Genomic DNA, 72089 nt, shown 5'->3' with positions numbered 1-72089 from the left:
CAGGAAGCACAGAGAGAAAATGAGGCTCTTTGTGAGAATAATGACAAGCTCCACGGGCAGGTAGCCATGCAAAAGAGACTAATAGAGACTAGTAAGGCCTTGATTGAGGAACAGAAAGCTCAGGTCCTTGCATGGCAACAGGGAGCAGGGGCTGATAGAGATGAGGTTCGCTGGGAAAGGGAAACACCTGAGCATAACCTCAGGAACCCTAGTGCCAGAGGCCTTCATCTCTCCACATCCCTGGACTCTGCCACCCCCATGTCCACTGGCCTACATGAGCCCAGGGCCACTGGGATGACAGATTTCAATTCAATCAGAAGTATGGGGCTCATACCAGCACCTCCCAGGAATGGATGGGCGGGCATCTGGGTATGGGTTCCCAAGTATGGTAAGATTTAGTGGGGAACTCCATGAGAGTAGGCCTACTATGGGCATCTTGAGAACCTCTGCCCAGCTAGGACAGTGGGGGGGGGGTGTACCCATCAAATCCTGGGAGCAAGGAGGAATCAGAAGACTCCTCTGAGCGCCCCAGGACACAGGAGACTAGGTCCCCACATTCCGCCGGCCATTCCCAGGCTCGCAGAATCCGGGAGAACATAAAATACCAGACAGGCACCTCTGGGAGCAGTGCCTCTGAGTCAGAAGAGGATTGGACCAGGGTTACCCGAACTAAGAAGGCCAATAAGGCAAAAAAGGGCCTTGCTTAAAGACCCCTTAAAACAAATCAAGGCGCTAAGGAGGGTCATCACGCCCTACCATAAGAACGCTAAGTATTCTGTTTGGGAGCACTTAGAGCTCTTTGAGCAGATGATGGAAACTTTCCATTTGAAAGACAGCAGTAGTTGCATTCAGTATGTGAAATGGACCGTCTCACCAGAATACTCCAGTTTCTTTGCGGGGCTGGAGGACCAAAATCATTCTAGATGGTCCACATATAGGGCGGCCATCTTGAAGCATTTTTCTGTTCACAGAAATCCCCAAGAGGCTCGCAAGGCAGCCTACAACTTGCAATGTGGGGAGGATCAGGCCCCACAAGAATTTGTGCAGGAATTAAAGCGTGCCTTTGCGCAGACTACCAGAAGGGTGCGCACGGACAGCAAAGAATTTGTCAATACTTTTTTCCACGCTGTACCAAAGTACATCATGACCCAGCTAGTGAGAGATTTTCATGAGAAAAGATCACTAGACTGGGTCATTGAACAGGCCACCCGAATCTATGAGGTACAAAAGCCCATAGAAAACAAAAATAATGCTAAAAACCCCAAACAACCAACACCCCTGCTGCTGCTAAGGTGGCAGAGGTGAAGGTTGCCCCCATTTTGTATTTGGAGATGGGGGGGCCTAAAAACCTGCCTGCACAGCAAAATAATCCTAGGCCCAGAGGCCCTCGGGCCAGTCACAGACAGGGAGTCAAGGAGGTAGTCCCACAAATGGGATCCCTCACTCCCCTGACTATGTAAGTCCCCGCTACAAGGGGAACAGACCCATCCTGGGTTATGTGTGGACCCCTCCAGCCAAGGGGGGGGGGATCCAACCAAGCAGCACCTAATCCAGGGAACTTCCCTCCTCCCTTCCCCCAGGAGGGCAGAAATTCCCCAAATCCTGGGCAGAACTTTTTCCCCAGGTATCCACAAAATTTCCAACCCCAGAACAATCCATCCTTTTTCCCCACTTTCCTGAGCCCAGACAACCCAATCCGGGAGAGGGGAGGCCAAGGGTGGAGGGTTACCCAAATCTTCCAAACCCAGGGTATTATCAGAGAAGGGATAGCTACCCTTCCCGGGATTAGCCCAGGGGAGAAATGAGAACCCGGTATAAGCCTGAGCGGTATCACAGCTTGAGCGCCAGGTCCAAAACATGGCACAGGATCTGGGTTGAATGCTGAGGGCTCAGCAGAACCCTCAGATGAGCATACCGGCACAGAATGCCTCAAACTCCGGACCTGGTGCTCCAAAACAATGACAGGTGCAGCACCCCGACAACCCACCGGTTCCCAGGGAGGAGGCACAAGGGGAAGGGGGGTGTAAAGCCTTGGAGGAAGCTTCCTTCCCCACTTGTAAAAAGCCCCTGGAAACCCAGGAACTGGAACCAAAATCTCCTGCCCCTGAAAGTCTGTCACCCAAGGAGCAGAGAGGGGGTAGGAGAAACAAAGAACCCAAACAGTCCCACTTTGTGGAGGAGGTACAGATCTTCCAATTTGAAGGAAAGGGATCCTCAGAGGATCCTGGGAAAAGGATCTTCTCCTTCAGAGATGGGGGAACTCCTCCCAAAGAAAAATGGGTCCCAAAGGATTCAAATCCAGACTGGGTAGATGTGGGGACTGAGCTAGCGCCGCCCATAATCCAACCCCAGAACCAGCAGCATGAAAATCCCCTGGTTCAAACCCATCCTGGTGACTAGCTCCAAAAAGGGGGGGCGTCCCAGAACCGGAACCAAGGGAACTCAAAACTTCTCCCATCTCTAGTTGCCACCTTTTCTTTGCAGATTCCCTACACTCCCAACAGAATTCTGCCCAAATCTCTTCTCTCTCAATGTCCAAAAGTAAAAAACTAACCCACCAGTAGTCCAAAAAATGTACATTATCTGTGCCCCTTTGCGGAGAAGGAGGGAAGATTCTATGCCCCGGTACAAATACAGGGGCAGGGTACAAATTTAGCACTGGTGGACACTAGATCCCAAGCTACCCTTCTGTCCAAAAAGGCCTTTGATAAACTGAATTCAGCAAGGGGAGAGAATTACCAAATTCCTCTCACCCTTGTTCCTGGACAACTTTAGAACTTTGACGGGAAGGAAATTCCCGTTGAGGGGACTGCGGATTTGGACATTAAAATTGGGCAACACAAGGTGAAGCACCCGGTCATAGTTGTGACTCCAGAGGGCACCCCTTGTTTACTAGGGAATGACCTCCTACGAAGGTTGTCACCCCTAATAGAGTGTCAACCGTTTTAGTTTAAACGGCACCTGCCACATGGTTGAACAAAAATCTGACCAAGTATAATTTCACTTCCACAACAACCAAACTCCAGACGTGATGGTAATAGCAGTCGGACAACAGACTGTCGATGGGGGTGTCCTCTCTATTTCTGAAAATCAACTTTCCTTCCAGTCTAAGGTGGCATTCCACACTGGAAGGCAACACTCTGAAATTTTTTACCAATACACAATCAGACATTTCCACTCCTATAGTCCAGAAAGATGAGAAATCAGCTCAGAGTCTGGCTGATATTCAGCAAATTGGAGAGCAGTTTTTCATCCCTGTTCAGTTAAATGAATGGAAGGACTCTGGTCTCGCCCGAGTGTGTGTGATCAACGGTAAGAGCTTCAACAGCGAAGCCATGTTCCGCCAACTCCCAAAGGATCCAGCCATTCCCACATTTAGACTGATAGACAAATGGGAAATGGATCTGGAAAAGCCCAATTCCAAACATCTCCTGTCAAGCAGGTGTATGCTCAAAATCTCCATAGGCAACAAGAGCATAGTCCATAATTGTTGGGTCGTGCGAGATGTCACTGCCGCCTTTTACTTAGGCAGTGATATTCTCAATCGCTTTGCCATTAGTTTGGACCTAATAAACTTCAAAGCTTGGTCCCGATTAGCGGATAATCCCATGGGCTTTGATGATCCAGAGAAAGCATTTAGGTCAGCTCAATTGCTGCCATATGCAGTTCAAATTCAGATTGGCGAGGAAGTCACCATCCCAGAAAGGACCCGACAATTCTCCCTGGAAGCGAAAGTTAAAAGAGGACAGAAATTAAAAAACCCTGATGCTGATATTGATCTAAATGCTTCTCTCCAACAGCAAGGGTTGGGGGTAAACCCAACACCACTAGTCAATATAGAACATGACACCATTCTAATAGAGGTGGATAACAGCGACTTAAAGAGTATCACTCTAGCCGCAGGCACCATTATTGGAATGGCGGTTGATGACCGACATTTTTCCATAGATTTAGGAAATGAACTGTTAGGACCAATCCCCAAGGACTGCTATGACAGTGACAGTGATGACAACACAACACCAGACAGGATCTTTAACCAGCATGGGGGGAACTTCCTGGTGTACACTTCCTGCCCTTATGTTAAGGAAGATGTGACCTGTGACTTGGGATGAGGTGATTTTCCAGGTCCATGAGGGCTGCCTTTCCCACCTGAAGCCACCAGTCCAAATCAGCACTCTGACCAGGGACTTCTCCACCCAGCTGGAGGAGGCCGCTGAGATAGCGAAACCAGAAGTCTTTCCAGGCTTCAGGCAGATGGTTGAAGAGAGAGTCAATCTAGCTGATGCCTGTGAGACTCTGGAGCAGAAGCAAACATTGAAACAAGTTTTCTTGGATTTTCAAGATCTCTTTGCGGTGGACTCATATGACTGTGGTTGCACCGACATCCACACAACAACAATTCCCACAGACCCTGGCATGAATCCAGTGTTTGGGAAGCAATATCGCTTGCCTCTGGCATCAATAGAGTCCCTTACTGAAATAATTAAGAACCTTGAGTCCCGTGGGATAATCCGTCCAGTCCACAGCACCTTCAATAATCCAGTGCTGGGGATATTGAAGCCAAACGGCCAGTGGAGACTCTGTGCCGACCTTAGGGAGCTCAACAAATGGGTCCATACTTCCGATGGCCTCTTCCCTACATTGACCAAGGGCTGGCCCAGATCCAGGGGTCACAGGTATTCACTGCAATAGACCTGACCAATGGATACTGGACTGTACCTGTCAGTAGGGAGGACCAATACAAGCTGGCCTTTACCTTTGGGAGGCAGCAGTACACAAGGACCCGGACTCCCTTCGGATACATCAACTCCGGCAATGAGTTCAACATTTTTCTACATAAGGCCATGCCCGACCTGGGTGAGAGGGGTAACATGGCCTATGTAGACGATGTTCTCATCAAAAGCTCAACTGTGGAGGAACACATAGCGGAGATCTGTTATGCCCTGGCACAGATGAGGGCGGCCGGAGAAACACTTTCCTTTCAAAAGGCACAGGGGTGTAGAACCCGTGTTAATTTCTTGGGGCATGAGATTACTCCTCAGGGTCTCTGTCCCCAGGAAAAGAAGGTGGAAGCACTCCAGAAATTGAAAGACCCCACAACTCTGCGGGAACTAAGGAGGCTCCTTGGACTGACTAATTACAGTAGAAAGTTCATTGAGGGCTACGCAGAGATCACAAGACCCCTGATTCATCTTTTGAAGGGGGGGTCAAGTGGGAATGGGGTCCAGAACAAGCCGAGGCAGTAAGACAACTCAAAGGAAGCCTCTCACAAGCGCCTTGCCTAGCTCGTCCAGTCAAAAACAAGGAGTTCTTCTTGGAGGCAGGGTTCTCTAATACATGCTTGACTGCAGTATTATACCAAAAGCATGACAAGGTCAATAAAGTAATCTCCTATACGAGTAAAACTTTATCCTCTGTGGAGGAAAAATTCAACGATTGTGAAAAGGCACTCCTGGAAACGGTGTGGGCATTGAAGAATTACCGCCCGTTTATCCAGGGGGAACACATCATAGTGGAGACGCCACACCAGCCTCTGCAATATCTCCAAAGTGACAGAATCCGGGCCGGAAATGTGAGTAATTCCCAAATTCCTTCCTGGATTTTGTTAATGCAAAGCTTTCCTCTGGAGGTCAGATATGGCCAAAACAAGAAGAGTACCCTCGCGCAAGGTCTGGCTGACTTGCATGATTGTGCCAGAGAAATCTGTCTCGAGGACGAGAGTCTAAAAATCAAGGACAACATGGAGGCATACCTATATTCCCCACACAAAGTCTTTGAAGAAGACAAGTGTGAGGGAATGCCCACTGTCTATGTGGATGGATGCTCTTACCATGTTGACAACAACGGGGAAAAAGAACTTGTGGCCGGCGTAGGGAATGCATGGGTGAATGAGACCCCGGAACCCTCCGCTGGGTACAAGATTGGCCCCCGAAGTAGTCAAGTGGCAGAGTTGATGGCTGTGCATCAAGCCATCCTCACTGCTATCCAACATCAACTCCACAAACTGGTCATAATCACAGATTCAGATTATGTACGGAACGGGTTCTTGGAGCACCTAGTTAACTGGAAAACCAGAGCCATGTTATGTGCTAACAACAAACCCTTGAAACATGGGAAATTAATTCAAAATATTGATGATCTGGTCACCTCAAATGGGATGACCATCTACTGGAAAAAGATCAAGGGTCATTCCAAAGTAGAGGGACCAGACAAAACTGGAAATGACTTAGCTGATCAGCTGTCCAAAACCGGAGCCATCCAAGGGGATCTACTTGAGATCGCGTCCCTGTTGGGGGAAATCCAGGTCACTGCTATCACTACGTCCCAGACAAATGCTCACAATGAACTCTCAACTGCACAATGGAGTAAGGAGACCCCAGATGCTGATTTGATTACAGCTCAGAAAGGGGATCCAATAATTGGTAAATTTTATAAACACATTGAGGAGCCTGAGAACTTTCCCCTGACGGATACCGATTACATAGGGAAAGAGGACCTCAGAGTGTTGATGAAATGTCCAAAAATGTTCTGAATCCAAGACGGTTTGTTGGTAAGGAGATCCCTAGCTGGCCATGATCATTGGGTGGTCCCTTTGTCATTCCAAAGCCTGATGTTAAGTCACGCCCATGATGCGGCCACAGCCGGTCATAGGGGGTTTCATACAACACTTGAAATCTTAAGAGAGGTTGCCTACTGGCCACACATGGGGCAGGACCTCGACCAATACTTGAAGGGGTGTCTTGTGTGTGCACAATTTCAGCCAACATCCCTCACACACCGTGCACCTCTCCAAAAGAGGGGGATGACACTGCCATGGTCAGATTTACAAGTCGATTTCATCGGGCCCGTGATTCGCTCCTCTAGGGGAAACAAGTACATGGTGACCGTGACATGCTTGTTTACTAAATGGGTGGAATGTCTCCCGGCCCCAAACTGGAAGGCAGAAACAGCAGCTGCCCTGATGATCAACCACATCTTTTCGCATTTTGGACTACCCCAAAGGATCAAGTCAGACCGAGGTAGCCATTTCACCAGCAAAGTAATGACAAAGATGTGGGAGATACTTGGGGTAAAAAGGAAGCTACACATTGCTTACCGGATAGCCTCTAGTGGTGCAGTAGAGAAATATAATAAAACGATTGTGAGCATATTAAAAAAGTTTGTGGTAGATACTGGGCCAAGTTGGGATATTCGATTACCTCTTGTCCTAATGGCCATCAGATCTATCCCTTCATCTGCAACTAAAATGTTACCGTTTGAGCTGATGACTGGACGCAGGAAGGTGCTTCCCCAGCATCTGCTTTACAGAACCCATGAGCAGACATTGATCAATGCCTCCACAACTCATCAGTATGTAGAGAAGTTAAGGAAACACCTCCAACATGCTTTTGCCTATGCTCAGCAAAATCTAGAAAGATCAGCAGACAGCATGAAGACCCACTATGACTTAAAGACTACCAGGAAAGAATACAATGTAGGAGACCGGGTCTACTTATACAATTTCCAAAGGAACCAGGCCAAACAGCGCAAATGTTTGCCTACCTGGAGGGGTCCTTTTGAAATTGTAGACAAAATCTCACCAGTCGCCTACAAAATCTGCATCCCCAAAGGCAGTTTGGCAGATGGGGAAGATAAGTGGGTCCATATTAACCAGCTGAAGTGTTGCCATCCTAGGCACACTCTGCAGCAACTGGAGGAGTCTTCTGGAACCCCAGAGGGGGTCACTCCAGCTCCATAAAACTCTAACTATAAAATACTCCATATACTGTCCATCATTTACAATATAAAAATGTGTCCTGATTTATCAAAATGTATGTGTCCGCCCCACTACATTAATAGTGGTGGGGAAATGTTTACAAATATGTTTTTGCTTTGTCAGCCATAGTTGATTGGAAACCATGGAGACTAACCAAGGAGGACTACTCGGGGACCGGGAGGAAAGATCCGAGGGGCCCGGAGTATCACTCAATACTCATACCAGGACTGGCGAGGAGAACCGATCGATCCACCCCTGATGGAGAAAAAGAGGATGAACCTTGCCATTTGTGCAATCAGAAGAGATGAGACTGACATCCCAGTCTTGCGAATTTCCATTGATGGGCGATCAACGCCAAATCGCAATAGAGGGGCTTGTGGGATGTTTTAACCCACTAGTCCAGGCCATGCAAAATTCCTGTGTGCTGCTTGCATCAGGAACATCAGAATGGCCACCGGAAAGCATTATGCGCGCTACAAATCACCCAGAGGTGCGCAGGAAAATCTGAAGAATAGGCTGCCAATCCACTTTTGCCTATGTCAGTGGTAACACAGGAGACCACTGCCAAAACCTATCATTTGGCTACCCACAAAGTCAAAGGAAACTACTGGAAAAAGTAATGCTGCATTGCAAAGAGAAACACAGAGCTGTTTGAAAATCCGTTTTTCTTGGCTGTCAAATTTACAAAAATCATGGTTCACAAACCACAGAAAAGATCCAACCTCCTTGTTGGGTGCTAAACATCATTGCTTCAAGAATCCACATAAATACAATGTCAGCAGAAGTACATTATCAGAAGAAAATCCACATTTAAAGATGCTTACTTGGAAAAATATGTTGAAAAAGGGCGCAATAGCGCTACTCGCCTGTGCCAGAAGCTGGCGATCTCTAAACCTGTCATGTAAACTTGTGTCTCAAAATCTAAGTGTGGGGAAAGAAGAGACTTCCTATCAAAGGCAAGATAGGTTGCCACTACTTAATGTTCATGTTGGAAAAGCCTGGAATTGAAGATATGTTTGCTTATTTTAAATTTGTAACTTAAATTTCACAAAGAACAATGTCACAATTTACTGTAAGGTACCCTGATTCAGCTAAAATTCAAAGAGGTTTTCCCCCACTGAAAACACACCACCCTTTTCCTTCCCACCAAAAGGAGAGGATCTCTCATTTGGATGCTAATGAGAAGAGGAGGAGACTTGCTCTGCTGCTCTGGTAAAGAAACAATGGGCTTCTTGAACTGAAAGAAAATGCTAATTCGGGTGTGACAGAAACCAGCCGAGGCAGGAACAAGCTCATGTTACTCTCTGACTCAACCAAGCCTTGGAGGCAGGCCAGACTGAAAATGTGGATTTGAAACTGAAGTAAATGTATGTTTGAGAAAGAGACTTATAGCAAATTGTGCTGAACTGGTAAAAATATGGAATTTAGAGGTTATTAAAATGAAAAGGTCGCTCACAGTTTAAAACTTATCTGGAATCTGTGCGATGTTCAGATATTGAACCACGAAAATGTTAAGATTGTAGCAATTGTGATAATGTTAGGAAAATGAACATTTACAGGAATATATTCAGATCTTATGTGCATATATGTAAAAAAAAAATTGGACAAATCCAACAATTGGTAACCAACCAAAAGCGCGAAAAACTGTCATTTGTGAACCAAAACTGGTAGGAAGAGGAGACTTTGACAGAAATGTACCTTAGTTCATCTGTAATGTAAATATGTATTATTAACAAGTTGGGGATATTTGAAATATGTTTTTATGAAAAATTGATTTTCTGGGTAAAAACAAAGGGGAGGTTTTTTCTCTTGACCCCAAACACAGTGTCACTCTGACACATCATGACACACTGTTCCCTTCTCAAATCAGGGGAGAGGGAATTCTCTGACCTATCAGATTCTTAGAGGGTTGGGCATCGTATAATCAGCCTACCCACCCCCTTGGAAAATACATAAATAGGGACTGCTGAGGACAGACACACACACACATTCACTCATCAACTGATCGACTGGCGAAGCACCGTGCAGGAAGAATCCAGAACTATCCAGACTCCAGAACTATCCAGACTCCAGAACTATCCAGACTCCAGAATGCTGAAGCAAAGGCCCAGTCCAAAAAGCTGAACCCTTCTCAGCTAGCCTTTGAAATATTGCAACTTGATTTAACTCCAAATTTCCACGGGGCCTAACCAATTCAACAGCCTGGCTGTGCTGTTTTGGCTGCTTCTGGCTAAGAACCCTTGCTAGAACCCCAAGATCCAGATCAGTAGAGCAGAGCTGTACCCAGAACCAACCCGTCCGATCCAGTCCAAGAGACTGTGCAGACCAGAGTGCCTTGCTGAGAGCAGAACCAAGCGCCTGAGACCTGTCCGGTGGCGAGCGAATTCCTTTCCAAATCTTTGACCAGATCTTGACGGCCCATTCCAAAGCTCTAGTTGTGAGTATTTAGCATAGAACTGTCCATAGCCATCTATTAGTTTTAAGCAATCATCCAACCCATTCCAACATATCAAGATTGTATTGTAGAATCTCTTTTGCCTATCCTGAATCCTTCTCTCATCCACATAATCCTGTGATAATTGTAGTGATAAATCATTTTTGCGCTAATATAGTTGCTGAAGAAGGCAAGTGTCACAGCGGACAAAGATCAGACATAGGCGCCTCTGTCTGGTGGCTGTACCGTTGGTATCTCGCATCTTCATAGCCTCCCCTAGTATTAAGAAATCTTTATTCCTAGTCTTCCAAAGAGCATCTTTCATTTTGAAATCTTGACTCTTTTGAGAAAAATCTACCTTTACTAAAACCTATGTAACCTCTGAACCATACATGCTAGGAACGAAATTTTACTGTCATTTTGAAGCTAACATCCTCAACTTTCAAACAAACAAATAGTTTTTCCGTAATCGCATTTCTCGCACGCTAAAGTCATTTTAGCATTTTTCCCATCACTTCATATTACATTCAAAAGCATTTGATCTGTTTTAAAATCATTCCTGTTCTCTAAGCTTGCTGGGGGAATAGGGATTGAAACTGCAATTGTTGATTGTTATTCCTGAAACCTGTGTGCCCTCATTCAATATCTTCATACTGCCTATTAGGGGGTATTGAGTAACAGGGGGAAAAGTGATTACATTGTCTTTGATTGAATTCATATCAAGTTTTATTTCTGTGCTGCATTAATTTCATCTCCTTGCATTCATTGAACCCACATAAAGTTATTCTCTGCTACCTTATTCTTCTCACCCATACTCCTATTGATTAAAGAGATTGTTGATTGTTGTGATATCACCCATTGCTGATCATTGTTCATATTCATAATAGTGCGATCTTTAGATATTGTTCATATTCATAAAAGTGTGATATATATATTGTTCAATTCGTCAAATAAATCTTTTAACTTTGCAAAACAAACCTACTTCTTGGTTCAGTGAGACCGGGGGGGGGATTCAAAGAGAGGGGCATTATATAAGGGTACATCATCCAGAAATAAAAGAACTTTGACATAAATATATATAAATAAGGGTTTCAATTGGGTATCCCATGCTAGGCATTGACTTAGGTGGAGTGCTGGGTTGAAACCACTTACATCGGAATATGGAGGTAAGGGATTACCGGCACCGGCACCTTTACCAGTGCCCTTACCTTCTACCGTGTAATGAGGCCCAATGTCTGCAAACTGTTCAATCTTTGTACTGTTGGAGGCACAGCAGGGGGCTGAGTTTTACATTTTGGGATCGAAAGGTGTTATTCAAGGATTAAAAGTACTGGGACATGCAGGTTTACAAGGGCACCCACCCTGTTACACGATGATGTTAGATGGAAGTGGGCATTGGCCCTGCACTGCCAAAACAGAGCCAATAGTGTGGCAGTGCCATCTTGCAGAGCTGTCATGGTGAGAGTCTTGTTGCCCCTTTGTTCTGACCCACGGGCATGCTTCCTTCGCCTCTGAAACAAAGTAAAGATTGAGTGAGTGCCTGTGCTTTGATTGGTTGTTCATGTTGTTGCAAACTCGGTAACCTATTAACATATGATGCCCACACTCCTCAACATTTTGCATCTACATTCTTGATGACGTCTTCTGCCGACCCACCAGTCCCTCTGCTTTAACTACTGCTTGCCCCTTTACCCATTGTTAATTCCAGTATGTTGCACCTTCTATGTACATCTGGGGTCTTATTGCACATTTGTTATAGGCGGTTCCTTTTTTCTCTTCACATTTGCTTTTGTTTGTTTCTTTGAGCCTTATTCGTACCGTATGTCCCTGGAACTGCCCTTGTAACTTGCAGAGTATTACATTTGGCAATCACTGTAACTCTAATATTGGCAATTCCCTGGGTATAAACAATATGGGGGTACCAACTGCATGCAGGATAAGCTTTCATAGTCACTATTCTACTCAACTTTGGTTGATGGTGCTGCTTGCAGATTCTGCTTTTCTCGTTGGAGCTCTGTTGCTGTGCTAGTGTCTCTGTGCGTGTTGCAAAGATGCACCCACATCTTCCTGTCTTTAAGCTTCACAGCCGTTGGGGTGGCGTAAACTACTTTATGGGGACCGATGAATTTAGGATCCCTCCAGGTGCGATTGTACGGTCTGGTGTACACCCGATCACCTAGACATAGTCGTGTAGGCTGTGTTGTTTCTGTGTTGCTTGAGTTTGCTGGGGCCCTTTGATGTATCTCTGTGGTTACCTGATTAGACAAAAACTTTGCACCGGTTGACAGATTCTTAAAATATGCATTACATTCTGGCCCAAGGATATCTGTGCTCTTGTGAGTGTCTGTCAGTGTTCGCGTTGGAGCAACTAGCGTGTGCATCCGCCTACCTGTCACCACCTTGTGCAGTGATAAGTGGTGGTCCTTGCTTGGCTGGTTGTGCAAACTGAACAGTGCTAAAGGCAGGCAATAAAGCCAGCTCTTCTGTAGCGTTACACATATATTAGCTAGTTTATTTTTCAATAAATAATTCAGTCTCTCAACAATTCTGTTGGCTTGTCGGTGGTACGTTGCGCAGAGCGTGTGTTTGATTCCCAGTAATTTTGTAATCGCATTTAAGAATTTGTTTGGACACTGCATATACCCCCACCTTGGAAACACCTCCCTGATCGGCTGCAGATTTTTCATCAGCGTGTAGACATGGGCCAGCCTCAATTCATTGAAAAAATGGGCAGACTATGATGATCATATAATGATAGGTATTAAACGTGTTCATCAGGTCGATGAAATCAAGATGGAGTTCTTTGAAAGGTCCTGTCGGGTGGGGCAATGTTGCCTGTAATGTTTTCATGGTGTATCCAGGGTGAAACATGTAGCAAGTAGTACAATTAGCACAAATATTCACATGCTCTGCCAGGTTCGGTACGCTCTATTCCTCACTGATGTCAGCAGTGATGTGGTACTTAGGTGCATGTATTTCACTCCTTCCCATAAAAGGGCGATGGCAAAATGGTTCACCCCACTACTCAGCGCCATGAAAAGGAAAAACCGAAGGCTAGAACTAGATTGGAGAAAACAAAACAACACTGCAAATAAACTGAAATTCCTACAACACAACCGCGCATACAAAAAGGAAATACAATGAGTGAAGTGGAAGCACTACGACAACCGAAACTTTGAAGCACCAAACACCCAAAAATAACTCTTCAAAATCATAAATGAAATAAAAAATCCACCGGGATGCAACAACACAGCAACTCCGTCTACGAAACTATGCAATAACCTTGCAGACCACTTCAAAAACAAAATCACTAGCATGCAACAAACCATACAAAGCAGACCACTCGATCTTACTACGATCCCCACCTACACTGGTGAATCAAAGCAATAACTCAGGGTCTCCCGAGGACCCCTTATACCAGACATATATAAATCGATTCTTAAACAAGGAACGCCCATGGAATATAATAGGAACGTCCTCAACCTTTCAATAGCAACTGGGAAAGTGCCACAAGCCTTCAAATCAGCATACATCAGGCCACTACTCAAAGATACAGCGGGAACCGTAGAGGACCTTCCCAACTACAGACCCATCTCCAACATCCCGTACACAGCAAAGTTGTTCCAAATGTAAATATACAAAACAACCCAAGAATTAATAGAGGAGCACTGCTTACTAGACCAGGCACAAGGTGGCTTCAGACCAATGAGAGGAATTGAATCAGCTCTCCTCTCAATATGGGATGACCTAAAAATGAAAGCAGACTTAGACAACAGCACTGCCTTGATACTTCTAGACCGTTCTGCAGCATTTGATACAGTTAATCATGACACCCTCATAAAGAGATTAAAAGTACTCAGAATAACAGACACCGACCTACTATGGGTCAAATCCTTCCTAACAAACAGAACAGAAACTGTATGGATGAAACCCTTCAAATCCAGCCCGAGAGATTCCACCTGTGGAGTACCACAAGGATCATCCTTCTCCCTGCTACTATTCAACATCTACTTATATCTACTAATCAGAATCATCAAAAGTCACGGCCTCACCTGCTACAACTACGCTGACGATACACAAATAATCTTCAAAATACAATACAACCTAGAAATAAACTCAACGCTAGAAAACTGCCTCCACGATGTATTGAAATGGATGAACTCAAACTGCTCCAAAATCAACCCAGGCAAAACAGAAATAATTATCGTCACAAAAAATGGAGGAGAAAACCAGGGATCTCGGGACAACCTCAGCACCTTCGCCAATTGTAAAAAACCTGGGGGTCCTGATGGACAATAATCTCACCCTAGAGCCACAAGTAAACGCCCTACTCAAGAAATGCTTCTTTCTCCTGTGAGCGGCAAAGAGGATCCTGCAGTTCTTATAATTCGCCAACAGAACAACCACCATCATCACTCTCGTCATGTCTAGAATAGACTACGCCAACAGCCTATACTTAGGTATGCCTGAATGACTTCTAAAAAAAAACTACAAGGCATACAAAATGCGGCAGCCAGAGTGCTTCTAAAACGACCCCAAAGAGAACACACAACACCAGCGCTTGAAACACTACATTGGCTACCAATAAAATAACAAATAAAGTTCAAAACAATGTGCATCATGCACAGAGCAGTACACAATCAAGGCGCTGAGTTCCTGAGAGACAAACTGCATCTACATCAACCAACAAGAACGCTCAGATCAAGCAATGACATCTGCCTTGAACCGAAACCCTACAACAAAAGAAAACTGGAAGGATCCTCTTTCTCTCACCAAGCGCCAAAAACCTGGAATGACCTTCCAAAGTACATACGTAACACAAGAAACCACCTACTATTCAGGAAACTACTCAAAACTTGGCTCTTCACGTCATAACTAGAAGACCGCCCACAGGGACACACACAAAACTAAAACATTGATGAATGAAGAGACAGACCCTTATCCACACCAAGCAATCGACAGGGAAAAGATCTGAAGGAAAATACTCCACGACATACTAAACGATTAAACGAGAGACAGCCTAATAGGACCCAAAAGACTGAATACATAGCAAGACGAAGACGCAAACACCAGGATGACTCATCAATAGCACCGTGGCCCTAAACCATATCCATTCCCAACAGACCCAGTCACGGCAGATAGCAAGTGAAAAGCAAACTCCCATGCATTAGCTCCAAACCAGAGGGTGAGAAACAGAATAAGCATTCACATTACACAATGCTCATCTAGACACAGCAGAAAGCACAATGCGCCATCACACACAAACAACAACCAAATAGCTCTTAAGAAAGTCACCCCACAGAATCTGAAAAGTTAAAGTAAAACTGAAAGTTAGTCATGATAGGAGGAAACAAATGACTGAATACACAGGCTGACCAAGACGGAAGCACTAGGTCGCCTCATCAACAGCACACTGACCCTGAACCATTCCAAGCTCCAACAGACCACTGTCACAATAGATAACAAGAGAATAGGTAGTACCCACCTCAGTTCCACACCCGAAGAAAAGGTTCAGACATACCTATCACTCCATATAATACTTACTAGGATACAGCTGGATCCGCGCCGCACCATCACACACCACAGCGAGACGGCCTATAAGGAATCAGCAACAACCCCACCCACAGGAATACAGCTGAAACGGAACCAGAAGTATCAGAATCAGGATACAGACCCCACTAACCCAACCTTCAAATCCCTGCATACTCAACCCAGATAAAACTCACACAACCATTTCTCTCCCAGCAATCCCCACGCACTTTACCACACTGCATCAACAACACATGTACAGCACCTACAGCACACGAGGTCCGATACTTTCACCAAAGCCCAGCACTCGTGTATACAGAGCTGAAGCCACCAACAGCACACCACTTCTCCCAGTCTCCTACTCCTGCTCCACCCGACTAACCCTACCCACCCTCCTTCTTGTTTACAGATCCGCCAGAGCACCTGGGGACCAATTCCATTGGTGACGGTGTGTTATATAAGTACCTTTAAAATAACATAACATAAGCTGAATCTGTATATATGGTGACATCATCGATGACGCTTCAAGTGCCTCTATGAGTACAATGAGTTCTGCTGCTTGTGCTGAAAAATGTGATGCTAATCTCTTTTGTGTTACTGTCACAAAATACCAATACTGTGGTATTCTTCTTCCTGATCTTTTGAATATCTCACCATTGCTGCACCTGTATCTCTCTGACCATTCTCCTGATTTATCATTGATAGCCCATCAACATACAGTACTTCTCGGGTTTCAAGTGCATTCTCACTCACCCTGCTTCTGTCTTCTGGCTCTCCTTCATACACTGCACAGTCATGTACCTGGTCTTGTGATTCAACAGGTTTTTCTACAAATGATGCTGGGTTTACAATATGACATCTGACTATGTTCCTGGCTCGGTTGGACAATATGATTTCATATCCAGAGGTTCTCTGCGTGGTGAGGGTAGATTTGTTTCTTTCTAGTGTAGTGAAAACTGCATGTTCAACATATAATATAATGTTATTGGGCATCCCATTGGGAAGGTGGCATATTTCTGAATTGCAAATGCAGCTGCTGCTAGAGCCTGTTTTCATGGGAAATGACCCTGCATGAATGGATCCAAGAACCCACTGTAGTAGGCTATAGGCTTGCGTTTCTGAGGAGATCACTGTGTAAGGACTGCTGTCCTTAGCTGTCCATTTGCATGTGAAAACAAATAGTGTAGTGTTAAAAGGTTTAATTACCATAAAACACTTTGATTAAAAAAAACATTGCTTGTTGTAATCTAGTGTTGGTAACACTGGGGCATTGCAAATTGCTGATTTTAGGTCATCGAAACATTCTGCCATCTCATCTGTCCATTGAAGGGGTCCTTTCTTTTTGTGGGCATCTTTAAGTGTTTGCAGCAGAGGCCTGACATATGCAGAATAGTCAAAGATCCATGTCCTGCAATAATTGCATAGCCCTAAAAATTGCTGCATCTCTTTTACTGTATTGGACGGTGGTGAGTTTCTGACTGCAGTGGCTGTGTCTGGTGTCACTCTTCTCCCTGCTGAGGAAAGTATCTGCCCTAAGTACACTACTTCTTTTTGGCAATACTGTAATTTCCCTTTGTCCACTTTGTATCCTTTGTCTGCAAGAAGTTATAAGAGTTTGATTATGTCTTCTCTACACTGTTCTTCTATGGTGCTACAGATCAGCAAAACCATCTATGTACTGCAGCACTGTGTTCAGAATCTGTATGTTCCCTAGGACCATCTGGAGGACCCGGTTGAAGACACTTGGGGACTCACAGTACCCCTGTGGTAAACAAGCGTGTTGGTACCTCTGTCCATTTTTTTAGGTCAATCACTGTAAAGTATACTACGTCTGCCGGGATGTTGCAAAATATTGAAGCTGGGTTGGGCACTAATGGATACTCTTCTTTGACTATATTTTTCATAGCCCTTGTATGAATCTCCATGATGAGCCTTTTGCTTTCTTCACTGGGTATATGGCTGTGTTACATGGTGATATGGATGGTATTTTGATACCTTGCTCAACTAATGCTGAAATAGTGTAACATATTCCTTCATCTGCTTCACTGGATAAGGGATACTGCTTCACTCTGGGGAGTATTGCACCTGGTTTCAGTTTGATCTACACTGCTCCTAGGCTGTTCAGTAACCCTGCATCATGGGGGTTGTCTGTCCATAGTCGACTGGGCAATGTTGCCAAGTCCTCATACAGTCATGTGGGTTGTGCCGTGGCAACTAATATTGTCTGAGGTACCTCTCTGTGTTGTATTACCATGTGACAGGTATACAGATTTCAAATAGTATGTCCACTTCTGATTCTGTGTCTGCGAATAAAGGTTCATCTGTTATTTCTCTCAATGGTAGTGCAGGGTCTATGCATAGTACCATGCACCATTGTGTTCCTTCTTCATCTGTGCCTATTAGAATGATGGAATCTCACCTGGTGATTACTGCGTTTTTGTGTAAAGCGAACTTGGTTCCTGGCACCTTCTCTTGTGGGACTGCTGGTCTAAATAGAAATTCTGCTGAGAAGTGGAATATCATGTTTTGTACTCCTGGAAGCTATCCAATCAGAACAGTCACTGCGTACATTAACATCTGTTAATGCACTGGTAGCACTCAAAAGGGATTAGTGATGCATAGTGCTTGTACTACTGTGGCTACTCTGGTATAGTGTATGCCTGGTGTGGAGCATACTATCCCTTTGTCTGTGAATGAAATTGTCATGTTTAGTTTACTCAATAGGTATCTACCCAGTAGGTTTACTGGTGTCTCTATACTGTATAGTAGTGGTACTAACATTTCCTGTGTCCCTATGGTAATGGGTAAATCTTCTGAGAAAAGAGCCTTTGTTTAGCCCCAGAGAATCACTGCATGTCCATACATTTTCTGGTCAAAGGAAACCTTCCTTCCTTTGTACAAGCCATTGTAGCTCCTGTATCCACCATGAAGGTGAACATCCTGTCTCCTAGCTTCACTCCCACCTTAGGCTCCTTTTCTGGGACTGATAGGGCTGGGCATGTCCAGGCTTGCTGTGGGCTGTCCTATTGTGAATACATATTTGTCCCCGGGAGCGGGAATGTGTTATCTCCCATTGCGCTTGCTCCTGCATAATGTGGTACTGTCCCTTGCACCAGTGCATTCTGCTCCCACAGCAGTGTGGTGGTTTGGGAAGGTGCCTGCTGTGTGGTATTCTGTGCGGTACTCAGGGTTGGGAACTGTATGGGCCATCCCTGTGTAGGGGCTGCTATCTGCATTGGGCCTGTATTCTGTGGCTGGGTTGACCCTGGGTCGTATCCTCTATATGCTGGTATTCTATAGGATGAATCATAGGCTGGACACTGGTTTGGTTGCGCACTTGGATTATATTGCATGGGTTGCCTGCTTCAACAATCTTGGCAACATGTCTCACTTGTCCACATGTGCCACATGCCCCTCTGAAATTTGGTCTCAAACCGCCAAATCCTCACCCTCTCTGGGAGTTACCTTGTGCTCCTTGGCCCCCTCCTATGTTTCTTCTATCACTTCCCAAATTAACTGTTCTCCTCTGCTGGGGCTCCTGCTCTTGTCGCCCATCTGTGGCATTCGTAACCACTGCTCCTTCCATACTCACCTTTGCTAGCTTTGCTTAACTAACTTTGCTTCTGCTCGCTGCACTTGCTCTTCTTTTTCTCTCACTTTCTAGAACTTGCACTTGCAATAATGTACTATATGCACTTGTATTTTGCCCCATGCTTAAGCTTCTATGCCCACTATTTTATCTAGCTCTGCTTGTACTTCTTTTGCAAGGCTTCTACGTAACACATGGTAGAATATTGGTATGGTCTTGTCCCATGTTTCGCCTGTTTCTTCACTCCACATTTCCTGAATTGAATGAATGTATAATGCTGGGTCTTCATCAGCTCATATCATGCCTGCCATGATTGATCCTATGTCAGGTTTGTCTGGGTATGCTCTTATCAGAGCATCCCATAAATGGGCTCAACAATTATTAAATGGAGACCCATTGTGTGTGTCATTTTCTCCTGGGTACCCTGCTTTTTCCCAAATGGTGTTCAGTTGCTCACCTAGTATGGTGGCAAGTACGCTCTTCATGTCTCCCAATGCTAATGTGACTCCCGCTGTCTGTTTCTCAAGTGCATAGATCCACGTACCAGCTCCCACTGTGAACTTAGGGAGTGCCTATATCAAGTTATTTTTTGTCCATATGTGGCCAGGGCATGTATTGAGATCTTCCTATCCCATTCTTTATTAATGGAAATCATGTCCCTTTCTTTCCTTTGTTATTCACCTTTGCCCTTTTCTTTCCCCTTATCACTGTCATGGATGGTGGGTGTGGTCTAAGTCTCTCTCCCCATGGAGTACTCTCTCTTTGGTCTCCTTCTGTTTCCAGTCTTCTTCGTCTTCCTCCTGATTCTCATCACTTTCTGTTGCTTCTGAATCCTAATCAAAGGTTTGTTTATTCTGCCCTTTGATGTGCTTTCCTCCCCCCTTCTCCCTTCTGTCTGCATGTGATCTTCTGTTTCTATTTTTACGTCCTTAATCACTGCTTTATTCATTTTCAACAACACCTGCTGTCCATGTACTAGCATTAATCACTGGGCAAGGTCCCTCTCGTTCTCTTCTCTTCATTACCCTTTGAAGTTCCTCCTCTGTTTTCTGAATAGGTGCTTCTAGGTCCCTACGTGTTTTATTTTCTAGCTTCGTTATAGTCTCCATCTCTATTGCTTCCATTGGCAGCCCACAATGTCGTTGGTTCTGTTTCAGCTTGGGGTTTGTACCAAGGATTTGTATATCCGGGGGCAGGTTTTACAGGCTATGTTTCAACTTGGGGCAGGTCCGTTGGCTGAGCAGGTACAGAAGACTGTGTCGTATTGGTGCTTTCCCTACGCATGGGCAGGACCGATGACTGCGCAGGGGTCACAGCCCATGTCATGCTCATTTTGATCTTAGACAATGGTGGGGCAGAGACTACAACAGGTGTTTTCCCTTCTGCTCCCTCCCCTCTTTCTGACTCCCCTTCTACCTTGTTATACAACTTCTAGAACTCCAGTATGCTTGTACTCCTTTTCAACCTTTTACCTTTATAAGTTGATAACAAATGCATGTACATGTGTTTGATAATCCCCTTATCAGGCATGCCTTCTTCTGGCCACCCAATACATTTTTTCCACTCGGTCCCTTCTGCCCACTCAGAATTCGATTTAATTATCTTATCCCTATATGTGGGGAGCTCCTAACACATGTGTTTAACCAGCATGCACATTTTAAACAATGACAATGTCACAGTGACATACTACCCAACAACTGACACCACAATAAAACAGAACACTGATAGTCAACAAAAGAGATCTCCTGAGGTCGCCCCGTGTGGCGCACCCCTGAGTTGCCACAAAAAACAAAAAACAAAAATTCTATTCACTGTGCGTCTCCACACAACAACAATAATTCAACAGCACTTCTCTTCCAATAACATCTTTCTCACCCAGGCTCTATAGCCACTCTCCACACTCACACCAAACTACTCTCGCCTCTGATCAATACTACCTTTTTTATATATTTTTTATACAGCATAATTAAAAAGTCAACTCTTATATACACAATGGTTTATTTTTCCTCCTCTCGTTCCCTTACCTGTGGAACAGAGGGATGCAGTCCTCGCTAGTGTGGGACTTCAATTACTACTACTGTGATGTCACTGCTACTTCCTATGGAAGCCCTCTTCTATTGCTAATAAAAATCAAAACTTAACACTACATATTTATATCACGTGGTTCCCTCTTCACGCACCCCACTCTCATTCCAATACTTACCCTCCTGTTTGTTGTTCCTCCTCCTCTGCATCTGGTGCCTCATCACCTGCATATGGACAGAAAAAGACATGTGGAGTTATGTGCAACGTGTCTACAGTAAACATGAATATCACATGGTTGTCATGCAACATAATGCAGGGCATGTCACCATAATAAATACAGCATCCACACATTATTGACAACAAGCTATCTGCGCATGGCATATGCAGACTGGTAACAAAATTCCCTGCTGAGGGCCATGCTGCCAGTGGACACATTGCCAACAAACAGGATAGTTAAGAAGCACGTTATGGCCCATGGCACCGCAAACCGTTGACTAATACCAGGGAAATGTGCATGGACATGTGGCTCTGTGATGTGCAATTACATCACATGGCAACAAACAGACAGCCATATCCACATCCAAGTCTGCATCCATCACATGCCACACCAGTGTTGTCCTGGTACAGGGACTGTACACAATGGGAACATGCCATAAGCCTGGGAAAAAGGAAACAGTCCCAGTTGATGTTTGGCTGTCAGAGTACCACATAGGCAAGGTCCGTGAAGTGGAGAGAGTCAGTCAAGGGAGTTATAGATAGGAACAAGGTACAGTGATCCACAAGAGGGAGAGGGGCATGGACCCATGAAGTGTGGGCTTATTGTGGGAAGGTAACAGGGAGCAGGCCGCGCAACGATTTGCCTCGGGAGTCATGCCATTGGATCAGCGGGGATGTGCACAGTCTAGACATATGTACACTCACTCAGGGCACACCATAAGGCATATTGGTTGTCATTTTGGATGTTCTATATAGCATGGAAGCACCTACGTACATGTGTGAGAATAGATTGCATACCCTGCAGGGCATGAAGTGTAACTCGTATTTTGGATACAAGCACATGTCTAACAGAGTCTCTGACATCAAGGATGCAGCTAACAAGAGTGCACGTTGTGGTATCACGCTGCAGATGTTGTGGGGGTATGCTAGTGGGGGATGAGTGCTGTCACACGGACATGTTCAACTGATGTACAACACATGGTTTGTATCCACTTTTGTGCACATGGACAGGAGTCAGTACACCACATGACATGATTAACCCGGGGCAGTCATTCAAATGCAGCCAGATGTGCACCACAATTATACATCTTGTTGATGCTTCACTTCACATACTCAGAATGCACAATGTTGGTCACTCACTGGACATATCCTCGTAAATTTCCAGGTCTCCCACGCCTTACACCTGCTCCAGTAGAATGAATTGGCTCATAGCCTCTTCATGCTCGGCCAGCTCCTCTTCCTCTGGTGACCCCCCTCCAGTTGCCAGAGCAGAGGCTACGTTGGCACCCAGCTTGGACTTGGTGTGACAGTTGAGATCATTCCAGCGCTTCACTACCTGTGCAGCAGTGCGCTTCTCAAACCCTAAGGCGTTGATCTAATCCGTGACATGCTGCCAATGCACCACATGTTGAGCAGGTGTGTGTGCTCCCCAGTTGCTGGCACATGTCACAGTGGTGAATGGTCACATAGTCCATGAGGAACTTGAGTTCTTCATCATGGATGTTCTTCCTCCTCATCGTGCCAGTTCCCTGTGCTGTGTCATGGGGTTGAGCCTGTTCCTGCTGATCTGGCTTTGCCTTCTTGTTACAAGGTTTTGTTGCCACCCCTGTGTGGCTGGGACCAGTCTGGGGTCCAGATGCCAGACCACAAGTGGCCTGGGGCATGGCATTAGCCCCTGGGGCTGGTGCAGCTGCCTCCACAGAACGACGCTTACCCTTTCGGGCTGGGGCAGCTGCTTCCACAGCACGTCCCAGAACTCTTGGAGCTTGGGCAGCTGCTTCTCCAGCACATTCCTGACCCTGGCCACGTCTGCCCCCTTTCCCTTTTCGGGCCTTTCCACTCATGTGCCAGGTGTAACAGAAAATTGGAAGGCACGCCAAGCTATTGTCCCGGGCAATGTGAGTGAGGGGGCAGTCTACGTGATGGAAGATGTAGTTCTGTTGTTCAGCAAGGCTCAAATGTACCCCAGGTGTGAAAAATACAGTATGCGTAATGGACAGGCACCCCAAAATAAAAATAAATGCATACGTGAGACCAGGATAGCTTCTGAAAAAATTAGAAACTGATACACGATACGCAGTGGAACCCAGCAACACAAAAAATGCATACACGAACCCCAGAGAGCTACCAGAAAGGTAAGAATATTGGTACACGATACACAGGGGCACCCAGAGTTGAAAAAAATGCAGACGTGACTCACTGTTAGCCTCGCAAAAATCAAAAGTAGATGCGTGTATGCGAGGAGGCAAATTTCCCACCAAAATAAGAATTTGTACGGTCCCTGAATTGAACGGATTGTGTAGCACCCCAGAATACGGAGTACTCTACTCGTCCGTCTCCTCCCCTGCGCACGCACTTTCGGAGTTGCTTGTACACATACTAATGTATCCTGAATATGGCGTGCTCAACACCTGCGTGCAGCGCATGTCATGTAAGTTACACACTGAGGGCCTTTCCTCGGATTTCTCGTGTCACGCTTTTCCCATTTTTTACACGCAAAGTCCCTTCACTCTGTTTCCGTTTGCCTACATTGCAAGACACAGAAGACCCACGCTCCAGCCTCAATGCCATTTTACCAGCCTCCTACTGCCCTGTGCTGCCTCCAACTTAGCCATCTGCTACTGCCTGTACAGTGTGTGTGCCTGCTGCCCACCTGCATTGCGTTTGGAGTGCCTGCTGTCCAGCCATTGTCCATGCTCCTATCTTTGGTCCTGGGACCACCTCAGTTGCTTCACTAGACTCCCACAGTGCCATTCCACCACCACCGCTCCACAGCCCAGCTCAAGGACCACCTTCCCAGCCCACACCTGCCTTGGGGGTTGCCATGTCAGCACCATCGTCCTCTGACCAGAGTGGCAACCATGTGGCAGCGAGGCAGAGGGCTGTCAACTTCACGGCCAGGGAAGTTGACATCCCGGTGGAGAAGGTCCAGGAGCATTATGATGCCCTCTTCCACCCTGTGATGCAACACGGCAAGGAAAGGCATCAGCAGATATGGGACAGGATAACAGATGCCTTCAACGCGGAGGGGGTGGCACCTCGCACCTTCAGGACCGTGCACAAGTGCTGGGAGAACCTGAAACTCAACCCATGGCAACGCCCTGTGCTACGTCCAGGCCGGTCTCACCACGGAGGTGCACCATGCACGCAGGTGCCGGATGTCGGCTAACAACATGCGGGCCCTGGAGAAGTTCTACCCAGCACTGCACACCCAGGTCTGCGAGTTACGTGAACGTCTGGAGTCGACTCGTGAGTAGCCATGTGGTGCAATGCTCTAGGGTGCATGTGCTCTGTGCATGTAAAATCATGTTGGCAGTGACCCCCTTAGGCTTGCAGCAAGTATGTTTCTGAGATGGATTGTCTGTGTGCATGCCCCAGACATTGCTCTCCATGTGTGCATTGTGAGCTATCTGTATTTTAAATTTTGTATCACTTGCATTGCGTGTTGTAATGCTGGCTTGCAGACCGTGCACATAGAACGTTACTTGTGTCTGAGATGTGCCAGGATGACAAGTGTGACAGTTGAGCTAGGGTTTGCCTGCCTCATGTGCATGCATGATGCTCATGTGTATGTGCCAAAAATGGGAATGTGTGACTGGGCATCTCTCACACCTGGATGCAGAGGTAGTGGATAAGGTGGGGGAAGTTAGAAAAACAGGAAAGAGGGTAAGGGGAAACATAGCTGTTTAGGTAAGGGGGAGTGGAGGGAAAAATACATATGCATAATAAACCTGTCACCAGTCTCACAACTTTGCTCCTACCTGTCACCTTACAAGACTCCTAGCCTCCTGTACATAAGACACTCTGCAGACATCATAGACTCCTAGCCACCTGTATGTAAGACACTCTGCAGTATGATATACCTTCCCCCTGAGAACACATATTCTGGATAACCAGACGTATAACATGAAACAAGATGAGCATGAAACATGGACAACACTTAGCAAGCCATATGAAACACACAGGGATTCTATCCCATATGAATGTACAAACGTATGACGGTAAAGGCAAGCAAAACGTGACATGAACATAAGTCAGCTCATTAGCCAGTAACATAAATGGCCTTAATATTGTCCTGTGCGAACTGACATGTATTATCTGAGCACAAGCGCCTTCATTACTCAAAATATTAAGTCACTTCCTACAGCGGACCCATAGCCCCTTTGCCGTCCTTTCCTGACTCTGAGCGTGTTAGATTAAACAAACATTTCCCCTTATCAGGACTTGTTGTAGCAGTTCAAGAAAAAGTGTCGGAGCTCCAACCATAACATCATAATTCTGTACAAACAAACGAGCATGCCACTTAGCTTTCTGTCTTGGAGCCCCACAGGACTACCCGGACTGGAGGAAGTCGAGCGTTGGGAGGAAAAAGCATCCAGTCACCACTGCGTTGCCCAGTTCACTCCTTGATTGACCAGACCTCTGCCATACCATTTCTCCCTCCGCGGATCTCCTCAGATGCCGTGACTGCCCGTGCTGAATCAGAATAATCTGCACCTGGCACGGCCGTCCAGTGTCCTAATAAGCATGCTGAAATTACCCACAGATGCCGCCGCCTGTGCAGCAAACTACAGTTGGGAGACCAAGGCACATCAGCTGAGGTTGCCACTGTGCCTGGGCTTGCAAGGTGAGACACGTGACAGACACAGACAGGGGCCCCGGCATTGGAGGGACAGCAGGCATCCATGAGCAGTGCAGGTGCCCTATGCCCCGGGTATCGTCATCAGCTCGGAGCGCGTACCCACATAGCAGGCACCGGGCACTGTGGCAGCAGGTGGCAATGAGGAGGAGGCTATTTGTTGCAGGGCAGACCACCGAAAGGAGGCAGGTGCGAAGTGTGAGGTAGGAGGCACACATGGACCTGAGACACAGGATGTCTTCCGTGTTCCAAGGATATGAAGAGGAGATCGGGGTAGAGAGGCAGCAGGCTTGGGAAGCGAGGGTAGTGATGGCCAGGGCTGAGATTGCACTCCGTCAAGCAAGGAGGTGGGCTGCCATCCTGGAGGCCCCTTGCAGGGACGTCCGAGTGATAGAGACACAAATGCTGGAGAACCTGCAAGCCCTCCAGGCAACAATGGAGGCCCGCCTGAGGGGTGAGGACGTGGCACTGGACTCAGCCCTGGTTGAAAGGCTCAGTGATATTGGAGAGGCGAACTAGCCCGCTGCCTTTGTACATAGTTATTTAGGTGTAGGTTTCCTTTTTTCATTTATTATTTTCCCCAGACTTTGAAGACTTTCCTTCCCAGTTTTTATTGTATGTAGTTGTTTAGGCATTGGATATTTGTTTTATTTCATATTTCCCCTGGACTACTTTGAGCTTGATTCCACGTTTATTTTTGGGCATATTTATGTCCAATACATTGTTCTGTTTGTTACATTCCACGCTTAATGCAGTTAATTTGTAATAGTTCTATTTTCAGCCATTGCAAGTCATGTGTCTTGTGGCGTGCATGCTTGTGTGCTGTTGTTGCTGGGATGGTTGCGAATGGTAAGATACACATGGGCCTGACATGTGGGGGTGGGTCCATCAGACGACAGGGTCTGCACTGTATGTTTTCATTAGCATTTACTTGTGCAGCATCACTGTGTGTTTGGCATCAGTGTGTTTGGGGTGGAGGGAGGAGGGCTCACTGTGGAGGAGTTCCATGGTCACGTTAATAGCATGTTTGTTTGGCATTGCTTTGTAAAACCCATGTTGTGTAGGCACGCCCACCAGCATGTGCAGTCACACACTGCCTTCTCTCATGTGTCGCTCATCCTCTACCACTGGAATGCAGTAGTGGGCCATGTTTGCTCTTCCGAAATGGCAGCACCATTCTCCAGTCTCTGTGACTCATGTTCTCTCTGACTGCCCTACCATCACCCATGCATGACCCTGTCATGTGATTGTTCCATTACAGATATTTTGTCACCCATTCCACCCAGGTCACTGATGCTCAGGCTGTGACGCACCTAGCCATTGTTTGTGTATCTTGCAACATCTTTTGGTAGGTTTGCTTCTGTCGTGGGCACACATTCAGTTACTATGCTTTGATTTGATGCCTTGGCAATGTGCCATGGACAACATGCATATGGATTTGCATTCACTTGTCACATGTGTATGGGGGGCTGATTAAATTCAGGAAGGATTTGAGCAGATACTTCAGTCATGGATGGACCTCCAGTGCTTCCAGTTGGTTGTATTTGTGGTGTACATGTTGGTGTTGCACTTCATGGTGCTGTCAGACCACAAAGGTCAGGTGAGCTACAGACATGCATTGCACTGGTACTGTGGGAGACTGTCAGGGGGCTGCCAGGGGGGTGTCACAGGTGAGGGGGTTTGGGGGTGGTGTCCAGTCTGGAGGGGATGCCTGGGGGGTGTCACAGGTGAGGGTGACTGGGGTGGTACCCAGTGTGGAGAGGGTCTGGTGGGTGTTGTCCAGTCTGGAGGGGACTGCCTGGGGGGGGTGGGTGTCACAGGTGAGGGGGCATGGGTGGTGGTGTCCAGTCTGCAGGGGGCTGCCTGGGGGGTGTCACTGGTGAGTAGGGCTGGTGGGTGTTGTTCAGTCTGGAGGGGGCTGCCTGGGGGTTGTCACAAGTGAGGGGGGCTAGGTGGTGGTGTCCAGTCTGGAGGGGGCTGTCTGGGAGGGGGTGTCATAGGTGAGGGGCGCTGGTGGGTGTTGTCCAGTCTGGAGGGGACTGCCTGGGGGTGTCACAGGTGAGGGGGGCTAGGAGGTGGTGTCTGTGCTAGAGCGGATGATGTGTAGTTGGGGATTTGTGGCCAGAATGGGTGCCCAGGGTGTAGGGGCGACTCACGTTTCAGTAAGGGGTGTAGCCTCCACTTACGAGGGGTGTCTGTCTTGTCGCTGTTGTGGAGCCTGGGCTTGTGAGAGTGGGCCTGCGTTTTTGCTGGGGTGCGGCCTGTGATTGCAAGGTGAGGCGCGCGATTTCGCTGTGGTGCAGCCTGGCGTTGTGAGGGACGGCACATGTTTTCACGGGGAGCAGCATGGGCTTGCGAGGTGAGGCATGCATTTTTAGATGGGGTGTGGCCTTGTTTTGTGTGGTAAGGCACGCGATTTTGCTGGGGTGCAGTCTGGCCTTGCGAGGGAGGGCACGCGTTTTCGCTGGGGTGCGGCCTGGGCTTGTGAGTTGAGACGCGCAATTTTGCTGGGGTGCAGCCTGGGCTTGCAAGGTGAGACACGTGATTTCGGTGGGGTGCAACCCGGGCTTGCGAGGTGAGGCGCACCTTCTCACAGGGGTACTGGATGGTGGGCCAGGGGTGGCGCAGAGGCTTGCGCTGCGTTTGTCCTTTTGCTTGCTTTTTGGTGTGCTTGTGGGCGTGTTGTGGGCATGTTGTGGGCATTCCTCATGCAGCTTGTTTTTACTTGGTGATGGCTAGTAATGTGTCTTTAATTCCATCAATTTGCATGCCACAATATTTTTTTCTGCGCCACAGCTCACGGATGGTCCTTCTCGGCACACGGACCTTGCACCATTTCTGCGCCCCACTCCATGAATCTGGCCCTAAGTGTATATCTGTGTGTCTTGCTGGTTCCTATATATCTTACATCGAAGGGGGATAGCGGGAGTGTCACAGTATCATGCCTGATGTCTGGACCTCTGCCATTTGGTGTGGTTTCAGACTCGTGTTTTCGGGGCTTTCTTAGTTTGTAATTTCTCTCACGTGTGGGACGTTGGATGTTCACCCCAACACCCACGTTGGGCCAGAACTATTCAATTACCTTTTTTCAAAATCCCAAATCAATGTTGTGTGCCAAGTCATGTTTAAACACAACAAACCTATTATAATTATTTGAAAGCAGGACAAAATTCTCATCTTCTGGAACACTCCGCTGAGGAGCTAAAGAAATTGTTTTACGCTTAATTTCTTCTCATTAAATTATTTTTTTAATACCATTTTGTTGTTCCTGCATGAAAGACGTGAAAGTTAGAACAAAACCTCTTAGTGAACAATCAACAAAGAAACCTTTTCTATGTAAGTTACAAAGGTAGCAATTTCCTCCTATTCTAAATGTTGACATAACTAACACATCAAATTGACATTGACTAACCAATCAGGTGTAATTTGCTATTGTCAGAAAACCCATGTAACTTGCACCAGATTTTTTATATTCCCACTCATATCCCACTGTACTCCACATATTAATAGGCACTTTCATTCACCTTCATAACACACCTCACATGCCCAAAGACGGTTCACGTATACACAAATGATTCTAGGACAACTTTAAGTTTTGTGAATTCATGCAAAGGTAAACATGTGTTGGCTTGTTCCTCTTGTGACGAATCCCTGGATGTTGGCACATCTCTCCTAGGAGGAGCCCCTTCCCATGCGGCCAGGGATGTGAGGCCGCTAACCTTAGTCCCCCTGGGGGTGGTACTTGGTGGGTGGAGTGTTAGGGAGAATTCTCATTTATGGCTAATTTCCCTCACCTAGTGAGTCCCCCAGCAGCTTTGGTGGACTTCTGGAGTTTATTTTTTTCCACTTGGTAAGAGTATGAGCTTTTCCCCCACTCTTACCTATGTTTTGCCATGTGTATTTCTCTGTTTTTGATTGTGGACTCTGAAGTACACCACTTCAGTAGCTCCCTTCTTTCTGTGTGTCACCCAGCACCTTCAGTGCCGTGGCACAGGGTTGTCTTTGAGACTTCCCCGACTCCATTTTTGAGGCTGACTACAGTCCCCCAGAAAAGGGTAAAGTTGCCATTAACTTTACTTAGTCAATCTACCACAGATCCAGTACACCCCATCTTCCATGGAGTACTGGAAAGGGTTAATTCTGATCCCTTTTTATCTGTACCTCCTAGAGCATCGTTTTGCTCTTTTAACATTTAGACTTGGCTGGTGGCAGTGGTATCTACACTAACTTTCCTACCGCGATTATATTAGATAAACGTGGTATTGTTCTTGGCTATTATATTAGCCTTGAACATAAACCTGCTGGACAAAATCGTCTTTCTTTTGGCTCCGGTTGGGTTTATTCACCATTTCTTTTTGTTAAAGTCCTTCTTGTGTTTTACTTTGCGCGGCAAGCTAGGTTCGCCTTCTTTGTTCACCGTCTTTTGGCGGGCTTCTGCTCAGAAGCCCTCCACCAGGCACCTGGGTGTCTAGTTGGGCTGAATGTGAGGGTGGGGTGTAGTCACCCCCTGCACAGGGTATCCTAGGAAACCCAAGTCACACTTTGCCATGATTGGCTGAGGTGGTTGTCCGGGCTGGACAACCCCCCTGCTGGGTGATCGACAGCCAGGCTGAGTGAATGGGGGTTTTGCGCATAAAAGGCAGGTCTCTTGGGCTAGAAGTCAGAGAGTCGCCACTGGAACTACAAGGAACCGAAGAGAAGCGGAGAGAACGACGGCAGCTGCAACTATCCCGTCTCGGTGAAGCCCTGCTGCAGTCCTGAGCTATCTACCCTTCAACGACTAAGAGGAGATCCAGTCCGGAGTCTTCTTCCCTTGAGCCTGGTGGGGATAATCAGCTCATCTTCCACAGCCAGAGGATCTTCCTTGGTCGAAATCGCTGCACACAGCTGTAGTGGTCCGGATAGCCATTTGAAGAGCCTTTCCTGTTTTTAAGGAGTGCACCTTATATTCGTTGTCGCTGCTGCTGGCTTCATCCCTGTGTGGTGCAGACCCCCTTCAGACGTCCTCCTTCACAACGAAGCTCCAGGAATCGGGGGTCTGCGGTGAAACCAACAGGAACAACTGCCAGGGCACAAGCTGCACCACTGGAATAAGGTACTGTGTTCCGCTTGAGGAAACTGGGTGAACCCCTTTTCTTCATTTCCAAGGCTTGCCCTTGTCTTCCCTCCTTCTAATAACTTTTGCTTCCGAACATTGACAATATCAAAGTACTCTTGGCTACGTTGAATCGTGAACTATCTGACGGTGCGATCTTCGGCAACAGGTCCCCGGTGTCACTTGACCCTGGCTCCGGCCCTTTGACTTTTGAACCCTTGTCTCTGAGTGTTTCTCGATTCTGTCTGCCTAACCAAAATATTGCCTGTGATTTTTGCCTCCAACTCCCTCTAGGTATCTCAAGTGCTAAGTGTGATTTTGCCCCGGTAGCATTTCATGTCATGGATACGCGTTTATTTAGTAGACTGAACTGTCAAAAAGTGATCGCAATCGTATTCACGTAACGTGTTTTGTTCATAACACCGTTTCACTCAAACACAGGGTACTTACCTTGAGACATACTGTACAAAGTGAATTGGTTAGTTGTAGTATATTTAACGTGTGGTTTGTGTTTAAGTTTAATAGAAGTGTTGTGTTTCTAACTAATGGTTTAAAAATAAATGTACTTATATTTTTCTACCTGAAACCTTGAGTCAGTGTTTGCTTGAGTCAAAGTAATTGTGGTTCCTTTATGTAATCTCTGCTACTGCTCATATACTCTTAAGATAAGCCTGGCTGCTCCACCACTGCTACCACTCTGACATAGTAGTACAGGCTTGTACCAAAGGTAAAACTTGTATTGCCACATGTAGTCTTAATTGTGTGTAGTGGTCCCTAAGGGCACTGCACAGGATTCTGCCTAACATGGATCACAATAGGATGGAAGCCCTCTATGGGATTAGTGATGACCTGGAGAGAATGTGGTATCTCCATGGCCCACCTTACCTTAACTCACCTTCCTCACCCACCCCCTACAACACCATCCCTAGTGTTCCTGTTTCCTCAAAGCAAGTAAGCTAGGGACGAGGAAGAGTGTGAGCTCCTCAAGGGACTTCTATCCCTTATGTACTGAAACGAGGAAGAGACCAACTGACTCACTGTAAGTTCTCAAGATCAGTACTTGGACGTGGAAGACGTGTGGAAGCATAAAGAGGACCTCTGTAAGCCATGCTGATCTGTTGGAATCGTACCATAATGTCACCACAATTGTGGCAATATTGCCAAAACTGCGCCGGAGCGCGGTATGAAAATCCTGACCCCAATTACTGTGTCCAAGCAGAGCTAGGGCTGCAGGTGTGTCCTCCACTCTCCTTGGAGGCAGTAACGAGGGTCAGGGGTTGCGGAGGACACGGCCATAACGTTACATGCCTGCAGCCCATTTACCTATACTGTCCTGTAATGTTAGTGATGCCACTAGTCATGCAAGCATGCATGCAGCTCACCCACCACTCCTGCCCTGCACTGCTACCATTGCCGTGGCTTCTGCTACTAGCCAGCCTTTTGCCAACCTAATGCCTCTGCTCCTGAGTCCGCTACCCCCTCGTATGTCTCGGATATCACACTTAAATGTGCGTTGGTCAACTCCCGCTCCCTACCAGCACATACCCTTGATGCTCATGACCTCATCATTAAAGACAATCTTAACCTACTCTTACTCTGCAAGACTTGGTTAAGTGAGACTTCCGAACCTGCCCTCTCCCTTGCCATCCCATGTGGCTACACCATATTTAGACAAGATAGGATTGGTCAAAGGGGCGGTGGAGTAGCTCTCATCGCCAAGGACACGCTCACCATTAGAAGGATCCAAAGAGAACTGGGTCAGAATTCCGACTACCTCTTACTCAAACTGAAGCTCTCCCCGAATTGCACTATTGCCTTCCATTTTGTCTACCGCCCGCCAGGCCCCTCCACTGACTTCCATGAGGCCCTTATCCATGCTCTATCAGACAATCTCAAAAAATCCTCCAAAGTCATACCCCTGGGTGACCTCAATCTAGGACCCAACAAACCCAATGATGCCCTGCAGAAAGCCCTTTCAAGCTTAGGGTTTACCCAAGCCATTTCTGAGCCTACTCACATTAAAGGTTGCATGCTTGACTGGGCCTCCCATCACAATTGATCCCTCCTTGTCTCTGAAATTTCTCCTATTCCCTGGTTTGACCACTTCTGCATCAAATTTGACATCATAACCCCCAAGGGGCCCACTAAGGCTACCTTCCCTCTTCCTGCTGCCTTTGTGAGAAGCTCACAGTAGCTCACTAAGGAGAATCTAGCCCCTCACCTTTTGGCACCCGGCCTCTTCCCTAACGACCCTGAGCTTTTGGTAATAGCCTTCAATAGGGTCATTACCCAAGCTGTAGATGTTATTGCGCCACTCACCCTAAAAAAGGCCAAGAAAGCAAAGCACTCCAATGCCTGGTTCACCCATGTGCTCCTTCAATTTCGTTCGAAAAAAGAGAAGCGCTTGCTATGTGGAAAAACAACCCTAATGAAGCCTCTAAAGCAGCCTTCAAGATAATCTCTAAAGACTATAAAACTGCTATCATTTAGGCTAAAGCCACCTCTTTCAACTCTAGGATTGGAAATGCAAAATCTGGAAAAGGAAATCTTTGCTATCTTTTGAGAATTGGAGACTCCCTCACCCCCGCCTCCTACCATCCTCAAGGATGAGACTTGGTGTAATAAAATTCAAGCTGCCATGCTCGACAAACTTAATACCTTGCACTCTAAAACCTTAGCCCACCAAAAGGCTCTGTCTAACATACTGGCCAAGAGTCGCAATTCCCCTGCACCAGTGACCCATCACAGCCAAATGCTGGTGTTTGAATTTAAGGGTATGAGATAACCAGAAGTAATTGCTCTTCTCAAATCCATCAAGCTGTCTAACTGTAAATGTGATGCCTGCCCCGCACAGGTCATCAAAGACTGTGCCTCCTCCCTCGCCCCATTTATCACTGCCTTCATTAATTCCTCCTTCCAGTCTAGCCATGTTCCAACTGGACTCAAGGAAGTGTGGGTCCAACCGCTTCTAAAAAAGCCCTCCCTTGACCCACTGGTTCCAGGGAATTACAGGCCCATTACCACTGTCCCCTTTCTTTTAAAGATTTTGGACAAAGCAGCCTACCTGCAAGTCCAAAAATTCCTTGAAGACAACCACTCATACAACAATTATGCAAATGATACTCAGGTGCTCATCCCCCTCTCGGGGGATTATCTTTCGGATCTGAACACCCTCAATTCTATTTAGTCAACAATACAATCTTGAATGGCAGAGAACTGGTTTTGTCCCAACAGTGAGAAAACCAAACTTCTGCTAATTGGTTCCCCTTCCACCTTGGGTAAACTGGACAAGCAATACTGCTCCTTCCCCGTTGATAACATCCCTATCACTGTCTCACAAGTCATCAAGACACTGGGCGTATATCTTGAACCCAACCTGTGGATAGACAGGTTAATGCAATTGCTTCCTCCTCAGCTTATCACTCCAAACTCCTTAATGCAGCCAGACCCTTCTTCTCCCAACAGAATCGCCTCACCATTGCTAGGGTTATCATTGGGTGTAGGTTGGACTACTGTAATGCCCTCTTTGTAGGGACCTCCCATAAGAATCTGGCCAAACTTCAACAATCCCAGAACAACGCCTTGAGGGCCACAACAGGCATTTCACAAAGGGACCATATCTTAGAGGTCAGGAGGCAGGTTCATTGGTTACCCATCAAGGAAAGGATTGTCTTCAAAACCCTCGCCTTGACACACAAATGTCTCCATGGCCTGGCTTCCCCCCTATCTAGCTCAAAGGATTATCAGACACATGCCATCTAGGCCCTCTAGGGCTGCCTACACTAACAGAATCACCATTCATCTTACCTGCAGAATGCGTGCGGGTTGCTCCAGCTTCCCAACTATGGCCACCACCTTCTGGGACACTCTCCCATCCCAGATTAGGTTGATTGACTCTCATGCAGCTTTCAGAAAAGCCATTAAAACTAGGCTCTCTGTTTGATTGTTTGAACAGGCTTTTTATCCTCTGTATGTATCTCTGTTTATTCAACTAAGTAACCGTCAACAACTGTATTATGCAACGTAACAAACTGTACCAAGCACTACTCTGTTGGGCCACATTCTGGTAACCCTGAATCAAGCCTTCTTACGTTCCTCATAGCGCCTCAATGCCTGTGGGCTGCAGCGCGCTCTATAAATCCAAACATAAATAAACCCCTGCTTACCATTAAGGTAAGCAGTGGGATAAGATATATTTTTTAAAAGGACCCTGTATCGTCACCAGCGCCTAACATAAGTGGGAGGCGCTGACACCTCAGGGGTACAAGGATGTCAGTGGCGCACACAGGAGTACGCTACAGTAAAGGTAAGTGGGGGGCATGGGGGTTTGCGGGCCAGGACAGGTGTAGGTGGGCAGAGGTGATCTATCTGATCACTGCGCCGCGCTGTAATTGCAGTCGACATTTTCATCAGTGGAATTACGGCAACACAGTGATCACATAGCTTCACGCTGTCTAGTTTTTACAGACTTCCTATTGGCCAAGGCACAACTAAAATAGAAGAGGGAAATTCAAACACAGCGAGAGATCCTCCGTGGTGGAACCGGGAGTTGCAAAGTCCGTGGTCAGAAGCTGAACGAAGCAGTCAAGGACTGGACGCTTGCCCATCAACAGAGACGTCCCCTAGAGGTCCGCCGGGGTCAGGCTATGCCTGGAAGCAGGAGGAGGAATCGGCAGCTGGTCTAGAGAACTGGAGCACACGGACCGCCTAGAACACGCAGCCCAAAAGCAGGAAGCTGCGGTGGAGGCTCTGCAAAGCTTGGAGGGAGAAGGAGGTACCTGAACGGGGGCTTGAGACCAAGAAGCAACCGAGGTTGACTGGTGAGCAACCAGAGGAGTGTTAGGAGACTGGGAGGCTTGCTGGGAACCCTGAGGGGGCTTGCCTGGGGGGGTGTCACAGTTGAGGGAGCCTGGGTGGTGGTGTCTAGTCTGGAGGAGGCTGCCTGGGGGAGAGTGTCAAATTGTAGTGAAAAATGGGTATGGGACCAGCCACCAAAAAGGAGTGGCATCAAGAGCCATCTTCTTTGTGGCACTCCCTGGCGGACTGGGAGACCATGGCTGCCTAGACCATGGGAGAGAGAAAGAAACCAATACCAAAGGGGTCTGGGACTTGAGAGAAAGAAACCAATACAAGGGGGTCTGGGACCTGACAAAAAGAATACCTGGCAGGGTAGTGAACCGGGTATAATTATTGAGAAGCAAGAAGAGCTAAGAAGGGTCTGGGACCAAATCCACTAACCAGCTTCCTCCAAAATCATTGTTACAGTCACAGTATGAAAGTCAGTCAGGGTTTAAACCGGCTCAAATGGAATCAGCCCTGATTAGAAGGATTTCATACAGACCTAGATGAGGCGTTTAATAAATCTGCTATAGGGGGACATGGGACCTACACTGAGGTTATTCAAGCCTTTTCTATGCTTAAACCCATATCCTCTAAACCTAGATTCTAACATTAACATATTTATGACCAGGTGATTAAGGAGAAAAAGCGAGCTCTGAGATGTAAGATTAAAAATCATATGGAAATGTCATTATCTTGTCGTCTTAAAACAATTAAGAAGTTAAAGCAAAAATGTGAAAATTGGTTAAGAGGATATAGAGGGATAATGCATCAAAGAGATGCTGAAAATATGTTTGCAGCAACATCCACTAGTAAAATGAATGAAATATGGAGGTTGCTTAAGCAAGGAGATACCCCCGGGATGGCCCTTCAGTCGAACCTAGTCTGGAATGATCTATAGGTGAGGCACTTCTCCCAAATATTTCGAGATGATAAATATGCAGATTTTTATAAAAAACTATTATTTTTATAAAAACGATTCTCATGTATGTGAAGGGACGTTAAGTTTCGATAGAGATGATGTTTTATACCTAATCACTTGAAGTAGTGCATCAAGAGCTCCTGGCCCAGACAGGATTTTTAACTGGATGATGAAGGAATATCCCGAGGTATGGGCAGATATTTAAATGTCAATTTTCAGGCAATCTTAAGAACAAGACAGATCCCTCCATCTTGGAAGACAGACATAATTATTCCGATCTTCAAGAAAGGAGATCGGACAGCTCTGGGCAATTATCGACCAATTTTGTTATTAGACTCACCAGGAAAAATATTTGTGAGTCTGTTATTGTCAAAATTTACAGATTGATCAAAGTTGGTGGAAATCTCTCACCTAAACCAATTTGGTTTAGCCAAAGGTATCTGGATGCTGCTGAATGGCTTTATCTTGTCATTTTTTAAGGCATGAGCGATTTCTAAAATAAAATCAATTATATTTGTTTTTTATAGATTTTAAATTAGCATTTGATAGAATTGATAGGGGAGTACTGTAGACAAACTTACCTGGGTGGGGATGCCTACCTTACTTGGTGGAATTATTAATTTGGTAGACATCCATTAAAGTTCGCTTGAGTGTTAAAAGAGAATTATCTTTGATTATTTCTACACAGCGAGGCTTAAAACAAGGCTGCAAGGTGGTTACTGTATGCCGATGACCTTGTCAAACTAGATGACACCTAGATCACCCTGCAAATACAACTGGTTGTCCTAGAAAAATATGTGGGAAAAAATGGGCTGAAGATTTCAAAGTCTAATGTGATGGGGATATTTCCACAAGTAGGGAGGAAAAAAGTTGATTGGTGTCTGCCGGATATTCCACTTGTACTGGTGAATGAGTATTGCTATCTAGGATTCACCCAAAATAACCATAAGCAAAATCAGCCCAGCGTATTAAAATTAAGATCAAAGGCAATTGGTCGATTTTTAAACAGTGCAATTGTCATTTTAAAACAGATGTGTGCATGATTCTATTCAGTATGGACACTTGTGAGTGACTGTTTGTAGCATAGCCTGTTGGAGGTACATGAGCCAACGGGAAGAGAGACTCTCTGGACATAGTTCCCTACCGTATATAAGGTAGTGGAAATTACCACAAAAATACCACAATAGCCCATGGTGGCACACAACACTAACACTGAAAATGTGGTATCCCTAAAATGTAGGCCTGAGGTCTCTCTAGTGATCAAGAACAATCTAGATAAAAAACAAGGGATGTTGGATATTGGGGCCACAAATAAACCAACCACTATACCAACCAACCAAGAAAATACAGTGCACATCATCTAAATAGGTCTGAATTCTGAAATAATGCAATGTATTATTGTCATGTGTGACCCAATATGAATACAGAGCGTGATTATTGCTAAAGGTATTTTGGCGGTAAGAAAATACCGCAAAGCCCCAAATATCCACAAAATACCCAACATATTTATGGTGCGTTGCAGGCCGGGAAAGTGATCATAGAGTACCTACTGGGCGTGGCAAGCGTGTCTCACACTGCCATTTGCACATTAAAGGGAACCCATTTTATAATAGCAGTGTGCCTCTAAAAACAAATTTCAGAATGTCACAAAGGGAAACCACATTTTCAGACCTAGTGCAATATTTAGAGGCAAAGTTGTTTGCACATGGGAGGTGGTCGTCGAACAGCACCTTAGAATGGCGTGACCGCATTCAGGGTGAGGTGCAGAAAGAAAAACTAGACAATATTTTTGCAGAAGGCAGCATAATTCAGGTCTGCCTTACAAGATTATTGAATGCAGCCGATAAAAGCGCAGAGAAAGACTGTTTAATACGGCTATGCGGCAAAATATGGTTTATTTTGAATAAGTCCCTGCGAATGCAGGAAAATGATACCCAGCTAATTAACAGGTTAAAGACTGAATTAGATGGGGCAAGTAAAAATCAGGAAATGTTAAGAGCAGAATTGGATGTATGCCAAAAAGACATGCAATTAAAATGCAGAGACTTTGATGCTCAGTTATCCAAAAGCAAGAAACAATTTGAGGATAGTGAGCAAGAATTGGTACACTTAAAAGCCTTAGTGGACCGCATTAGACAGGATAAAGATGAGGTTGTTTTAGAAATGCAGATTTTACAAAAAGAACATTGTGAAAAAGAATGTGATCTCCAGAGTGCAGAACAAGAAATGATTAAAATGACTCAAGAAAGAGACAAGAGAAATAAAGAGTTCAATGAATGCCAAATGCAAACGTGCGACATGCAGGAGGTGATTAATAAGATGAGTGATGAAAACAATTATTTGCAAAATGAAGCAAACAGACTCCTTAAAAAGTGTAAGGACTTAAAACAGCAAATGTGCATTCCCAGGTCCCAGGAGAGGCGGCAGGGTACCTCATTCAATGGAGTGCAGGTGAATTCTAGTTCTGCCCAAAGAGCTAGTGCTCCAGTGACTGGGCCGGTGACTGAACTTGGTTGCAGCGCCCTTGGGGGATTTGATACTCCCATTGGGGGCAGCCACCAATCCCATACACCTGAAACCAGGATTGAATCACAAAGTAGTGCAATTCCATGCATTGCAAAAAGTAGCCCCATAAAAATAATGAAATCCATTAAAGCCCTGATCAAACCATTTAAAAAGGGAGGTGAATGCTGCATTGAGGATCACTTAGAAGCGGTGCATGACATTTTTAAAGCACTCCAGATACCTAAGGAACAGTACAGACAATATTTTCATTTAACTTTAGATGCCCCGACGGCCAGCATCATAAGGGGATTAAATGAACAGCAGAATATGACCTGGGTGGAGTTTGAAAAAGAAATTAGGCGTCATTTTTCTCCTTTTCAGTCATTGCAGGAGGCAAAGAAAGTCGCTTACACAATCACTGCTGGACCTAATACATCCCCTCGCCAATTTTTACAAGACTTAAAAAGAGCATTTTCTCGCTTTGATGTATCTTTTGACCCAAATTCCAATGAGTTTAAAACTGCATACTTCTATGGGCTACAGAAAGACATCATATCCCAATTGGTCCGTGAATTTGACCGTGACAAGTCCCTTGAATGGATTGTACATCAAAGCACAAAACTATATGAGGTACTCTATTGTCAGGGTAGAGAAAGTGATAAAATGAAAGATACTAGACCTAAATCTAAAGAACCCTCAGCCACAGTAATGGAAATCAGGTCAGCCAAAATGTCCCTTGAGTCTGCTCAAAGCCAAGGTAAAAATAATGTGACACCTGAACAAAGGGGTAATCAACAAAGATCGCCATTTCCTGTACCAATGTTCCGATCACATGATCCTAGTAATAGGGAGAGCTACATCAGCCCTAGGTATTTAGGGGACAGACCCCGGGTAGGATATCGGCCTGATATGGCAGGTATGAACAATAACCAGAGACAAAATCAAGATCAAAGAAATGATGGTCCCTACCAGTCATTGGGGACACAGAGCAGATTTGATCCCAACACCATGATATATGGTAATCAGGATAGACCCTGATATGTGGATCGATTTACTTTTAATGGAAATCAACATAGGGGCCAGTACCCACAATCTGAGAGACAGGACATGAGGCAAAACGTGAACTACAATCCACGACAGTACAATGATTCCCCACCAGGGGACTATAATCAAAGGATGGGTGCAACCCGCTCCCCTCCACAAATTAATCAAGAGTTCAGAAACCATCCCAACCGACATCAATCACCTGAGAGGTATCAGAATAGATCCAATCAGGGGGAAAACAACAAATATCGACCTAGGCCACAGAAAGAGGATTCTAGAGAGATGGAAAGGTTCCAGTGCCTTGAGGCCCAAGTGAATATGTTAGCTGAGCAAATAGGAAAGCGCTATACAGCGCAAAAACACCTTCCGAAGAGGGGGCTGATGGCCATAGCAATGACCGGGGGGCTTCCGAAAAGTGACTAAGTACTCATGATAACTGCAGTGCCAAAATGACAGATTGCTCTGATATAATTTTGCATAACGACTCTGAGATGCCTAATGAATTAAAAATGAAAGTGCCAGTAAATGAACTTGTGACAGAAAGTGCAAATACTTCTAAAAAAGAGGTACGGTTTAACCTAGAGCTAAATAAAACAGTAAAGATTTGCACAAATGAAAAAGGAACATTAGGAATTCCAGAAGAACAAAGGGACAGATTTAAGAAAAATGACTCATGCATGGGGAATACCAGTGAACAGGGAGTAAGTGGGGATGCTATAGCTCCTTCCCTGGGCAAGCAAAACAATGACCAAACACAGGCAGAAAAAGGAAATACTCAAAAGAAGGGCACAAGTCAATCACCTGAAGAATTCTTTGAGCCACATATTTTTGAAGAGGCTGAAAGGGCTGGTATCACACTAAATGATCACAAATGCACAGAATTAAAAAATGACAAATTGCTGAATGATGTTGTTACACATGTTCAGTTGGAAGGTTGTAGTGTGGTCTCTGATGTTACCCAGATGGATGGGCGAACAGTGGCCACACTCCAAAAAACCTCTGATCATGGAGAAATGAATAAAGTCTCTCGCGCAGAAATGGGTAAAAAGGAGGAAAAATGTCTTTCCATTTACCAATGTGCTTAGCCAAAAGTGAAAAAGGCCTGAGAAAGGTGAGCCCTGAAATCAGTAAGAATTCACACTTATGTGTATTAGAGGAAGTTGAGGACAGATATTATGCACCCATCACTGTAGAAGAAAAATGCCACACCTTTGCTATGATTGACACTGGCGCACAAGCCACAATTATGTCCAAGGAGCTGGTAAAGAGTATCAATGAAGGGAGACCCCCACAGAGTCAGATCACAGTGAAGGAAAATCAAGGTCCAGTGCATAACTTTAATGGGGAGGAGGTGCCCATCATAGGTGTAACTGAGGTTGACATAAAAATAGGAAAGCACAGAATGAAACAAGAGGTATTGATCACATCTATTTGTGAAATTCCATTTCTGATGGGGACAGATTGTCTGAAAAGATTGTCTCCTCTCATAGATGGGGTGAATGGAGTGCTGTGGTCCTTAACCAAAAAACCATTGAGGCCTAAGAAACTAAAATCACAAAACAGCAACATAAATGAATGTCACACCGTTGCCAAAACAAATGATGCTGTGGAGGTATATCTCCAGAATAGTTGCATACCTAGTGTCACTGTTATATTAATGTGTCAAGACAAAATGCAGAGCGACAATGAAAAACTACCTGTACAAATATGCTTGGACCCAAGGAAAAATTGGCAGACTGCCATAGATGAGCACACATTACGTTTTTATTTAAAAGATAAAACATGCAAACAGAATATTGCTCCTAAAATAGATTCAGAAAAACACATTACCACTCTGGCAGAAATACACATGGAAGATGAGCAACCATGGGTTCATGTTGGTATAAATGACTATTTTAAAACAATAAAAGCCACTTTAGATCTTGGACATGAAAGGAGTTTCATTAATGAGAAATTGTTGCAAAAAATAATGGAGAGGGAAGAAATGCCGAAATTTAGGATTAAAAACCAATATGTTTCTGAGTTGGACAGTCCAGACTTTGAAAACCGAATTGCAGGCAGATGCATGCTTAAAATTAGCATTGGGCAGAAAACAATTTACCATAATGTATGGATAGTGAGTGGAGCACAAAATGAATTTTACATGGGCAATGACATCATGCACAGAATGTGTATGGTGTTAGATTTCCTTAATCAAAAAATATGGTCACGCCTAGGTGGTCCGGCACCTGAATTTGAAGACAAAAGAAGGGCTTATCATTGTGCACAACTGGTTCCTTATGCAATCGAATTACAAATGAGGAAAGATACTATTATTCCTGCATTTACAAAACAGTTTGCAATAATACTGAAATGCAAAAATGGACAGCAGATGGAAGGCTCTGATGCATTTGTATGCCTGAATGAATCCATAAAACAGCAAGGCCTGTATTATGAATACATTCCATTGGTATATTGGTGATGGATCTGTAAAAATTATGGTAAATAATAAAGGTTGTCAGGATATTCATTCAGAGGAAAACTCCCCATTAGGAATGGCCATACAAAAATCACATTATAAGGCAGATTTAAATAACATGGTGATTGGAAATATCCCTGAAAAGTATGTAGATGCCAAGGGTGAGTTGCCAGAACACCTGGACTCTCCGCCCAAAGGAATATTTAAAATTAATTCTGTGTATCTTTATGATTCAAATGAGACAGTGTGCTGCCATCAATAGGATTGCATAATATTTAATTTAAATGAAAATGAAGCAGAAAATCAGCCCATTGAAGTGGAAGCTGATATGCCAAAATATTTAAAAGTGGCAGCTTTACAAAAAGACACAGCCACACAGTTAGAGGAAAGCGCCGAGATTCCCTTACCAGAAGATTTTCCAGAATTTTCCAAAATGGTAGAAGAGCAGATCTCCTTAGCGGATGCGTGTGAAAGCAATGAGGATAGAGACAATCTGAGGGAGATATTTATGGAGTTTAAGGATGTATTTGCAAAAGATGCTTATGATTGTGGTTTAACTGATTTACATGTGGCCACACTACCCGAAGGGTGTAACAGAGGTCCAGTGTTTGTACGCAGTATAGACTACCGCTGGCATGTTTAGAATCATTGGCAGAGATTATTAAAAATTTGGAATCGCGGGGAATTATCAGGCCCATTCATAGCACATCCAATACACCTATTTTAGGTATGTTAAAGCCAAATGGTCAATGGCGGCTATGTGCAGACTTGAGAGAGTTAAATAAAAGAGTACCAGTATCTAGATGGCCACTGCCATTCATTGATCAGGGCCTAGCTCAGGTACATGGTTCAAAAGTATTTACCACATTAGATCTCACCTCTGGATATTGGTGCGTGCCATTGGCAGAGGAGATACAACATTTATTTTCCTTTACATTTGACAGGACTCAATACGCCTGGCTTAGAGCTCCGTTCGGGTACATCAATAGTGGGAGTGAATTTGGCATATTTTTGAGAAAGGCCATGCCGGATGCAGCGGAAAGAGGAACAATAGTTTACGTGGACAATGTCCTGATAAAAAATGAAAGCCTGAAAAGCCATTTTGATGAAATAAGACATGTGCTTGGCCAATTGCAGAAAGCAGGCGCCAAAGTATCTTTGCAAAAAGCACAATGGTGCAAGAAAAAAGTGAACTTTCTAGGGCATGAAGTGCCTGAACATGGGCTAAATCCACAAAAGAAGAAAATAGAGGCCATACAAAGATTAAAAGATCCTAAAAATGTGAAAGGAGTAAAAAGTTTATTAGGGATGACAGGCTATAACAGAAAGTTCATTGAAAATTATGCAGAAATCACTCAACCATTGACTAAACTGCTTAAACTGAATACTCCCTGGAAATGGGAAAAAGAGCAGTCTGATGCAGTGGCTAAATTAAAGGAATGTCTTGTAAAGGCACCATGTTTAGCATACCCCATAAAGGACAGGGATTTCTTTATAGAAATAGGTTTTTCTGAACATTGTATGTCAGCAGTGTTATCACAAAAACACGATTTGAATCACAAAACCATTGCCTATGCAAGTAAGGCATTTTCCCAAGTTGAAATGAAATTTAATGAATGTGAAAAGGCCCTATTAACCACTTTGTGAGCGCTACAACATTTCCGCCCCATTGTTCAGGGAGAAAAGGTGATTATTGAAAAAAATAATCAACCTTTGCAATTTTTAGAGAGTAAAAGAATTAGATCAGGTAATCTAGCGCAGTCCAGAATCACTTCATGGACGCTGGCATTACAAGGTTTTCCTGTAGAAGTGAGATATGGACAAAATAAAAAGAACCCAATTGCTCAAGGGTTAGCTGACTTACATGACTGCTCAGCTGAACAAATACCAAATGAAATGGAAGTGGAAACTAGTTTGCAGGAATTTGAACAATCACCACACAAAGCTTTTGATGAAAAAACATGCAAGGATTTGCCAACTGTATATGTGGATGGTTGTGCTTTTCACATTGAAAATGACAGTAATAAACAATTAGTGGCAGGAATAGGAAATGTCTGGTTGAAATGTGAAGGCGTCCCCAGTATAGGGATGAGGATTGGAGCTAGGAGCAGTCAGGTGGCGGAATTGGCAGCCATTTATAAAGCAATTGCTACTGCAGTTGATAAAATGTTCAGTGAAATTGTCCTGGTGACTGATTCTGACTATGCACGGAATAGCTTTGTGGAGTATTTGCATGGTTGGAAAGCAAGAGGCATGGTTACATACAACAAAAAGCCACTTAAACATGGAAAAATGATACAAGCCATAGACAAATTGGTGTCAGAGAATAATTTAACAATATACTGGAGAAAAATTTGTGGGCATTTAAAAACACCAGGAGAGGATAAGGAGGGAAATGATAAGGCAGACCACCTGGCTAAGATTGGGGCTGTGATGGGAGAATTGCTACCTATTGATTATTTAACGGGTGAAATACAAATTGATGCAGTAACACGTTCTAAAGCACCAAAGGAGGTATATCAACCAGTGGTACAGTGGAGTCATGACACGCCAGACCAAGATTTGATTGAGGCACAAAAGAATGATCGAATTTTGGGAATCTATTATAATCATTTGATAGATCCTGAACAAAATCCTTTAACAGAAAATTATTGTATGGGAAAAGAAGAGTTGAGGGTGCTATTAAAGAACAAAACACGAATTAGATTACAGGATGGACTCATGATTAGAGAGTCCATAACAGGACAAATACAGTGGGTGGTACCCCTTTCATTCAGAGGGCTAATGCTACACCATGCACATGATGCCATAACTGCAGGCCATAGAGGTTCACAAAAAACATTAGAAATACTAAAAGATTATGCTTACTGGCCACATATGTCCCAAGATGTGGAATTATATACTAGAGGATGTCTAGTATGCGCCCAATTTAAACCTGCTTCACCAATGCATAGAGCCCCATTAATGAAAAGAGGCCTAACTCTTCCATGGTCAGATTTGCAAATAGACTATGTAGGGCCTTTAAAAAGGTCGAGCAGAGGAAACCGTTATATTTTAAGTGTGGTATGTTTGATGTCAAAGTGGATTGAATGCATTCCTGCACCAGATTGTAGTGCGCAAACAGCAGCCACATTGCTGGTGAACCATGTGTTCTCAAGGTTTGGGTTGCCACAAAGAATTGAGTCAGACAGAGGAAGTCATTTCACAAGTACTCTAATGAGTAAGGTATGGTAAATAATGGGTGTGAAAAGAAAACTACATATTGCATATCGGGCGGCCTCTTCAGATGGAATTGAACGAAGCAATAGGTCTGTTGTGGATATTTTAAAGAAATTCGTGGCAGAAGCAGGTTCCAGCTGGGATTTACGTTTACCGTTGGTTTTGATGGCAATCAGATCAACTCCTGCCAAAGCAACAGGTGTTAGCCCCCATGAGGTCTTGACAGGTAGGAAAATGGTGTTACCACAACACCTACTATACAGAACACATGAGCAAACACTTGTGAGTGCATCCACAGTTCATGAATATATTGATGAACTGAGGAGGCATTTGCAACATGCATAACAGAGCTGCTGACAGTGCAAAGTCTTATTATGATAAAAAGACATCAGTAAAGGAATACAGTGTAGGGGATCAGGTGTACAAGTTTCATTTTGGAAAAAGTAAACAGAAAAATTCTAAATTTCTAGCAGCCTGGCAGGGGCCATTTCGAATTATAGATAATTATAGATAAGGTCTCTCCTGTGGTTTATAAAATTTTGAAAAATGAAGGTGAAACGGTGATAGAGCAGTTTGTCCATGTAAATCAGACCAAACCATGCCATCCCAGACACGAGATCAGGCGGCTTGAGCATATAGAAACAGAAAGCCCTGGGGCTACTACCCACTGATGCACACAATACAACATAAAGTCCCTTGAACACAAAAAGAGAAAATAAATGGGTACAATCAGGAGGCAGTGACAGAGAAGTTAAAAAGTTGATTGTTATAATGGCACACAAACACTGTAATATATGTAAAAATATATAATATAAAATAAGTAAATAAATAAATATATATAATGGAAGCTCATGGTTGGTGTGCAGAGAGAAAATGTATTAAATATTAAATGCTGTTTTATATATGCTTGTTTTCTTTTTAACTTGTGTTTAATTTCAGAAGAAAAAAAAAAAAAAAAAAACGAAATGTTTTTACCAAGCATGTTTTATTTTTGGCAAAAGGGTGAAGTTAGTATTGTGCTATGTACTTAATTTGTTTCTTTTCTATTTGATTTAGAAAATTAACATTATTTGGTCGAAGGTTCCGGGATCAGAGGCCACGGGAGACGATGGAGTCCTGGAGCCCACGTGGACGGATTCCAGGAAAGCCCCAAAGAGGGGTGAAGACCAAGGCTGCAAAGCGATCAGCATTGAAGATGATACCGATGATATGGTTAATGATGATGATATTTGGAGGGATCTTCAAGAATTCAGAAGCACAGGTTGTCATTGAACCTGGACCAGCATCTGGTATCGCGGTGGAAGAGGCACCAGGATTCATCATGAGTGATAGAAGGATGATTTTCCAAAATATCTACATACCATTGAATCCTGAGATTTTGATTGAAAAACATTTGAACAATACCGGAATTAAGGTTGAACAGACTAAAGAGTGGCTGGAAATAAGAAAAGAGGACACTAAGCAGTCAATAAGAGATATATTAATGCAGTTGGAGAAAACATTTGTGAATTCAGCAGACATTAAGAAGAGGAGAGGAAAGAGAGGTGCGGTGATGCTCGCGATATCATTGGTAATGTCTATAGTTGGAGCCATCATAGGTACCACAATATCAATAGCCAATTCTATTTCGGTAGGAACACTGAGTACTAAAGCGCAACAACTGAGTATTGACCTAGAAATAATACAAAAAACATTAGATGGGATTAGAGGGGGACTGGATGAACAAGTAAGATTCATAAATGAAACTGCAATCATTCTAAATGAACAAGCAGATGTGATGCAACGGGCGACTAAAATAATGCTTAAGCATGACAGAACTTTAAATGAAATATTGAACATAATGAGTCCTGTTGATAGACTATTAACGAATTATATGAGAGAAGTTCAAACTGCAGTTTCACAATTGATTCAAGGACATATCCCCTTGTATTTTGTTTCGGAGGATATTATTCGTCAAATGATAGAAAGATTGACCAGGAGGGAAATTGATATAATACAGGTAAAAACTGCATTTGAAATGGGTAATGCAATGCCGTTATACGTGGACTTGGAAAGACTAGAGATCGGATTTTTGCTATGCATCCCATATGTAGCCCCTGAACTTATTTATCAAACGAAGTGGGTACACAACGTGGGATTTTGGCAAGAGGACAAATTTATTAAGATTAAGACTACAGAAGTGGTGGCATTTCAGTCATGGGAACCTGAAGTTTATTTAATACCAAACCTGGAAACATGTGTCAAATTTAAAGAACAAAATTATATGTGTCCAGGTAAACCGTTTGTTCCTGATGCCACAGATGCTATTTGTGGTTTGAAATCTGACCCAAGTATATCAGAAGGATGTGAAGTGATTATTAGCAATATGGGGAGTGAAGAACTGGCACAGGCTAAGATGGTCAGAGGTAAATGGTTGGTCAGCACCTGTTTAAAGAACATGACGGTAGTACATTTAAACCATGGAACATACGTGGTTAAACAGGTGAAATATAATGTTTTTTATTTACAGGTTCCAAAGGATACAATTGTGCCAATTGGGGGGTTAACATTGTTTCATGTAACAAATGATGTTTGGGAAAGCCAAGTGGAAAATATCGATTTTTTTCAAAGGGATACTTTTCCAATAGATCCGGATGTGGAATATTTATTGAATCACAAAGAAAGACATGTTATAAAAATGAATTTGAGAAAAAACAATATTACAATTAGTAATCTGGGGATAATAGAAGTGGAAAGATTTAATTGGGGAACCTGGGGGGAACGCTCAATAGTGGGTTTGGCTGTCCTGGTGCTAATCATGGGTGGATGATTGATTGTGCTATCAGTAAAAATGAAAATGTTACTGATTTTAGTAGCTACGTCAGGAAGAGAAAGATATCCCAATACACATGCATTTTAAAAGAAAAAAAAGAACAAGTTGTTTTTAGGAATTGGCTTGGATCGTAGCCAAGTTCTAAAAACAAAAGGAGGGTATGTAAGGATATTTGGCATGTTACAGCACAGAGTACAGCACTACTGCACAGGTAGCATTTTTTTTTTGATGCAGCACCACCACATGGGTGTGGTGCATTGCTATATGTGTTGCCAGAGTAACATGGACATATAAGTAAAGACAGGCTATTCAGTCAAAATCGATTTTTACATATAAGATGCAAATCTATTTTTACAGTTAAAAGCACACATGTGCACATTCAAAATGCACACTATTTTTCACCTGAAATGCCTATGTTGCAAGAGACACATTTGAAAATTAACAACTAACCTTATTAATAACTAACCTGACTAATAAAACTTCATTTAACATAACCCACTAATAAAAATGTGTCTCCACTGCAGAATTAGGCCTACTTTGAAAGTGAACTTTTAAACGCACATTCATTTTTTTTTCTCTGCTGCTCTGTCCACATAACTACAGGAAGCAAAGAGCTCGAAGGAACAGGAAATCAGTTTGTTACAATTTTTACTGTAGAAGTGAGCCATTGTGTAGTGAGGGAGGAGATGACATGATTGATTCTGATTGGAGCAGCGTCATAGCAAGTATCATGCTAGAGGCTGTGATTAGAACTTTGCTGGAGAAGCTTGAGGGGAGGGGGAGGACAATCGAGATCTTGCAGAGCTGGGAGAAGGACCTGTTTCCTGGCTGAGGCATTCCTGCTGCAAAAGCTGAGAGTTCCAGGCAATAACCCCGGTTTGAGAACGGCAGATGCTTGTTTTCACTGGGGTTAATCTTCAAGGGAGCCAAATCCAGAAAGAGAATAGCCGGAGAAAACTCATGCTGAACAGATAAGGTAATTACAGAAGCGAGTGGGAGCTGTGCGAAAGTGTGCGAAACTGTTCAGACAGTGTATTCGAGGGAGTCACAGTCCCTTATCAGCATATTTAATGTTACCAATTGAATATATTCTCACAGCTCTCTGTTCATTTTATCACAAATAATGTTGTACCATTTCATTTATTTCTGTAAAAAAAGTTAAACTGTGTTCTATAATACAAAAATATTTGAAAACAGATAGCTAGTGTGTATTATTTCTCTCTTTCATTTTGCATGGGGAAAGGTTTAAACGTGGGTAGATTTTTAAACAGTGCAATTGTCATTTTAAAACAGATGTGTGCATGATTATATTCAGTATGGACAGTTGTGAGTGACTGTTTGTAGCATAGCCTGTTGGAGGTACATGAGCCAACGGGAAGAGAGACTCTCTGGACATAGTTCCCTACCGTATATAAGGTAGTGGAAATTACCACAAAAATACCACAATAGCCCATGGTGGCACACAACACTAACACTGAAAATGTGGTATCCCTAAAATGTAGGCCTGAGGTCTCTCTAGTGATCAAGAACAATCTAGATAAAAAACAAGGGATGTTGAATATTGGGGCCACAAATAAACCAACCACTATACCAACCAACCAAGAAAATACTGCGCACATCATCTAAATAGGTCTGAATTCTGAAATAATGCAATGTATTATTGTCATGTGTGACCCAATATGAATACAGAGAGTGATTATTGCTAAAGGTATTTTGGCGGTAAGAAAATACCGCAAAGCCCCAAATATCCACAAAATACCCAACATATATCAAAGAGGAAAAAAGTTGATTGGTGTCTGCCGGATATTCCACTTGTACTGGTGAATGAGTATTGCTATCTAGGATTCACCCAAAATAACCATAAGCAAAATCAGCCCAGCGTATTAAAATTAAGATCAAAGGCAATTGGTCGATTTTCATTATGTCCAGTTATATTGTTCTATGAGCTAAAAGTATTCCCATTTTGACCTATGGAGTCAATACTTTATTTTATCAAAAATAAATAAACTGGCAATATTTACAGGGGACTCTTTGGAAAAAAGTGTTATCCTCCCCAATGGGGTTTCGTCTGCTGATTATTTTGTTTCAATTAGGACTGCTTTCGCTATTGGTTATAGTACAATGTAAAAAACTGACATTAATTAGAAAGATTTTCATTGCGATTCCAAACTCTCCCTTTTATAGATGGAAGCATGCATTAAAAAATTACCAAGATCGAATGTTGGATATATAGAGGATATGAAAAGTTTAGAAGAGGCAGAAATTTGATCGATTTATTACTAACCAATCCAACAAAAGCCAAATTAAACTATGGAATTATAATTGGCAAAGAACTCAGATTGTATGTAAAAAGTACAATGTTTTTGTGAACTTCGAGGGAGAAATGTAATCTAATAACACCTTGCCCACATATTTGGGGAAATTGCCAAATACTACCTACAGATCCATGTTTTTAAGAATGGATAATCTCTTATCAACTAGAGACGTTCTTGGAACCCGGAAAAAGGCCCCCAATTTAGAGCAGGAATGTCGATTTTGTAAGACAGCACATGAAACTATACGTCACCTGTTGATTGAATGCGTAGCTATATCGGCATTGAGAGCCATCTATTTTGATAAATTTATTAGAAGGTATTGAATTTTAACAGCTGAAAAAATGTGGTTTATTTTATTTAGTGGGTCTTCTACCCCATTAACCATAGCAGTAGTAAAGTTTTTAATTTGATTGAATTTAGTAGAACAACAAGAGATTGTCATACATTGATTAGATGATTAATTCCTTTAGCATCTAAATGAATGAATATGTTGGAGGATGAATTGAATTGTTTTTTATAATCAAGTGTTCTTTTAAAGGCTCTTATTTTGGACTAAGTACTCTTCTACATTTTATGATTGGGCAGTTATCAATTGTATTATTGTTACTTATTTATGGTATAATTGGGGATAATACAGCGAAATGTTCATATGATTGAGCTGTGTACCTGATAAATAAAAACAAAGATAAATTAATAAATAGTCACAGTACATGGCAGGGTAGTGAACCAGGTGGGCTGTGAACACCGTGAGCATTGTGAGAGAGGCCAGGACAAGGGAGATATACCCCCAGGTGTTGATGAACATTATGAAACAGACCAGGAGAACTAAGTCATTCTCTTGGCACTCTGAAGAGTTTGAGAGTGACCAGGGGTATGGAGACATATTCCCTGGTGTTGATGAACATTATGGAAAAGGCTAGGAAAATGAAGTAATTCTCTTGGCACTGTGAAGTGCTTGAGAAAGGCCAGGGGAAGGGAGACATACCTCCTGGTGTTGATGAAGACTGTGAAAGGAGCCAAGAGGAGGGAGTACTTTTCCTGGCATTGTAAAGAGTCTGATAAATCCATGAGAAGAAAGACACTTGTCCTGGTATTGGGAAAACCATTGAGAAATGTCAAGGGGAGGGAGTGGACCTTTGTGAAGATGCAGGACCTTTGTTATATGTACTTTGCTGGAATCCCAACCCAAGGAACCGTTTCAAACTTTTGAGTTGTATCCTTTGAGAAGAACATTTTGTTTGCATCACCCAGAGACGAACTTTGGGCTGTCGTCCAGAAGAAGGGAGCCATCTTCTGGACCAAGAAGAGCACCCCTTCTCCTTACTTGAGTTTATAGTGTAAGGGTTGGAAATACGTTTTTGGATGCAGGATAGTGGACTCTTTGCTTTAGAATGACATCCTGACAGATTCCTTAGTATTTAGTTGTGGCAGGCAAACCCCTCTCAGAACTGGGGTCAGATAGGGTTTTCTCTTATTTTCTCACTAATAAAAGTCTATAGCCAAAAACATTTCACCTGTGTGGCATTCTCCTACTTATACACCCTTACACTCTTCTCTAAGCATACAACTCCTGAAAATGTCCTTGGAGTAAGTCAAGAGAAAAGTTGAAAATCCTTTCGTCACTCACTCCTAAGTGCTTTGGTAATTTTTGTTGTAACTTACTCATGAGAAAGTTATCAACTATTCCACAAGTAAGTCAAACTTGCTCCTGGAAAAAGTCTTGTAAATCGGCCCCTACAATGCTAAAAAGCACTGCGGTCGAAACTTAAGAATACCTTTTTCATGATGAAGGATTAATATTTATGTAATCTATTGCTGTTTTATTTATGATGCTTTAATTTGTGTCCATTATTATATATTTTTTCAGAATGCTAGCAGCCACATGTTGTTACACACATTTTTGCTTTCTCAAGGCCAAAGTATTTTCATTTTAAGCTGGGTTTTGGCATGCTTCCTTAAGGCCTGTGTCTCAATGGCTTTACTTTAGCATGATGAAACCAGTCTTCAGAGCAAATGTGCAAAACATTAGCCGCTAATATTCCATAAGAAAAGATAGAAGCTGATACAAATAAAAGCATCATAATTAATCACAGCAATACATTTTATATTAGTTTTGTAAACAATGAAGAAAAACGTGCCAGTGACAAAGTTTTCTTTACAACAGTCTGGCTATATCAACAGCTCTGGATGTTTCCCCTCGCACCGAAAATCTAGAAAGAGTCTTTGCGCCAGATTCTGTAACTGCTGTAAATCGTACAAGTTAATTACATTTAATTTGGTTACATAACATGGCTCAATTGTTTTACTACAGCTGGCATTTCCATACATCCTTATTCCCCTTTCTGTATCTCTACCCACACCTTCCTAGGAAAGTAATTTACCAACGTCGGTAGCAGATCACAGAGGCATGTAGCATACCTAGAATTTCATTTACTTGTCATGGCTTTCCATTTTAATCAGAGGTCTGCAAAGAACAATACAACGCCACTTAACATGCGTTTTGTTTGATACAGCCTGGACAAAATGTAGTCCGTTTTTCTCTTCCTTGCCCTGCCCTCAAATTTACAATGCAAAACATCCAGGTAAAAATATAGTGTTGAACTTTATTGAATATTTACATATTTACAAACATATTTAAATAGCTTAATTGAAGAGATAAGTTAGTCAGGCTCCAAATAGTTCTTGGAAATGTGCAGCAAATACCTGCGATAACCACAGCTTTTGGCAATCAGCTGGTCCTTCTCACGCTGAACAAAGAACTGAAGCTTCCCCATTGAAGTGTACCTGCAGGCACGCTCCCTCTCCCAACGGGCTCGCCTCTTCATGGCCTCTCGCTCGGGCCTCTGTGCTTTAGAGATGGGAATCGAAATCTCAAGCTCTTCAGTGGGACGGGGCAATGCAGGCATGAGCGCCAATGCCAATCTTCCAGGCACATGACCTGGACCAGGGAAGGCTGCGGCCGGATCACTGCAGCCTGGAGGTCGAGCAGCAAGTTGTTGGTTCAGAGCAGATTGCATTGGTCCCTTGAGAGAAGCAGGCGGATGATGGCTTGCAGGAGCCGGGACCTTTTCTGCTCTGGTCCAGGGATCTTTTAGATATGGAGTACCTTGGCCAGGGGAGGATCTGCTTCTCTCCTTAGAAAGGATTTGTTTTTCTCCAAGCACTTTGGAATCCAGCATGTTTGTTACGGGGAGTATGTTTTCAGTCTCCTTTCTCATTTCTTTTCCAGGGGGAATTCTCACTCCTGGCCTTGTGTTGTTGGAAGTGCTGAGCGGTGTCAATGGGTTATCAACCAACGATTTTGGCTTTTCTGGAATCATTGTGCCTCTTTGGATACCAAGCAATGGCTTCTCCTGAACCTTTGCAGTCAAATTTCCAGTGCTGTCTGGGTTGTCTTCTGTAGAAATTGGGACAGTAACAGACCCAGGAGCATGGGAAAGTCCAGTGCTCTCGCCTTTTTTCCCCAGCCGATGGAAAACCTGTACAGATTCAAACATATGTAAGCTTAGATGACTCCGGTGAAGTTTTAAGGGCTCCTGTTCTTTTTCTTTATATGTTTTCTTCCTTTTACTCCGATCTTTCTGGGGTTTCTCATCTACCTTTGGTTTGTTCAGAAGAAGAACGGAGGTGCTGTTCATTTCATGCCCCACGGTAGTGGATTGATTTGTTGGAATTGACTCCTCCATACTAGACACAACGCTCTGACTTTTTGTTTTCTTCGCTAGCTGCCTGTTGCTATCACTCTTTTTCCGTTTGGTAGTGCTGCTGACTTTTGGTCTAGAATCAGTCAGCGAGGCTCCAGTTCCGGAAATATTTTTGGAGTCCGTATTCTCTGCAGGTTTAATCGCACACACCCTATTTTCAAGTTGATTTGTAGGCACTTGGTCACAAGAGGTAGCCATTAGTTTTGCCTTTTTAAAAGACTCCTTGTCTACCTTTGGCTCATTAGATTTCTTCATCTTGGGATCCTCTGACACACAGGGTAAAGGGACATCAGTTGCTTTTAGAACACCTAAGACTTCTGAATTCTTTTTAGCAATATCATTTGCATCCAAATGACTCATCTCATGTGCTCCAGACGAATAGGTACGCTTTCTGCTCGACTGCCCTAGACCTGCCACTTTCTCTCCTGGCTGCATTGCATGAGCCAGAATGTCTCTGTGTTCTGTGCACATAGTTTTCTTCTCTTTCGGGTCTTTAGTAGAGAGAATACTTCCTGACGGTGTGACGTCTGTGGCACTGGTGTCTTTCTCCAGTGTTGTATGCAACACTTTCGGTGCAGATGAATTCTTGAAGATTGGCCTGGCCTGGTCTCCCCGATGTTGATATTCCTCTGAAACAAAAGTGTCCTGTAAAATTTGCACTGCCCCGCTCCGCCTTTCTTTACTGGAATTGTAGCCTTCTGTAAAAAGAGGTTTGTTCGGACCTCTCTCCGACAGGACGCTGTTTGGGTTGTGCAAGGGGTCAGTGTAAGCCAGTATTTGCTGAATATCAGGGATCTCGATTTGCAACAAGGGTGTCTCCAGGGATTCCTGAAGGCTTTCAGACATGGGCATTGCTTGAGAAGATTTGCCTTTCGGTGCTTTCTTCACTCCTTCTCCTCTTTGCTTTTGGCCAGGGAGAGAAGAATGCTCCTTCCTTTGCCTGTGGTCAGTTGACGGAGGTTGAGCCCTAGATGGGCAGACTGGTCTCACTGCCATTTGGAAGTCTAAAGGAGTTGTTCCAAGGAGTCCCCGGTTATCTCGGTAAGAGGAGGGGTTGATACAGACATCACTTCTCCTTTTGTGCCCAAGTAGGCTGGGGCATTGCTGAATGAAATGTGTCCTTTGACTGTGTGCAATTCCTCCAGGGTTCTGCAGACCTGAAACAGAATGCAAGACAGCGAATGAGTTTCAACACGGTCTCAAGGCAGTTGTATAAAAGCAAGCTAATTAGTCTCTCAAACTTTATAGTGGTACCAGCACAATGCTGATCCCCCCATCTGATGTACCGCCCTTACTATAAGCAAATTAACAGCACATTCACAGTTATGCCTTAGCCTCAACAGACCAATAACTTCCACAAGTACTTATGTCATTCTCAGTGGTCCACAGAAAATCTTATGTTTTGTGCCTGAAGACATGAGGCAACAGGGTGATACTTGAAGTAGAGTGCTTAGCCTGTTTCTTTCTGTTGGCAAAGCCATTGTGCTAAATCATAAGTTATTTGTCATAGTTACTGTAATGTCCCTATTCCATTGGCTACTTGGTGTCACCAACTATTGGGAACTGCTAGCAGCTTGTGGCAAGGACTGAAAACCGGGTCAGTGTGTTAAATAAATACCATGGTTAGGATCTATGCATGTGCATTCCTCTCACATGCCTCTGGTCTCTGCACTATGTACTCGCCACAGGTCTTCCCTCTATTTTCCTATTTTACAGGAGATAGAAGGTATTGTAAATATATGTTTTATACAAATGAATTCAAAATAAGTTATGTAAATCAGACTTCTACCTTCATTTTGAGGTTGTCGGTGCTCCTTTGATTCTTTTTCACTCTTTCAAAAAGCCAAATGCTGCCATTAACTATAACAGGATGAAGTGTCCAGCAAACCTTCATCACCCTCCAAAAAGCATTCATTACTATTGACTAACTTTAATGTGGTCCCATTCAAAACCATTTGCTAGTACCCTTCTTGAAGATTCAAGAGGTGTGCCTGAATAAAAACTAAACGGGAATCCTCTAAGGATGTGGGGGCGTTGGAGAGTGAGAAACTGAGGAACATCAATCTGTGTTGGTTTTTCCACAATCAGCGGCCTCTTAAACCCTGGACATAGTGCCTGGGATTCTACATAAGCCCCACCCTGCTAGTAATAGAGAGCTTTGTACGCACAGAACGGGCGAGGCAGCAGAGAACTCTGTGGGACTGATTCATTCCACTTCTGTTGCTTCCTGCATTGTGCTTGTGTGTCCATCCATGGCAAGCACGCGTCTAGGCCTGGTTGACATCTGATTCCATTTACAGGGCTTCAGTGCCTCATTCATTGTGCACCACCCACAGCTAGTTGATATGCGTGGGATATGTGGGATATGCGTGCCAACACTCTGATCTGCTCTCTGTCTGGAAGTAACAGTTTGTGGGAGCGCTCATGAGATTATTTTGACAACTACAGATAACACCTTGGGAATTCAAGTCTACGGTCCCGGGCCAGTGATAAGTAGCAGTCAAAGTATAGCCATTTTGGCAGAGAACAATATCTATGCTTACTTTGGAGAAGGGTGCAAAATGTGCACTCACCACTAGCCATTGGCCAGTGAAATTTGATGAGTAAGAAATAATGTGTGTATGAATAGAAATGAGATGGCAAGTGGCTTTTTTAGGCCTGGCTAGTGGCTTGCAACTTGAATTGTTGCCCCCTGCATCGAAGTGCTATTTTATATGATTTTCAGTATCAGTATAGTTTCTTTTCTTATAAATGTAGGAACGCCTGGGCATAGCGTTAGAAAAGCCTTTGAAATTTCAAAGCAAAAATTGGCCTGTGAAGCAACAGGCAATGTTAACCCTTAACATGCCAAGAAACTGCTTCATCCTTCCTGTTGTATGTCTTGCTAAGCACCAAGGTACATGCTAAAACCATGCGTGTGCCTTAAACTATATAGCTGAACCTTTGCTTATGTGACTTCTAATGTTACTTGTGTGTTAATGCTTTCCAGCTGGACTCTTGTTTGAGCTAATGCTTACTGCTAGACATTGCTGAGCTCTCTTGCCATGCTCTGCTACTACTTGCCTAACATATTCTGAGAGGATTCCATTGCTCAAGTGAATAGGAATTCAGGACACCACTGTGTATGTGTGGCTATGAGAGTATGAGTGTTTGAATGCCTTTACTGAAGTCATCTTATTGTATTTACCAAGAAAACCCTCTACCCATCTGTAACCACTTCCTAATTCTCTTTCCAGTTTTCCTACCTCCTCAAAACTATCCACAACTACTCCTCTAACCATCTTTACCCATTGGCTGCCATGTGGTGTCCTGCTGTATTCAGTTCAGGCCAACCAAGGTGGGAGGGTTACATCATACAGCTTTTGTAGTTAGGTGCAGGGTATAATATCACACTTCTGAGGGGATTGGACAACCAGGGAGACCATGCAGATGGGTCCCTTGAGAGCTCCATGAGCCCGAGGCCTAACAGCGCCCTGTATCCCAGCATATTAACAGGTTAAAGATGTGCTCGTGAAGCTGAGTCCCCCCAGGCCTTACAGCAGCATTTTGGTGGCCTCAGAACAACTAAAAATGGTCATCTGTGTCAAAACCAAAGATGGTGCCTGTGTCGGTCTCTGCGGAGTGCAAGCACGTGTGGATTGAGGACGTCACCTTGCGTGTGGAGATGAGCGGTGTGGAGCGGACCCCCACACCACTGGTACGATCCTCAGATGAAGGAGCAGCCATGGGAAGGGTTAACACAGGGCCATGGAAGAGAGCAGTGAGTCAAGCCTGCGGGCCACAGGAGTTGCATCAGCTAGCTGAAGATGCAACAACGGAGGACGGAGCCAATATATGGCTTGCTCCGGCTTGCTGGTCCACACATATAAGTGCTCCCGTGGGTGGGGAAGGGAGTCTCGTGTGCTTTGGCTGGCCGGAGGTACGGAGTGATGAGTCGTCGCTGCTATGCAGTTTGGGACATTTGATGGAGTGTTCGAGGAGGAGAGGATTTAGATGCCTAGTGTTTCTTCCTGAATTCGTACAGCCTACATCTGTTACATCTCCACCTTAAATAAGGGACACTGCCCCTAGGGTGTACTGGGGGCCTTGTGGTGTGTCCTCATTCTGGATACTTAGCGGGTTTTCCTGGCTGGGTGAGTGGTTCACCGTGAACAGCCGGGGTGTGCTGAGGCGTGTTCATAGGTGCGGATCATAATGGCGAAACCATTGGGAAAACAGAAGGGGACACAATCAGGAGACATAGAAAGACTCATGCAGGTGCAGGACAGTGCAAAGAAAAAACAATGTGTGGCGTCAGTGCAAGTACACTCCCCACACCCTCAAATGCAATCTGAGGATTCCCCAGCCACGAAAAAATATACACAAAGCATGCTGGCTGAAATTAAATTTAAGGCTAATGAATCAACGCTGGGCTGGGCAAGTCCATGGCAGATCTAGTTAAACACCTGTGAGCGGCTGAAAGTAGGCTGGAGGAGGTGGAATCAACCCTTTGTGAACACGCACATGAGCATGCCGAGCTCACTGAGGCAGTGAAAGGGTGTGAGGAGCAGATGGAGGTGGTGTTAACTAGACAAGAAGATGCAGAAAACAGGATGAGGCAAAATAATCTATGGATACGAGGGATCCAGATGGAGATTCCAGACAAAGAACTATAGGAATAAGCTACAGCATTGTTCCGCCATGTGCTGCAAGAGGCTGTGGACCGCGTCTACTATAGATGGCAACAAAAGAATGGCCTGGTCCCTGATGTTCTCACTTGTGCTCACTTTTTCCAGTTTATAGAGCAGATTATGAGGCCTGTCAGGGACAAGGAGATCTGTTTTCGAGAGGCCTCCCTTTTGCTCTACCAGGATCAAGCTCAAGCGACACTGCAAAAAAGGAAACATTTTCACCTAGTCACAATTTGACTACATGAGAAAGATGTGAGAAAGCCGCTGTTTGAATACGGAGGGAAATCGTTGGTAAGAAGAGGCCACGGACCTAATAGACTTTTTGGGTTCTAGCCCAAGATGAAGGAACCCCTAAGGAGGAGAGACTTGCAAAGGTGGAAACGGGTGCCAGGTTATGATCGTGGGAAGAGAATGGTGAAGGGAGCAATACAGAGCGGTTGCTGCTCGAGACTTGACCTCAGTTAGAGATGTCTATGCTGAAGTTCCAGCTTGGGGGTTGTGTAATAGGAAGGGTCTGCTGGACAAATGGGGTCTGGGTTGTGGTAAGAAGGTTTGTAGTGGGGAGTTGTTGTGATCTTTTGATGGGATGTTGGGGAGGTGGGAGGAGGATGGGTACCTAGGGCACGGAATCTGCCCTCATTTTGGTACATCGATACACATGTACAGTGTGTATCCATGTACCATGTGTACAGGGTTTTGGATTGGTTCTGTTTTTGGTTGTTTTTAGATCGACATGGTAGAGTTTGAGGGTCTTGAGGAGATTGTGGTTCCTCGAAATATGATACAATGCAATAGTAAGTCAAGAAGGGGGTTATGGATGACCTTGGTTTTATGACCCTGAATGTTGAAGTAGGCTAACAGAATTGAAGAAGTCTGAGGCGTTCCATCAGGAGACACACCTTATGGTCCGAGATGAGCCGAGATTGAAGAATAGGGATTTCCTGATGCAATATTTCGTAGGGAGAGATGAGCGGAAAAGGGGTATAGCGATTCTGATATGGAAAGGGATCCATTTTGTGCGGCATTTTATATACAGGGACCCAGAGGGCAGAGTGTTAATCATTAAGGGGCAGCTGGAGGGGCAGCTGTTTACTTTTATGGCAGTATAAGCACCAAATGAACAAGAGGATCAGTTTGTTCGTACATTGTTGGGGAAATTAGGGGGTCTTTGTGAGGGGCAAGTGGTGATGGGTGGGGATTTTAATTGTGTGATAGACCCATCAACGGAAAAGACACTGGCCACCACCGTGGCAGATTCGAGGAACAGGAATGCTTGCAGAGACTCTTTAGGGAGTTGCACCTTATAGAGACCTGGGGCCTCATTGAGTCCGGCGGTAACCTGCCGGTTTTTCCGGCTCGGTTACCGCCGGACTCGTATTACCATTCCGCCTCCATGATTCCCGGAATTACCGGGGCATTACAACCCCGGTGACCCGGGAATTACGGAGGCGGAATTCGGTAAATCCCCATTCCCATTGAGTCCAATAGGACTCAATGGGAATGGGGACCATGGAAACACTGGCACCATCTCGTGATGGTGCCGGTGTTTCCACGTCCGCCTGCAGGCGGGCGGTGTTAAACCCGCCAGGTCAGACCTGGTGGGAATGACACCTCCGCCTGCAGGACTTGAGATCACCCGGTATGGAAACAACGGTGACGGCGGGTTTAACGCCACCGTTATTCCCATACCGGATGACTCATAATGAGGCCCCTGGTGTTTTGTCCACCAGGAAGACCTGAATACAAATTCTACTCTATGGTCCATGAGGGTTATTCAGGGATTGAAATGATCTTAATCTCAGCCGCTATAGTCCCAAAGGTGGCATCAGTGGAACTTGGTATTAGATGCATCTCAGACTGTTCTCCAGTTGTAGTGAGGTTGACTCCTCGCAACACCCTTCTTCATACTAGGGAACCTTGGCGATTGAATGTATTGCTGATGAATGACCTCGCTATTCAGGAACATATACGGGAAACAATTCTGATTTTTTTTCAGTAAAAATTAGATGGAGGGGATGGATTGAGGACAATGTGGAATGCAAGTAAAACTGTTATGGGAGAGCCTGAGAATAGAGTTGGAAGAGAAGGTTAGTTTGGCGGAAAGAGTGCATAAGCATAAGTCGACGGCTCAGGCGTGGAGAGATGTGGCCTAAGCTTGTTGCCTGCTAGAGTCGCATTTGGCAGATCGAGCGGCACAAATGCTGTTGCAGTATAAACAATTGTATTATATAAAGGGAGACAAAGCAAATGGATTTCTGGTGGCCAAATTGCGTGAATTAAATACAAGAAATTACATCATGGAATTGAGAGACGATCAGGCAGCTCTACAAAGGCGGGAAGAGGAGAAAGTAAACATCATGAGACCATTTTATTAGAAGATAATGAAGGCGGAAGAGTTGGATGCAGGGATCTACAGGGGGATCATTCTAGATGTGGGGCTCCAAAAATAGCAGGGACAGAACGGCACATGTTGGAACAACCCACAAGCCGGGAGGAAGTTGAAAAAGCAATTTGTGCTTTACAATGTAATAAAACCCCTGGGCTGGATGGTTTCCCTAATGCGTATTACAAAGTGTTTGAAGGAGTTCTTGTGACCCCCCAGTGAAATTGTTTAATGTAATTGTGGAAGGTGGGGTGGTATGCCCGGATACGGCTCAATCGACAATGATATTGGTGAGTAAGCCTGGGAATGAATCGAGTGACTGCTCGAGTTACCGACCAATAGCATTACTCAATGGGGACACTAAATTGTTGATACTGGATAAATTGAGTTGGCCTGGGAGCAGATTTCGGTTTATGGTGAATTACATGAAATTAAAAGGGCTTAAGGGCCAAGATCCTGCTGCAGTTGAGAATTTGGCAGAAAACAAGACTAACTGGGAGTGAAGATAACATTGTCCTACAAGGTGCTATATGACGCTCGTTTCTCCAAACTTTGGAGACACTTGAGCAATGATATGAAGAGGTGGGACTTACAGGAGATGTCATGGGTAGCTAGAATAGCCGCAGTAAAAATAACACTACTCCCTAAAGTTCTGTACGTGTTGTGTGCCCTGCCAGTGACTTGTTGTCTTAACCCCACTTGCAGATTATGATTTGTCCACCAGCCACCTATGCGTCTGTGGCCAAGGATGCGGTATGGCTGTGGGACGACCCATATGTATGCACACATTGACCAGAAAGCTAATCCCAGACTCTATTCTTGTACCACAACCAGACTCCATTTTGTACATTGTACCACAGGCCTCGCAGACAAAGGTTGCCTGCAGAGCTGCAGCTCTCCCCTCGAGATCACGAACAGCGAGCCTGTCTTCTCCCTCACCCTCCTTCCCTCTGCGTCCCTGCAGAAGGCCTGTTCCCACAGGAGACTAGGCGCGAACAAGCTACATGACAAACCCTGTATGTTTCACCTTCCGCAGTCCATCACTGACCTGTGGATGACCGGGCAAAGGCTTGGGTTTAAGGAAAACAATCCATCTCCACAAACATGCCCCATCCCCTTGCAGACCCCACATTAATGACATACACTGTGGATAAACCCCCCAACCATGTTCTCCTTTTGATTTAACAGACATAGGGGGGGTCATTACAAGGTAGGAGGTAACCATGCCGCTATTAGCGGCATGGCTACTCCCTTATCGGGGACCGGGTCTGGGTTCCTTGAATGAGGAATTACCGGGCCATTCCGACCTTGGAGGGTAATTCCTCATTCGAGTAATCCACCCACGAAATGGGGAGGGTGCATACAACGGGGCTGTTAATAACGGGCCCATTGTTAGCACCCTGGTCTGCTTGTGGGACCCGCTAAGGGCGCCTGGTAAAATCAGGCGTCCTTAGCATGTTCCCGCAAGCAGACCCGTAATGGGGTGGTAAGGGGTTGACAGCTCCTGCACCTTTACCGGCGCCGTTAACCCCTTACTGCCTCACTCGTAATGACCCACAGAGATTCTATGCCTGTGTGCAACCCTGGTTCACCCATACTTCTAATCCCTCTGTGAAGGTTATAAATCCTCTCATGTAGGTGGGTATTAAAGGGCTAAATTCAGAAAATGAAACAAGAAGATCCTCACCTATTTTTAGCACATGAAGCTATTGGTCATATATCTAAGTCCCATACTGTTGAACGAATCTCGTCTGTTGAAAAACACTCACACTAATGTATGACATGTTGATTTACTCGTTCGATATAATACAAGGTACACAATCCAGATGTTCACTAGCTGTTCAAATATACATGTGTCACAAAATATACTCAACTTACATACTGGTCCAAATGTATATAATGCAAGACGGTAACGTTACGAGACTGTTGCAGAGAGAATTTACTTTGTAACATGGTACTCATGATAAACGTAAGCATGCAACCTATACAATGTTCATAAGCTCGCATATTGTACCTCCAACCACACTGGCCTAATCCTACCTCACATTCTAAATGATGTGCATGTAACCCCGTAAAGTAGACGAGCTAGAAACCACAGGGCCCTCTCTCCCTTCTCCTGCAGCACTGCATACTCATCCCCCACCTTTCTCCTGCCTCAGGCCGGGCTGACCTCTAAAGGCCCTTATTTCACTGACAATATGATGCTGTAATTGTAACCTCTCACCCCTCCACTAAGCCTGCACCAAGTATTCGCCCTCTCCTAAGCCTCCAGACCCACAATAGCACTAAACAACAAACAAACAAACCATAAAACTTGTTCCACCCCCCGAGACCTTGGTTAAAAGAAATATAGTCAACAAGCCTCTCATCCCACTGCCTTCTGATGTACCAGCTATGTGCCCTCTGACCTGATAGTATCCAAGCTCACCCCAACCCCGACTGACCATGGTGGCAGTATATTTGCTCTTGTACTAACATATTATGAAGATGTCTCCCACTAGATCTAACAAAGCAGAATGATAGAGGTATCCCTGACATGTGCCCTCTGACAAGCCACCTGAACTCATGAAGCAGTCCCTTTATTGTATGGCGTTTTTTTATGATGATGAGATAAGAGCACCTAGAGTAATGTGTTATTTCTCTTGTGATGTTAGATTAACAACTTGTAGGATTTATAGGGCATTATGAATTATAGTTAACATTGAATGAGTATGTGTGGCCACAAGGGCAAATGTTAGTGCAGCCAAGATGTATCATTTCAAACATCTCCTGATCCGGCACTCCACCCCGATGAGCCCAGCTGACCTACAAGTATCATCATGACACCACAAGGAACCTCACCAATCCTGGAGCTTCAACCCTATAAAGTCCATACTACTTTTCCCCTTTGCCCAATCTCATCGATTCATGTAATCCCTAGCTCCCACGTCATAGGTGACATGGTTTTGTAACAAAATGTAGATGCTTTCTGATGTTTGGCAGAGCGCTCTCAGAGTTTGCAGAGTTATCTGCCTTGCCCTATTCTGTTTTTTTGGATAAACTTACTTTTTACCTTCACCTGCACTTGGTCTTGGTCTCATTCCCTCCTGGGGTGTGTCCATTATTGACTCTCGTTGGGGAGAGTTGTGTTGTATTTTTTGAGGATGCTCACTTTCAAGTGGTGACCCTGGGATGTGATTTGTCCCTTTGTTCCTTTTGACACGAGACGTCCCCGGCCACAGCGGAGACCAAAGGCGTGCCCCCTCAAGAGAGCTGCCCACCTACGGCAAACGGTACACTTAGACGTGCGCACGCAGCAGGGCGATAGGGTACGGGTCCCACTTCACAAAACCCACCGTACTGCTCACCGGAGCCAGGGGCGGCCATTGAGTGTGGGACAGTGCCTGGACAGACCGGGTCCGGAGGGTCTCGGATCAAGACGGACACGTGAGTATCAAGTGCGAGTGACAATAAGGGTAGATAGAGGAGGGATATAGGGGTAGTACACAGAGTCGGATGAAGGGAAGGGGAGCTAAAAGAGAGTAAAGGGAAATATATTTAAAGGAGGTCTTGCGGGTATAACATATTCTTTCTATTCTTTCTGCATATGGCCATTAGGATAAGTTAAGATTACGAGGTGAAAGAGGAATACAGGAACCTAGCTCCGCAAGGGGGTGGAAGGCAGTGCCGCATAGTGCTATCTTGACTAGTACTGGGAGTAAAAAGAGAAAAGAAGTGTAATCAGTAGGAGTCTCATAAAGGGAGGCTCGGAGTAGTACGATTTAGAAACGCTTCTTCTTCTTTCTTTCTTGAGTGGAGGGGAAATATAAAGGGTACAGAAAGGGGAGAAAACATAGAGTACAGAGGGGTGGATAGCACAGGGCCAGAGGGGACAGGCAGGAAGATCTGTGTTAAATGTTATATGTGATATGTCTTTCGGTTAATGTTATGTGAATGTCTTATTGTGGTCGTTGCAATTAGTAGCCACGGACAAGCCGTGCAGAATAGGTGTTGTATTTCTGGTTCATATATTTTATGTAGATTAAGTGTGACAAATTGAAGATAAATTTCAAATACTGTGATACAGAATTGATATACAAAGACACAAAACACTAGACTATTGTAAAGGTTGCATTACTAATAATATAGGTATTATCAGGTGAAGGTAAGAGTATGGGAAAGAGTATGGGTGCAGAAACACCCCTAAATCACATTTGTCGGCATTTGCCAGGGTACGCAGAGAAGATTGTAAAATACCATGATCAGTGGATCACGGAATTAAAAGGGGAAGGGCTATCTCTGGTATGGCCCAAAAGAGGATCATTCGACAGCATTTTTTGGATATGGTAGACACATGTGTGTTCGTAAAGTACAAAGGTAAACAATTACACAATAGAAGAGAGATATTAGATCTATGGAGGCTATTTGAAGAGGTGCCTCCAATCGAAAGAAAAGAACCGATAAAAGAACAGGTTTCATCTCCCTTGGCAATAGAAAATAGCGGGAAGCAAGGCGAAGAGAAGGAAGGTCAAATAGAGGTCGCATGATTGTATCCCCTCCTGCCAAAACCAGTACCAGCCGAAGGGTACAGTGACCCAGTATATGTGTCAAAACCTACGCCTGCAAACACACCTCAACCCACAGCACCTTCCCCATACGAGTGTCCGAGATCGGGTGGACAGGTGAGTACCCCGGCAATAGATATTGAGAAATGTACACAGGACTTAGGCTAACAATGACCCGAAGTGAACTATCCCGACTGAGAGATATATGCAAGCAAGGGGGATCAGGCACCCCCAGCGTAGAACAGACACAAATGTCCCAGTCACTTGACAGGTCCGCGGAAGAAGGATGGAAAAAGGGGGAGATTCTGTTCAGGATAAATGCCACACCTACAAGAATAATCGAGGTAGGTCAGGAAGTAAACGAAGAGGAGGCGGAAGGAGGGGGCATGACATCAGATAGAGAGGAAGAATTTTGGTGCGGCATAGAAGAGCAAGAACAAGAGGAAGGGAGACTGGGAATCGCAGCAGGTGGGACACCAGTGGGGATAGGACCGACACTCTTGGAAGAAGAGTGGAATGGGAGATTGAGAAATAGAATGGGGCAAATGGCAATGTTGGGTAAAAAAGGAACAAAGGTAAGTACAGGTAAAACAACAAAAGGTAAGCTAAAACTGCCACTGATACACGGGGGAGGAAGACCTAAATATAGCCCCTGGGCCAAAATGGACAAGGCAAATTTACTGAAATTATTGCCCCCACTTTCAGGAGGGGCAAGTAAATGGATCTATGCATTTGAGAAAAATACTGCTGGGGTTCCCCTGGCAATAGGTGACGTCAAAAGTTTACTGGTGTCCGCGGTAGATGATCAGGTAGATAGGGTTTGGGCGAAAGCAGGTTTCCCTGGAATAACATTAGATTGTGTCCGCCATGATGGAGCATCCTTCAACATGGTAAGAGCAAGAATATGGGACGCATTAAGAGAGACGTTTCCCGACACACCAGACTTGCAGTCTGTATTGTAATGCACAATGGGTGTGGAGGAAGATGCAATGGCCTTCATTCTACGGGTACAGGAGATGTGGAGAGTGGAGACGGGTACGGCGTGGGACCAATCCACCTCCCTATTCTATTTCATAATAAAACAGGGCCTCCCGAAGGAGTTCAGAAGGCTCTTGATAAAATAGCTTGGGTAGAAGCCAAAGGCTGGCCAGAAATACAGAGCATAATAGTACATCATAGCTAACGAATCAAAGAGAAATAAAGAGAGATAGTACAGAAGAGAATGGCAGACAAGGCTAAACTAATTCAGATGAAACTAGTGAAGGTCACAGTAGCAGTAGCCGCCCTCCCCATAGACAGAGAACGAGAGGAGGAGGAAGGGTCAATAGCAATACAAGCAAGGATGGCAGCAAACTGGGCAGGGAATGGACAAAAACAGTGGAATGGTGAAGAGCAATATGGAGGCCCACAATGGCAGACAAGGAGCACCCCTGGAGGAAGAGGTGGGTACAGAGGATCTAGAGGAGGTGGATATGGATACGGAGGGTATGGGGAATAGGAACCTGGAGAGGGACGCGGGAATTGCTGGAACTGCGGGAGGTGGGGAGATTTTTCGATGGAGTGTCGCAGCCGTCCCACGATCAATTATCAAAACGAACAGCAGTATGGTCACCCCCACCCGTGAAGCCCACATGGGTTGCCAATGGGCGGTGGGAGAAGGGAAGAGCAATAGGATCAGAGGTACACAGATGATCGCCGAGCACCCCCACAGAATGTACAACAACACCCACAGTCACGAGAACATATGGCCCCTGTCCGAGGTAACCTCTTCGCCACAAAGGCAAATGGTGCCCAAACACCTTTTGGAGGAGTGGCGGTGGTGTCAGGAAATGTTTTTGATAACAAAGGAAACACAAGATATTCAGCATAGGACAGCCCACTTGCGTGTCCCGTAATATCAACAACCCTCAATGCAGCAGAGGAACCACTGGTGGGGGCGGAGATAGGAAACAAATAATTCATTTTCACGGTAGATTCAGGGGCAGAAAAATCCTGCCTATGAGAAGGCAGGTTTCTGCTATCTAATCCCAAACTCGAGATGCAAGGATTCTCTGGAGCGGTGGTCGAGGTTCCATATACAGAAGAATTAGACGTAACAGTGGGAGGCAAAACAGTGAAAGCACCCCTATTGTATTAGGAAGAATCGCCAATAAATTTGCTGGGGAGGGACCTCCTTAGTAAGCTCAATATGACCATTTCTTTTACAGAAAGAGGGATAGTATGTTCTACCCCTGGGATTGGCCCAATGCGGGCAATGCTAGTAATACACACACGAGACACAGCAGCCGAGGTACGTGGGATACCGGTTGACCCAGACATGTTCATTCAAGGGTTAAAGACACTACCACAAGTGGTACCTGAACTAAAATGACAAGAATGGAGGGTGCCAACTGAATGTGTGTTTCACCCTGTGGCACGTCCCGAGATAATGCCAGGGACAGTGATGTCCCTGGACTCGCAGGGAGTGCAGGTGTCCGCACAGAGAATAGCAGTAATTGGAGTAGACATACATGGATGTGAATGCGAACATTGTTGTGAATCAATGCCAACACGCCCCTGAGAGATTTATCTGACAAGGAACTGTTCACTGACTCACACAGTGATGGAGAAATAGTAATGGAGATAGCAATCCCCTGTGGCATAATGATTGAGACAAAACAAGTGCCCGTTCAACTGATGGCAGTGGTGGGCGCACCACCTACATTTTTCAATGATGACATGCAACCTGTGCTAAAGGACGTTTGGACAACGGGCCCGTATGACGTAGGACTGTTGCCTGAAGTGACCCCAGTGAAAATAAATCTCAAACCCTGGGTGAAACAGTACCCCCTATCACGGGAAGCAGAAGAAGGGATAAAAGAAACAATGGGCCTCATTACGAGGTGGGTAGTAAGGGATTACCAGCACCGCTAAGGGCACCGGTGCCGGTAATCCCTTACCACCCTACTACGAGTTCCCTTTGCGGGTCCTTCCTTAACGCCTGGTTTTTGGGGGCTAAAATGGGAATGGGGAATGGCCCTGGTGAATGGGGAATTACCAGTCCCTCCGACCTCGGAATAGACTGGTAATTGCTCCATACACCAGGCTGGAGTTGGAACGAGTTTGGAGGCAGCCATGCCGCAAATAGCGGCATGGTTACCTCCAAACTCGTAATGAGGCCCAATATCTGCCTTATTACAACAAGGGATTATAGTACCCTCAAATTCCCCCTGCAACACATGTATCTACCCTATCAAAAAAGCAAAGGGAGGGGTGTGGAAGATGATACAGGATTTACGCCCCCTTAATGATGTTACACAAAAAGAATTCCCACTTGTCCCAAATCCAGCGTCAATTCTGTGTAGTATACCTAAAGATGCTTCCTGTTTTACAGTCATGGACCTGAATAATGCATTTTTCTCAGTGCCACTGGACCCTGAATCACAATATTTGACAGCATTTACCCTAGGGGGAAAAATATGTGAACATTGCAGGTTGCCTCAGGGGGACTGTGAGAGCCCAAGCATATTCAAAAGGATCATACATGAAGATCTTGGAAACATAGACACAAAGAGCACAATCATTCAGTACGTAGATGATCTTTTGATATGTGGGAAGAATGAGGACGAATGCTGGCGAGATTCTGTGACATTATTAACATTTTTGGCACACAAGGGGTGCAAAGTAGACATGGACAAACTACAATACTGTCTAACAGAGGTGTTGTATTTGGGTCAGCTAATATCTAAGGATTTCAAAAGAATAATCCCTGACAGGGTAGCTGCCCTGTGAGCTGTGAATGAACCTAAGACAGTGAAGGACATGCAGAAGTTTCTCAGCATGTGTAAATACTGCCATGCATGGATCTCAGAATACGCAGGGTACACACAACCACTACTACAGGGCCTCAAAGAAGCCCAGAGAGAGAACATAGCAATACAGTGGACACAAGAAATGTACACTTCCTTCAATACATTAAAAGAACTGATATCGACAGCACCCGTTCTAGCAAACCCAGATTACGAGCGCAAATTTAATTTATTTTTGCATTGCATTGGGGCACTAATGACAGCAGTATTGACGCAAAAAACGTTGCTGTCCCACAAGCCTCTGGCGTACTACAGTGGTACACTAGACGCAGTGATGCAAGGACACTTCACCTGCGAACAAGCTCTCGCAGCCGCAGCGTTTGCCATTGAAAAGAGTGCAACGACTGTAATGGGATGCTCTGTGACATTGTACGTGGAGCATTCACTTTTCGCCATCTTAGAAAGATCAAAGAGCACACTGACTACACAGAGAGCCACAGCATATGAGATAATACTGTCAAATGCAAATATACACATAGTGAGAAGTAAAACAGTAAACCCAGCCACTTTCCTCACAGAAGCTTGCACGGTGGAAGACATGCAAACACACGATTGTGCTACATACAGAGAAGATGACGGTGCGCCCACAGCCAGGGAGGATGCACTGACTGAAGGGGAAGTTTACTTCATAGATGGGTCAGCTTCAATTAATTGTGAAACAGGAGACAAACATGTGGGGATAGCTGTGGTACGCCTAGAAGAAGGTGAGTACGAAGTAATAGTACAAAAAAGGTTGCCCACCCACTTCTCAGCACAGGCAACAGAATTAGTGGCACTAATAGAAGCATTACACACGGCCAAGGGGGGCGTGGTCTGCACGCATGGTGTGAAGCCGTGAATCCGCCGTGCTCCTGCCCACGATCCTGAAGCTGCCAACACTACGGCGGCAGAATCGAAATAGCAGCTATAAAAAACTAAAAGGCACGTAGCGGAACCTTATTGCTCCACGCGGCTGAAATCCCAGTGGAAATCGGAGCTGGCAAAGAGGATAACGGAGCGTTTGAAAAAGCTCCCCTATGGCACCCAAGATGGCGGCTCCCAGCGCGGAGGCTGGCGGAGGACTGTGAGGGCCGGACTGGGCGGAAGCAGATGAGTGTCAGGCTGAGAGGTCCTGTATCCGCGGAAGCTGCTGAACCCCCGACAATCCCCCTGAGATGTATTTCCCAGAACTAGTTTTCAATACAGCTCTGTAAACTACACCCCAAAGGGAAAGGGGGAATGGGACAACAGAACAACACCAGGCAGACTGCGTCAAGGCTAATCAGTGCTGAACCTGCAGAGGATAAAGAATAACATATACACTTCCTTAATTCACTTACTTAACCTTATGAATGGGAAGACATTAATCCTTAACTAATAATTGAGAATCCTACCTGGTTCTTCTCTTGAAATTTCTTAGAGAAGCGGTTAAGAAGCTGAAAATCTCTCTTACTTGCGATATTTGAAATTCCCAGCAACTTCTTACATTAGGCAAAACTGGAAGTCTTAGTTCTTTGTTTGTCTTTTTTCCAACATGCACTGGTAGTTCAATTAGATTGTCTTT

The 72089-nt window shown here is 44.7% G+C and overlaps 1 protein-coding gene across 1 annotated transcript; it reads right to left on the bottom strand.

Annotated features, from left to right (window-relative positions):
* Window positions 1-54057: 54057 nt before the first annotated feature.
* On the bottom strand, window positions 54058-56226 carry C2PH2orf78 (chromosome 2p C2orf78 homolog). The gene has a single exon (XM_069646298.1). It carries the CDS (start codon window positions 56095-56097, stop codon window positions 54058-54060), a length of 2040 nt encoding a protein of 679 aa, XP_069502399.1. The 5' UTR covers window positions 56098-56226.
* Window positions 56227-72089: the final 15863 nt, after the last annotated feature.

The sequence above is a fragment of the Ambystoma mexicanum genome, chromosome 2p (assembly GCF_040938575.1).
Source record: "Ambystoma mexicanum isolate Mex_15411 chromosome 2p, UKY_AmexF1_1, whole genome shotgun sequence".
Lineage (NCBI taxonomy): Eukaryota > Metazoa > Chordata > Amphibia > Caudata > Ambystomatidae > Ambystoma > Ambystoma mexicanum.
The sequence above is the reverse complement of the archived record's forward strand: the minus strand, read 5'-3'. Positions and strand labels throughout refer to the sequence as shown.

Coding starts and splice junctions, on each gene's coding strand:
- C2PH2orf78 (XM_069646298.1), bottom strand. CDS start 56,097: ATGGCAGTGAGACCAGTCTGCCCATCTAGGGCTCAACCTCCGTCAACT.